Source organism: Carya illinoinensis, chromosome 14 (genome assembly GCF_018687715.1).
Source record: "Carya illinoinensis cultivar Pawnee chromosome 14, C.illinoinensisPawnee_v1, whole genome shotgun sequence".
Lineage (NCBI taxonomy): Eukaryota > Viridiplantae > Streptophyta > Magnoliopsida > Fagales > Juglandaceae > Carya > Carya illinoinensis.
Window position 1 is genome coordinate 1,993,603 of NC_056765.1, and position 72,089 is coordinate 2,065,691.

The window sequence follows — 72,089 nt, forward strand, 5'->3', positions numbered from 1 at the left end:
CCATTAATACTTGTGAATTAATGGCTACTAAACACCATCATCATTGCCTAATAATAGTCCCCCTTCCCCAACAGATCCGAAACACTGCAAAGGACCCAATATGCTGTTAATCACAGCCTAATTAACACTTGCATGCTACTCAGAAGAAACATTACTTTTAATAATGTCTAATATGATTTAATAGTTTGCTTTTAGATATATTTTCCATTAAGCAAGGACCCCACGATAAAAAAAAAAAAAAAGCCAAAAGATTCATTAGATTGGCAATAAAAAGATTATATATGCTAGATGCCAATGGACCCCACAATAAAATTGAGTTTTCTCGCAACAAAGAGGCCATGAATCCGCATCTAGTATGTTGATATGCATCCATGAATATAACTGCATGTGGATCCAGCATATTAATGCTTAAACTAACTACAAAAGTATACCATGCATCCAATTAAATAGTCCAAGTTATGACATAATAGGGGAAATGAAGGTTGCAGAAAAGGGAAAAAACAACTCAGGGTCTAATAGTTTAGCACAATAAATATTCAACTAAATTTAGTACTCTGAAAGTTGCAATTTATTTTCCAGAAATGTGACAATTCGGGACAAGAGAGAGTTTAACATTAGTATTAAGAGAGTAGAAAGTAATTCTACATAATTTGTAAAGTTATTACTGAGATGGCGAAACACTTCCCTAGCAATATAAATAACAATCACAAAGCATGAATTTAAGGGTGAAACATTGATATATGTATTACTTCTATAAACTGAATTTATTTGTGAGAGTCTAGCATAACTATAGCTAAACAACAATCAACAACCAAGTCTCATTTCAACCATCCATTACAACTAAGTTCAAAATAATAAAGACCCATATTGTCACAACTACAATGGGTCTGCACAGACCAACCTATTAAAATGGCATTCAAAATCAACAGATTTACAAGTATATATAGAATAGTAAGCTTGGTCCAACTACAGTTAATACAATATCCAATCAACCAAAACAATAGGTATTTTTTGCATCCGCACCATCCACTTGTTTAAGCCATATAATACATCCTCAATTATATTTTATAAGTATAATAAAATATCACTTATATTTTATATGGACTGAGTTAATGAAAGGTAAATGAAAGGTATATGAAAGGTATATGTATATGGACTGAGTTTATAAAATATCAATTACTTGGTCCAACTGCAGTTAATGAAAGGTAAATAAATATCCACCAGCCATATCATATGGACTGAGTAGTCCTCAAAGAAAAGAAATTCAATGTGTATCCAAGTGCAAAAATAAGGTTTAGATATCCAGCCCCCACTAGATAGATACTATAAGAGTTCAATCTCACCCTACATCTTCACACTTAAATGAGATACCAAGCAAAAAAGGAGCTAATATTGCTCGGCATCAAGTCATAACATACATCACAACAGATCTCAGTGCAGTTCCATCATAAAAACCAGTACAATGCCAATACAAGTTGAAGATTTATCAACTTGCCAAACCCAGAACAACTATATACAACTACAGAAACATGGGTTGCATCCAAATTCCAATATAAAATCTGCATGATAAAACTGAGCAATGGTAATCTTCGTAACAAGGTGAAAGCAACCCAAATATTTACAACAAAATTCAGAGCAACTGAAATCTCAACAACCATTTTGAGTTACAATTTTGAGCAAGAATAGCAACTGAGAGGATTCCCAGATTAATTCACAAGTTTCAGACACAAAATGCAGTGTTTTTGAGCTACGGTTTTCCTTGCTATAACCGCAAAGTTTCAGACCCAATCAACAACCATTTCGGTCCTTCAACAAATTTCAATGGAATATGTAATCTCATAGCAATGGTAATCGAAACAACAAATTCAGAGCAACCCATAATTGAAACAACAAATTCAGAGCAACCGAAATCGAAACAACAAATTCAGAGTAACCCAAATCGAAACTCAATCCCTTCATCAATGATTTTGAGCAAGAATATCTAGGGTTTTCAGACTGTAATACATAAAAAAAGCTAGATATTTTTTGCAAGAATCAATCTCCAAATACATGCAACCATGGAGGAAGCCGAGTGAGGGATATGAAATGAGAATGCAGAAGCTCGGTGGCCAACCATGGAGGATCCCGATTCTCACAAAGTCCAACCATTTTCAGATGCCGAAACTCAAAATATGCAAGAGAGAATATGAGAATCCTGCCATGGAGGAAACCGAAAGGAAATGGGATGACTTACAATCGTTGCGGACTGGTCCAATGGCAAGGGAGGAGGTGATTTTGCGAGGGCACCTAACTGTCCAGAGCAAGAACCGTGGGACAAGAGAGAGAAAAAAAAATTTGGGGATGTACAGTCGATGCACAAATATGGAGATTTACTGTAGAAACCGGAAACCCAAACTCCATTTTAGGGAATGGGATGGAGGAATCATGGAAAATCCTATAATTTTCCCCAAATTATAGGGAAAGTATCGGTATACAGATGCTGATGGGGATGCTCTAACTGCATGATCATCAAGAGATGTGCATTATAGATGAGATTAATACTGTTTACAATATATTTCACAATTATATTTTAAAATAAGAGATTTTATTGTAAAATATCATATAAAAATAATAAAGTTTTACAAAAATGCTCTCATTTTATATCATATGCTGTAAAAAATATTATGAAAAATGTTATGTGTGTATCATTACTCTTTATTTTTTGGCGTGTGGTTGCATGTTGGGTTTGACTGAAAAGGGGGGACAAGAGATGGTGGGGGAATTGTATTTATGGGTGTGCAGGCCTTTAGAGCACTTGCATTTGACTAAGAGGTGGTGGGGGAATTGGATTGGTTTAGCCAAATGCGAGTGCTTAGTCAAATATAATAAATTTGTGAGTAAATTCGTTGGCATTGGATTAGACATAATAACTTCATCTGAATTTTCTACAGTTATTCATTCAATTTAAAGTAAACTATAGCTCGATCATATCATTTTTGAATGAATGTTTGTAAACCCACTTCCTCTCTCTCCACTTCATTTCTTCCCCACGCATTTCACCTCTTTCTCTCCACTTTAGTTTCTTTCCCACGCAATTCTCCTATTTCTCTCCACTCTAGTTTCTTTCTCATTGTCCAGGAGCTTTTTGGTTTCATCTGGTCTTGAAGGCGCCACTACACCACCCTCTCTGCTCTCTCTTTCTCTGGTTTCGTCTGTTCTATTTCTCTCCAGTTGCACCAAGTATTTGATGTTAACAAATGGATCTTTACATTTATTCTTCCTCACACACTTCTTCTTTATAAAGAATGTGATTTTTCTCTCCAAATCGTCGTCATAAACAGCTCTGTGGCCAACTCGTCCCCTTTGCCCAATCATTTCATTGCCAGCTCCTCTTTGGTACTGCTCATACCGAAACCCCTTCTCACAAGTGAATTTTCTTGTTTGCTCTTTCTCTTAGCTATCATTTGGATGTTGAGCTGAATTGAGATGAATTGAATTCTTTATGAATAATAGTAAGTTTTGTGGGTTCACCTAAGATGAATTTAGATGTTGAGATGAGTTTAGATGAATTTATAAGAAGTTGAAAAATGTTATAAGTTCCGAGTGTAAAGAGGTGTTGAGTTGAAAAGGTTGTGGATTCCACGTGTAAATAGGTTTTGAGTTTAGATGAATTTAGTGATTTGAGAGTTAGATGTTTTGAAGTTAAACTCAATTTAAAATTAAACTGAATAGAATTGATCTCAGTTCAGTCCAAATTCCAAACGTGGGCCTTAATGTAAAAATGTTCTTGGGTGAAATTTCTTGTGTGAAATTTGGGTAAATTCATGAGTTAAATTTCATGAATTTACCACTGGACGTACATGTGCAGTTAAAAGAAGGTGAAAACAAATTTGTGCTATGAAATTCACATGGAATAAGAGAAGCTATAAAAAATGAAGAAATTTTGGAAAAACATGCGGAATAAAGTGATAAAAACAAGAGATTCCATCTGATTGTGTGATGAAAGATCAGTAAAATATAAAATGTTGAGCTTTTTTTTTTTTTTTTGGTAAATGTTAAAACTTTATTATTGATCATACATGGTTATTTGGGTATACAAGGTGTATGCATGAAAAACAGTAATCAAGAAAAGGAAAATTGAACGCTCTTGACCAATACATACTAATATTTTTAAAGAAACATAAAAAAGGCTCTTGACCAGCATCTTGGTGCCATGACACTGAGACCAAAGCCAATTTGTGGACTCTTCAAGACCTACATTTTTTCACTGTTCTGATAGTGACAACAAAGCCAATTTATGGAGCATCTTGGTGCTCTAATGGTAATGAACATCCCTCTGAAGAATTTGTACCGTTCTAGGATCAATAGTAGCAACAACTTCATCTACAATACGAACCAAAATAATAGAATAGTCTAATTACAACAAATACTATAAAAAGTGGACACGTTTTCAAGTCAAAAGAAAAAAAAAATTATTTACAAAGAAATAACAAAATGATTCAAATGAGGAAGGTAAACTCTTCCCCTGCCATTATTTATGGTGAAAGTTGTTTGTTATCTTTTTTCCCTTACCATTATCTTTGGTATGAGTTTTTCTCCATCTTTGTTCATTTATTTTCTACTGGCATTTAGTTGTAAGCTAGATATTCAGTTTTCGAAAAAGGTGACCACTTATAGATGGTCATGTGACATATGGCCTATATTTCTTAATTCTAGTATTGGCAATAAGGCAATAAAAGACAACTTTTTCTGAATTCTAGTAATGACCAAAATTCAAAGACAACTTGTGCAACTAAAATTTTGAGAAGTCATTGTCAAGCAACGCATACTTGAAAGATTGTTTATGCTTTTTAACCTTTCTAATGATATTAAATATGTGCCCTACCCTGTCCAAATCATAGTTCAAACAACCCTGATTGAGCTGAAATATTGCATATTTTAGTTATTTAAAACCAATATATTTTAAATTCATCATGACATTATTATTGGTTTTAAATGGAAAAATGGTTAAAGTGAATAAATCAAAGTTGTGATTTTAATTAATTAAAAGCATGAATTTATGCTTGAATTCTACCAACTATTGATTACTGCTCCTAAATCCAATGGTTATGGGAATTTTGGGAGCTCTGATCTTGAGCTTAATTGGATGTTGAGTTGCCGAGTTGGTGGTGATTGGAAGTTTGAGAATTTGTGGTCTAATTGAGAATTATGCCGTTACTTTCCTCAGTCAACTTACATAACAACTTCATTTTATACATAGCATATGTATTTTCTATAACTATTTTACTTGTCTGTATTTTATACTTTATGATGATTGTTATGCACGATCTGCAGTCAAGTGGGAACTGCACAAAGACATCGTCCATGCCTCACAAGAACTCCACAAGCAGATAGTTGAAACTATTAACAATTTTGAGAAGTTATCATCAGAATCAACTTTTGGATCCCCAAGAACACTTCACACAAGCAGCCACATGCAGGACACCAACTCACCAGACATGCAGCAGACCACACGGACACCATGCAGCAGCAATTCATTCGGACAGCACACAGCCACTAACACCATGCAGGACAGCAACCAAATCACACGATGCAATCACATATGCAGAACAGCTTCACTCGGACAGCACACAGCCACTCACACCATGCAGTGGACACATGCAGGAAAGCAACACATGCACACATGCTCACATGCAGCACACGGACACCATGCATGGGACCCACTCACACGAAGCAAACATGCAGCACTCAACAAACCTCACACATGCAGATCACTCGGAAGTTGCTGCAGCAAAGAAAAAGAAACTCACACATGCATGACAGCAGGAACATTCGGACAGCAACCTGGACGTGCAGCAGCAGCAAGCTTCTGAGTTATTTATTCCTTCTTTTCCGAGCAGCTCACATGCAATAAAATCACACCAGCTCACACAGCAGACAACACCTCATTCGGACACATGCAGGACAGCAACCAGCTCACACATGCAGCAGGTCACCACGGCATCACTTGAGCAGCTCACAAGAGACACGGCTATAAAAGGAAGGAAGGTTTTCGTCCAGAGAGAGAGTTGGGGGAGGAGTTCAGTGCGTGGGGTAGCTTAGCTGAAAGTTTTTTTTTATGCTTTTCGTTCAGACCTGAAGAGTTGTTTTCGGAAGGAAGTTTCAGTTTTTGTTTTGGTTTTATTTTCTGTTTAGAAGAAGCAGGAGTTGTTTTCGGAAGGAAGTTTTAGTTTTTAACTTGTTTTTATTTTCATTTAGAAGCTAGCAGCAGCAGAGTCTTTTAGTTGAAATTCCTTTTCGGTTCCAACAGTTTTTCTTTACTCTTTTCGTTTGAGGAGAGGCAGCTGTAATGAATTTATCCTTTCACTTTGTTTTGGTTCCAGACCGAGACCTAGGAGTAGAGTAGCTTTTAGTTTTTATTTCTATTCTTTTCTTTTTCGTTTTGGACCAGGGTGGCTGTTTTTGTCTTTCTGCACTTATTTTCGTTTGTTTTGGTCTTCATGGACGGATGCAGCAGCAGATTTCGTCAATCATTTATTTTTAGTTTAGTTCTATAGTTTTACTTATCATATTTAGTTTTTATTCTTTTCGGTTGTAGCGTTGAGCATTTCTTTTTTTTTTTTCTTTCTCTCGTTCGTGTTCATCGTTTGGAGTTCTCATTTTATTTTACTTCGGTTCATTTCTTTGTTTATTTGTCTCTTATTTGGTGCTCATTCCTTTTCACGTTGCAGACTGAACTTGATTGTTCTAGGGGAGAGTTGTGCTCGGCAGTTTTTATTTTTGCCTACAATGCTTTGTTGTTTTAAGAATTTTTTTTATTAAGAATTGTTTTAGAATTTTTAATTAAGTGTACTAGTTTAATTTATTGCAAGAAGGGTTTGGTAGAGAACTTTTGTTTTTTGTTTTAAGTTGGGTAATTTAATTGTTGTGTACTTATTTCATGTTATTTATTTTTATTGTTTCATTAAGCTTTCATTTTAATAGTAATTACAATTGTTATGATTTAATTTGAGAATTTGTGATTTAGATGATAAACCCTAGAATATTGGTTTTATGCATTTTCAATTTTCAATGCATATTTTGATTACTTTCCAATCTAGTTTAATTCTTAATTTAGTTTTATTAATTTCTGAATTTAATCTGTTAGTCATTTACATTTCAATCCGACAATCATAAATCTAAAAATATGAATCTAGTCCATGACTAGTAACCTCTTCCATCCATTGTACATATCATCCTTTTGTTTCTCTTTGTGAAGTTTTTCACATTTTTCAACAAGTTTAATTTTAAGTAACTTTCCCTGAGGAGACGATCTAGGAATTTATTCCTAATTATTACACGACATCCTCCTGCACTTGGGATAGCATTAGTGCTACTCATTTTTGAGTGAGTCAAGTTTTTGGCGCCGTTGCCGGGGAAAGTAGTTTAACTTAAATTTAAACTTGTTATTTTATTTTATTTTTCTCTACCATATTGTCTCTGGTTACTCATCTCATCTGCATCAACCACTCATTTCTACCATATTAAATTAATGTTTCGTGTCATGGGTAAGAGACACTTCAAATAGGTTGCTTAGAGTCACATCGAGTGTTGAGAGTAGTATACACAGCTTGGAGATAGATAGCTCGTCTATCTTATCTTCGAGTGAGCCAGGTGACAAAATTGAAATCGAATCAGAAAACATGGCTGCGCCTGCACCACGCACTCTTAAGGACTATTTGCAACCCACTCGTACCACTACACCTTCATGCATAATTTTACCTGAAAATGCACCTAATTTCTCTATCAAGCATGGCATGATGTCGGTGATACCTCAGTTCCATGGGATGGATTCTGAGAGTCCTTACCAGCACTTGACAGATTTTGAGCTGGCTTGTGCTACTTTTATCACTAGGGCTGTTACTGATGAATTCATTAGACTTCGTTTATTTCCTTTTTCTTTAAAGGATAAAGCGAAGATATGGTTTAACTCCTTGAGACCTAATTCCATTTCTAGTTGGTCTGACATGCAACGTGAATTCTTACAGAAATTTTTTCCTTTTCAGAGAACTCAATTTTTGCAGGAGCAGATCAGCCAGTTCAATCAGAGACCTGATGAGACCTTTCAGGCCAGTTGGGAGAAATTTAAGGATTTGGTGAACATTTGTCCACATCATGGTTTTGAATCCTGGAGGCTGGTGAGCTACTTTTACACTAGTCTCACTCCGGAATACAAGCAATTTGTTCAAACAATGTGCAATGGGGAGTTCTTCAGCAAAGAACCAGATGAAGTATTATCATTTTTCGACTACCTTGCTGAGAGCGCACAACAATGGAACACTCGTACTGATTGAGTTCCATTAACAGCACAGCCAATGAGGGCTATTTCAGGAGGAGGCAGATATGAGCTCAAAGGAGACACGGATGTTCAAGCCCGAATAACTGCATTGACTAGAAGAATGGAGGTCATGGAGATGGAAAAAGTAAAGGCTGCGAAAGTAGCAGAGGCATGTTCTATATGTGCTGATTCAAACCATAAGACCCAAGACTGCCCAATTATGCCAGTATTTCAAGAAGGTGGGTCTGAACCAATACAATCAACCAACTGGGTCAATCGAGCACAGAATCAACCTTTCTCCAACACATATTATCCGGGGTGGAGAAATCACCCAAATTTCTCATGGAGAAATGATCAGCCTGGTCGGTCCCCACCACCTCAGCAGCAGCCATTTAATCAAGGTGCTCCTCAGCACCAGTATCCGCCATATCAAAATCCTCAGAGCTATCCTTATATAGCTCCTCCTGGATTTCAGCCTCATGTAGTTGCACAAAGTTCTCAGCCTTCATCATCTGCAAAGAAGACTCTAGATGACAGTATGGCACAGATGGCCAATACACTTCAGCAATTCATGCAGATTCAGGTCACCACAAATAATCAGAACACTCAGGCCATAAATGAGTTGCGTGGCACTATTAATAAGATGAGCACAACCTTGAGCACCCTAGAGAAAGGAAAATTTCCAGCACAGCCTCAGCCTAATCCTCAAGTATACAGACAACAACAACATCAAGTGCATAATGTCTCAGGAGACGTTGTTGAGACAGCAAAAGCTGTTCTTACCTTGAGAAGTGGGAAGGAAGTTCCCCGACCTGAGATGACCATAGACACAGAGGTAATTGCTCCTACCCCTAAAGATGCAGCGGAGACGGATGAAGCTGAAAAAGAACCAGAGGTAGCGAGACCAGAACAGAAGAAGCCTGTGAGTGCAGATGTTGAAACTAGTAAGGGATACCAACCTGTGGTACCCTATCCTCAGAGATTGGCAGCTGGCAAAAAGAATAAGTATCACACGGAAATTCAAGAGATTTTCAAGCAAGTGAAAATCAATATTCCACTCTTGGATGCCATACAACAAGTGCCTTCATATGCAAAATTTTTGAAGGACTTGTGCACGGTGAAGAGGAAGCTGAATGTGAAGAAGAAAGCTTTCCTAACGGAGCAAGTTAGTGCATTGATATTGAACGAGACTCCTCAGAAGTTTGGAGATCCCGGCTCTCCCAACATCTCCATTATGATTGGTGAATCACGAATTGGGAGAGCTTTACTTGATTTGGGGAGTAGTGTGAACTTGCTACCGTTCTCAGTATATGAGCAGTTGGGATTGGGTGAGCTAAAAAAGACCTCCATCATGCTATAGTTGGCTGACAGATCAATTAAGGTACCGAGGGGTATTGTAGAGGACGTGTTGGTCCAGGTGGATAAATTCTACTACCTAGTAGATTTTGTGGTTCTTGACATGCAGCAGCCGGTCTCCACTATTTATCAAGCTCCTGTCATCCTAGGAAGGCCATTTCTAGCTACATCAAATGCTTTGATCAATTGCAGAAGTGGAGTTTTGAAGCTTACCTTTGGGAACATGGCACTTGAGTTAAACGTTTTCAACGCTTGCAAGATGCCAGCACATTTGGATGACACAAGTGATTTGAATGCTGTGGAGAGTTTGACACCAACAGATTTTATTTGCTCAACTTCTCCTTTTTCTGATGATGATTATATTTTTCAGACACCTGAATTTTTACTTGATGAGAAAATTGATCTTATTGATGAAGATGACTTTGATTTTTTTGATTGTTTTGCAGATTCATCTTTACCACTTGAAGTACAATTTGCGGGAGCAAGATGGAAACCCCAGTTCGAAGCTTTACCATCACCAGACATACTTAGATCTTCAGAGGAAGAAGTTCCTCAGATGGAACTGAAACCGCTTCCTCAAGATTTAAAGTATGCGTTTCTTGGACCTGAAGAAGGAACTTTTCCGGTGGTGATTTCCTCAAAGCTAAATCAGAAGGATGAAGCCCAGTTGATTGAAGTATTAAGAAAGCACCGAGGCGCAATTGGTTGGACAATAGCCGACATCAAAGGCATTGATGCCGCTGTATGTACCCACAGAATCCATCTTGAAGACGATGCTAAACCAGTTCGTGATGCTCAACGAAGGCTCAATCCTACAATGAAGGAAGTCGTGAAAGAGGAAGTGCTTAAGCTACTCGCAATGGGTATCATTTATCCCATCTCAGACAGTAAGTGGGTAAGTCCAACTCAAGTGGTACCAAAGAAATCTAGTTTGATTGTCATAAAAAATGAAAAAAATGAGTTGATTCCAACTAGAATGGTTACTGGCTGGAGAATGTGCATTGACTATAGAAAACTTAACTCAGCCAGTAGGAAGGATCATTTTCCTTTACCATTCTTGGATCAAATTTTGGAAAGAGTAGCTGGTAATGCATATTATTGTTTCTTGGATGGCTATTCTGGTTATTATCAAATTGCTGTAGCACCTGAGGATCAGGAGAAAACCACTTTCACCTGTCCTTTTGGCACTTTTGCTTTTACTAGAATGCCTTTTGGTCTGTGTAATGCTCCAGCTACTTTTCAGAGATGCATGATGAGTATTTTTTCCGATATGATTGATGACATTTGTGAAATATTCATGGATGATTTCTCTGTTTTTGTAAAATCCTTTGAGAGTTGTTTGCATAATTTGGCACGTATTCTCCAGAGATGTGAGGAAAAGAATCTTTTACTTAATTGGGAGAAATGCCAATTTATGGTTACTCAGGGCATTGTATTGGGGCATATTGTTTCTTCTGAGGGTATAAAGGTTGACAAGGCAAAGATTGAATTAATATCTAAACTTCCTATACCTAGGACGGTTAAGGATATTCGTTCTTTTCTTGGTCATGCTGGCTTTTATAGGCGGTTTATTCAAGGGTTTAGTTCTATTGCAAAACCTTTGTGCACTCTTCTACAAAATGATATTGAATTTGTTTGGACTGATGAGTGCCAAAAAGCCTTTGATACCTTGAAAAAGTCGCTTACCACTGCCCCTATTGTGCAACCCCTGCAGTGGGACCTTCCCTTTGAGATTATGACAGATGCTAGTGACTATGCCTTAGGAGCTGTTTTGGGGCAGCGAGTGGATAACAGACCTTTTGTGATTTATTATGCCAGTAGAACTTTGAATGATGCCCAGAAAAATTATACCACTACTGAAAAAGAATTGCTTGCAGTTGTTTTTGCACTTGATAAATTCCGGGCTTATATTCTTGGTTCTCATGTTACTATTTTCACTGACCACTCTGCTCTTAAGTATTTGTTGGCCAAGAAAGATGCAAAACCACGCTTAATTCGATGGATTCTATTACTTCAAGAGTTCAACATCAACATAAAGGATAAAAAAGGAGTTGAAAATGTGGTAGCTGACCACCTCTCTAGATTGTCATCATCTCCTTCTTCAAATGTCAGCCTTCCTCTTGATGATAGTTTCCCGGATGAGCAGCTGTTTGTGGTTGATGGAGCTCCCTGGTATGCTGATATAGTCAATTATCTAGTTACTGAGCGAATGCCTTCTGAATGGTCAACCCAAGATAAGCGTCGGTTTCTATCTGAGGTAAAACATTTCTACTTTGATGACCCTTATCTTTTCAAGTATTGTTCGGATCAATTGATTCGGAGATGCATTCCTAATGATGAGTTTTCTTCAGTATTGAGATTTTGTCATACGGGTGCATGTGGTGGTCATTTTTCAGCAAATAAAACAGTGACAAAAATTTTGCAAAGCGGTTTTTATTGGCCTTCCATGTTTAAGGATGCTTACAATTTTTGTAAAGCATGTGAGTCTTGTCAAAAGTTGGGAGCCATTAGCAAAAGAAACATGATGCCCCTTTCCCCCATTCTTACTTTAGAAATCTTTGATTGTTGGGGAATAGACTTCATGGGACCTTTTCCGGTTTCCTTTGGAAACACATATATTTTGTTGGCTGTGGATTATGTTTCAAAGTGGGTTGAGGCCATCGCTTGCAAAACCAATGACCATCATGTTATACTAAAATTTTTACAATCTTTGTTTGCTCGATTTGGCATGCCCAAGGTTATCATCAGTGACGGGAGTTCTCATTTTTGCAATAAACCATTTTCTACACTTGTGAAGAAATATGGTATCACACACAGAGTTTCTACCCCTTATCACCCACAAACTAATAGACAAGCTGAATTGGCAAACAGATAAATAAAAATCATTCTGGAGAAAACAGTAAATCCTAATAGGAAAGATTGGTTGATTAAGCTTCTTGATGCTCTGTGGGCTTATAGGATAGCTTTTAAAACAAATCTAGGGATGTCTCCCTATCGATTAGTTTATGGTAAAGCTTGTCATTTACCTGTTGACATTCAGCATCGAGCTCTTTGGGCCATAAAGCATGTTAACATGTCACTTGATAAAGCTTCAGGGCTGAGAAAATTACAGATCAATGAATTGGATGAAGCTCGTCGGAATGCTTATGACAACGCGCAAATGGCAAAGGAGCGCATGAAAATTCTGCATGATCAGAAAATTCATCCAAAGCATTTCACACTTGGCCAGGAAGTTCTTCTTTACAACTCTCGCTTGCATATTTTTCCTGGAAAGTTGAAATCCCGATGGAGTGGGCCGTACATTGTAAAGACCGTTCATCCTCATGGCGCGGTAGACATTGTCAATCCGAAGAATGGTAATAGCTTCATTGTCAACGGACAACGTCTAAAGTCATTTCTGAAGGTCTTTGATCCACATGATGAGATCTTGCTTGTGCAAGACCCCAGGGAAGTGCTTTAAGTTGTTTTTCCTTCTTTACAGTTTTCTTTACTTGCTTTTTTTTTATTTGTTCGTTTGCTTTGATTTTATATTTCATGTTGAATGTTTGTTTTGCTTGCTTAGTTCTGTGCACTTCGTTCGATTCATTGAGAACTATGTCTCTCACTAGTTGAGGGGTGTGGACTGAAGAAAACGGTGCGTTAGTAGACACTGTAGATAGTTGAAAAAATAATTGGATCCATCCGTGATCTGACAAGTGTGACTGTAGATAGTTGAAAAAAATAATTGGATCCGTTCGTGATCTGACAAGTGGCTGGAGATTTGAAAGTTAAAAAAATAGTTGGATCGTCCGTGACCTGACAAGAGTGGCTGGAGATTTGAAAAAATCACCTGATGTTGTTGAAAAACGTGATTGAAGGCTCCGAGTTTCTAAGAAATGTCATTTCACCGAAATCACATTGCTTTTTGACTTGGATGATAGCTCGTCTGGTTCTTTTTGCTATCTCTATAAAATCAGTCCTGAACTTCATCAAATCCGCATCAAGTTTTCTTCTCATCTCTATAAACTCATCTGCATTCTTTCAACATTCTCATTTTTAAGCCTTCTATTCTTCTGTCAATGGCTCATTCCTCTGCATCTCAACCTCCTGTCCTTTCTGCAGCTACCATTAGTGCCATGTTGCAACTAGAAAATAATAGTATGGCTAATAGGTCAGACTCCGATGCCATCTACGACCTGGTGAGTCTTGGGACTCGCTACTCATCCTCCATTGTTGGTTTTTCCCAAAGGGTACAAGCCAAAAACCATGAGGTTGAAAGGCTGAAAGAACAAATTGTTGTACTTCAACGAATTTCTCAAGAGTCTCACATAAGGGAAGGAATCGAACGGCAGAAGAATAGACAGTTGAAGTCTCTTTTAGATTCTTCATTCTACTTGCCAGCTCCCATGGCTAAGGATGACCTGATGTTGTATGAAGAGTATGAGCGTCTCAAACTTGAGGCTAAAAACCTCAAGTTTATGTAAAAATAATAATAATAATAATAAAATATAAAAAAAAAATTTCTTTTACTTTCTTGCTTGTTTTGCATTGTTTGTTTTGTTTTTCTTTCTTTTGCTTTTTGTATTTTTAACTTTGACAGAAATCTACTCCTTGTGTACGCTCGAATATCTCAGGTGAATTTTTCCTCTCTGTTTAATCATTTTCGTCTCAATATATGTTCTACAGTGTTTATCTTGCTCAAATTCATGTCTGTATAACATACATCATCGAATATTCATTGTTGAACATTGAGGACAATGTCACATTTAGTTGGGGGGAGGGTTTTCTGTTAAAAATGTGTTAAAATCTTTTTTTTTTTTAAATAAAAAATAATAATAAAAATAAATAAATAAATAAAATAAAATAAAATAAAATAAAATTTGTGAGGTGCATTGAAACATAAACGATTAACACACACTTCTGGCATGTTTGTTAGATTTGTGTATCTTGGTGGAATAGTTGAGCGGAATTATTTTGTGAAGATTTATTTTCAACCTTAAGCATAGAACATGACTTATGATGCCTCATATTTTGTTGAGGAGTGACTTGAAACACCGGGATGCGATATTTACAAAAATGAGAATTAGTATGATTTATATAGAATGAAGGGCAAGTTTTGAAAGAACAATTTGCACATGCTTACACTTGTAGTGTTCCTCATTAACGTTCATTGATTTAAAACAGGATAAGTAAACTGCAGGACTACCGAGCCTTATATATATATATATATATAAAAGAAAACGAAAAGAAAAGAAAACGAAAAAAAAAAATCGTGTAAGTTTTCCTAAATAAAGGGCTAGAAACAGTTATCCAAAACTTTGGGGGTTGAATGATCAACCTTTAAACAGAGTTGGCGTGAAAACTGCTAGTCCCTTAGGCTTTGAGGTAGTTAGAATCAATAATGATTAATCTTAAGGTTGAAAAATCCTATGATAAATCATGTTTATTAGTGAGGAACATACAGAGGTTTAGCCACACACACATATTCGAGTTCTGATACATTTGCCCCAATTCTATGTGAACAATTACTGAGACTTTCCTTGTGGATACAACTCATGGTGTTGAGTAGTCACGAATCAATTATTTTGTGAGAATTCAGAATTATGTTTGATTGTTTTTGTTTGAATTTCGAGCTTTATGCAATGTTCATCTCAATTAATTTTCACTATTTTGCTCAAGGATTAGCAAAATGCTAGTTGGGGGGTGTGATTGAGCTGAAATATTGCATATTTTAGCTATTTAAAACCAATATATTTTAAATTCATCATGACATTATTATTGGTTTTAAATGGAAAAATGGTTAAAGTGAATAAATCAAAGTTGTGATTTTAATTGATTAAAAGCATGAATTTCTGCTTGAATTCTACCAACTATTGATTACTGCTCCTAAATCCAATGGTCATGGGAATTTTGGGAGCTCTGATCTTGAGCTTAATTGGATGTTGAGTTGCCGAGTTGGTGGTGATTGGAAGTTTGAGAATTTGTGGTCTAATTGAGAATTATGCCATTACTTTCCTCGGTCAACTTACATAACAACTTCATTTTATACATAGCATATGTATTTTCTATAACTATTTTACTTGTCTGTATTTTATACTTTATGATGATTGTTATGCACGATCTGCAGTCAAGTGGGAACTGCACAAAGACATCGTCCATGCCTCACAAGAACTCCACAAGCAGATAGTTGAAACTATTAACAATTTTGAGAAGTTATCATCAGAATCAACTTTTGGATCCCCAAGAACACTTCACACAAGCAGCCACATGCAGGACACCAACTCACCAGACATGCAGCAGACCACACGGACACCATGCAGCAGCAATTCATTCGGACAACACACAGCCACTCACACCATGCAGGACAGCAACCAAATCACACGATGCAATCACATATGCAGAACAACTTCATTCGGACAGCACACAGCCACTCACACCATGCAGTGGACACATGCAGGAAAGCAACACATGCACATAGGGCTGTTCATCCGGGTTCCAACCCGGGAACCCGGGTACACCCGGACCGGAACCCGGGTCTCAAATCCGGGCCGAAACCCGGGCCGGATTAAACCGGGTGAGACCCGGTCCAAAACCCAGATGCATCCGGATTTTTAAAAACCCGGAATCCGGGTTCCGGGTTGAACCCGGTTTTTTTTTTTTTTTTTTAATTCCAGTTATAAACTGGGAGCTATGAGAATGTCTTAAAAATGAAAAATTGGGAAGTCAAATCCTACTTCCCATCACCTGTAAGAACATACAAAACTAAATATTAAGCTTTACACTTCTTGTACATGCAGACAGATTAAAGGGGTAAATTTTAAACCCCCTTCCCAGAAAAAAAATAATAAAAAAAACAAAAAAAGAAAAAAGAAAAAAAGAAAAAGGAAAAAAGACATCTAAAACTATCAACTATTAGTTCAAATCAAGCCAAAAACCTGTGCTTACTCCTTACAAGCATAAACTACCAAAAAAAGCAAAAAAAAAAAAGAGAGAGAGAGAGAAAAGGGACAGCCTATTAGCTCAAATCAATGCCACCACTGGCCCACAAAACCGCTGCTGTTGGAGCCAAAACCTTTGGAGGTTCGTAGCTCATTGTAGAGAGAACTTCTGAGATCTTCCATTGCTCGACCTAAATTATGAAAAAGATATTATGATATCATTCTGGAAATGATCTCAACAAAAGAAGGCAGGCACTTAATTCCATATACATGCAAAAGCCATGGACTATGTACATACAGTACTACAGCCAAGAACAAAGAGAAATGCTTGAGAAAATCATCTTAACATGTGACTTTTAAATTAATTCCTATATAGTTTACAACATAAACATGGACACAAGAGCTTAAAACTAGTTGGGTTCCTGGATATGATTTAAGTTAGGTCGTTACAACATAAACATGAGTACAAGAGCTTAAAACTAGTCTAGAAACATGGAGGAATTTATGCATAAACATAAACTTATGCACGTGCTGGAGTAGTTGGGTTCCTGGATATGATTTTGAGTAGCATACTAGCATGTCCAACTGTTCCATCATTGACGATCAAGTTCAATTAATAATATGTATAATTTGCTTACTATGTCAAATAACTAAGAACTAGTACAAACCTTGTTAATGTCAGCAAGGCCTCCCTCAGCAATTCCATATAAAAGATACTCAGCCGCCACACCTGCCAGTGCTATACATGAGAACCTGTTCAGTGTCTGAAAAACAAAAGGATTTGTTTCCAGGGAGATAAAACTCACTATTTTCAATCAAAAAAACTAAATATTTTTAAGTAACATTAAATGAAATATGTTACAGGCATGTCTATATATATATAAGCTGTAAGAATGCTATGACATACTGTAGCAGATACCTTTCCTGCATTAACCTGCATGACATGAAAGGGGAGGTAACATTCAGTAACAAGAAGGCAAAACACTGGCAGATATAAGTGAAAATCTGTACTTATTACGAGTTCAATTAAGTGTTTGTTTTTGACTTAGCCCATCAGGTTGAACTTTAACCAAAACAAATATATGCAATGCATCCCAGTTTGAACTTTAACCAAAACAAAACCCAAACAGGGGGAAAAAAATCATATGTATATATATAGTAGTTCATATATATATGTGATCAGATAAGAGTTTGCTCGATTTTTCTTAAATAAATAAATATATAATTAAATAATGAACCCAGATTAATTGTGATCGATTTCCAACAAAACAGAGAAGAAAAAAAAAAACAGAGAAGAAAGAAAATAAACCCTAATGCTATCGACAGTCTAAGCTAAACAAACCCATTTAACTTTTCAGAATGGGCAACCATAGACGAGAAACTATAGGCACGAAATGATCAAAACAAGATAAAATATAATCAACCAACAAAAGCATCTAGGAATCGGATGAAGACGGTAGCATTACAGAAGCATCTACTTACATATATCGGCACGAGGATGACGACGAGGCACGATGATGAAGACGACGGCTAGAGTTTCCGAGAGAATCAGAGAGGGACGATGGCTATGGTTTCGGGGAGACTCAGAGAGGGTTCGGCGCGAGAGACGGAGAGAGGTAGGAGATGGCTTCCAGACTCAAGCCGCTAGGGTTTTATTTTTCACCTTATATACACCCGGGTATAACCGGGTCCGTATTATAACCCGGATATCATACCCGGGTCCGGACCGGGTAGAGTGGTTATATAAATGCGGGTTTCGGCCCAGGTCAAATCCGGGCCGAAACCCATATCCGGGAACCCGGTTATCCGGGTTCCGGTCCGGACCGGATAAAATCCGGCCCGTATGAACAGTCCTACATGCACACATGCTCACATGCAGCACACGGACACCATGCATGGGACCCACTCACACGAAGCAAACATGCAGCACTCAACAAACCACACACATGCAGATCACTCGGAAGCTGCTGCAGCAAAGAAAAAGAAACTCACACATGCATGACAGCAGGAACATTCGGACAGCAACCTGGACGTGCAGCAGCAGCAAGCTTCTGAGTTATTTATTCCTTCTTTTCCGAGCAGCTCACATGCAATAAAACCACACCAGCTCACACAGCAGACAACACCTCATTCGGACACATGCAGGACAGCAACCAGCTCACACATGCAGCAGGTCACCACGGCATCACTTGAGCAGCTCACAAGACACACGGCTATAAAAGGAAGGAAGGTTTTCGTCCAGAGAGAGAGTTGGGGGAGGAGTTCAGTGCGTGGGGTAGCTTAGCTGAAAGTTTTTTTTTATGCTTTTCGTCCAGAGAGAGAGTTGGGGGAGGAGTTCAGTGCGTGGGGTAGCTTAGCTGAAAGTTTTTTTTTATGCTTTTCGTTCAGACCTGAAGAGTTGTTTTCGGAAGGAAGTTTCAGTTTTTGTTTTGGTTTTATTTTCTGTTTAGAAGAAGCAGGAGTTGTTTTCGGAAGGAAGTTTTAGTTTTTAACTTGTTTTTATTTTCATTTAGAAGCTAGCAGCAGCAGAGTCTTTTAGTTGAAATTCCTTTTCGGTTCCAACAGTTTTTCTTTACTCTTTTCGTTTGAGGAGAGGCAGCTGTAATGAATTTATCCTTTCACTTTGTTTTGGTTCCAGACCGAGACCTAGGAGTAGAGTAGCTTTTAGTTTTTATTTCTATTCTTTTCTTTTTCGTTTTGGACCAGGGTGGCTGTTTTTGTCTTTCTGCACTTATTTTCGTTTGTTTTGGTCTTCATGGACGGATGCAGCAGCAGATTTCGTCAATCATTTATTTTTAGTTTAGTTCTATAGTTTTACTTATCATATTTAGTTTTTATTCTTTTCGGTTGTAGCGTTGAGCATTTCTTTTTTTTTTCTTTCTCTCGTTCGTGTTCATCGTTTGGAGTTCTCATTTTATTTTACTTTGGTTCATTTCTTTGTTTATTTGTCTCTTATTTGGTGCTCATTCCTTTTCACGTTGCAGACTGAACTTGATTGTTCTAGGGGAGAGTTGTGCTCGGCAGTTTTTATTTTTGCCTACAATGCTCTGTTGTTTTAAGAATTTTTTTTATTAAGAATTGTTTTAGAATTTTTAATTAAGTGTACTAGTTTAATTTATTGCAAGAAGGGTTTGGTAGAGAACTTTTGTTTTTTGTTTTAAGTTGGGTAATTTAATTGTTGTGTACTTATTTCATGTTATTTATTTTTATTGTTTCATTAAGCTTTCATTTTAATAGTAATTACAATTGTTATGATTTAATTTGAGAATTTGTGATTTAGATGATAAACCCTAGAATATTGGTTTTATGCATTTTCAATTTTCAATGCATATTTTGATTACTTTCCAATCTAGTTTAATTCTTAATTTAGTTTTATTAATCTCTGAATTTAATCTGTTAGTCATTTACATTTCAATCCGACAATCACAAATCTAAAAATATGAATCTAGTCCATGACTAGTAACCTCTTCCATCCATTGTACATATCATCCTTTTGTTTCTCTTTGTGAAATTTTTCACATTTTTCAACAAGTTTAATTTTAAGTAACTTTCCCTGAGGAGACGATCTAGGAATTTATTCCTAATTATTACACGACATCCTCCTGCACTTGGGATAGCATCAGTGCTACTCATTTTTGAGTGAGTCAAACCCCCTGCCCTTCACCCATAAATTTAAGAAGTTATCTTCCTTTTTATTTATTTCAGCATGAACCAACAACAGTTTATAGACTTGCATTGTTTTGTTTTATTAGCTTATGAACACTTCTTACTCTTACCTACAAAAACTGTCACATTGCACCATCTATTTACCTTAACTATCACATTGCATGGATGTAACATCCAAGTTATAGAACAACTTAAATATTGTATAAGACTTTGTTTATGCCAAATGTTGGCATTATGAGCCTAAATTTGATTTTGTACAATTATACTTTAATCAATGATGGACACTTCTTACTCTTTTGTTATTTTGGGCTTTAAATATGAGTGTTTATGACTGTGGGCAGCAACTACATGCTGCTGTAGGTGTGTGTATGTAGCAAAAACTAGACTAGGAAATACTAGAGTAAAAATTAGAGTTGGGATGTTGTTGTAGGGACTCCACTTGTTCTGTTGGGACTCCCAAAGGTTTGTTAAAACTATATGTTGCTATTGGGACTGCATATGTTGGAGTTTGTTGATCATTTTGAGCTGTTATATGTTGGTGAAATTCTTTTTTTTTTTTAATACCATCTAGGTTCATCTATATGCTGATGTTATAGGGTGTGATCACGTGGTTTATGCATATGTGATTGTGAATGTGCATTAAAATTATATAGAAATACTGGCAGACAGTGAACATTAGCATTGTGAATGTCTAAAAACTGACAAGTATTTTTTGGATGCATAAAAAATGAATGTGCATCTAAAACTGTTTCTCTAGTTGACTGCATTTGGAATTGTGAATGTGCATAATAATTTTTTTGTTAGCATCTGCAAAAATTGTCTACTAGAGATGCTAGTTTTATAGATTGTTGGATTCAATTGATGAAAATGAATATGATTGTTAAAAGTTATTAGAGATTATGAAAATAAAAATAAAAAGTATTTAAAAATAAAAAAATAATTAAAGAAATAGAAATAATAAATAATAATATTTTATTATTATAGATAATATGATGTCTAATCTAATGTAGACTTTAATTTTTAAATGATTAGTTAAAAGCAAAAACATTATATATTAATTAAATTTTGAAGATTATGATAGACAATACAATACAAATAGTCAACGAGCCCAATCAAATCAATTTGGATATATGAGATTGCCTCATCATCTAAGCATAACCTAGAGAGAGTTGGGGCAACAATAGAGGGAGTGTTAGAATGTAGGAATTGATAAGTTCATTTCTCATTGATGGAAGGTTTACACAGTGCTCTCATTTATAGAGAAGAGCACGTATGCAGCAGGTTGTTATTCTAACAAACAGCTGGCGTGCAGATTGCCTGCAGCCAGCTGTCCGATAGTGCTAGCAACGGAAAGCATGCATTACAAAACAGAGAATTAGAACCAGAAATATTCTAACAGAATCATAAAACAGAATTATAAAGGAGTATTTCCAGAAGTTTCTTGCTGCTGAGATGTCTTGATGTCCTCGTGTATTTCTGAGCTGGAGGATTGTTGCTTGATGTGCTGAGGCGTGGCTGAGGTGGCTTTAGCTGAAATGTTATCACCCTCCCGCGAGTCCATCATGGGAACCAAGGTGAGACTCGATCTTAATGTGAGAAACCGAGATGAGAGGAGTGGTTTTGTGAACACATCAGCAATCTGATCACGGGAAGAAATGAAGGCGACATGTAAGGTCTTGGATGCAACTCGGTCACGCACGAAGTGGAAGTCAATTTCCATATGTTTTGTTCTTGAGTGAAGAACCGGATTGGATGAGAGATATGTAGCCCCCAAATTGTCACACCAAAGGGTCGGGGGTTTGGAGAGAAATAATCCAAGATCTTTGAGTAGTGACTGTAGCCACAGTAATTCAGCAGTGGTATTTGCAAGAGACTTGTATTCAGCTTCAGTACTTGATCGAGCAACTGTTTGTTGCTTCTTGGATCCCCAAGAGATGAGGTTTGATCCGAAAAAGACACAATAACCACCTGTGGAGCGGCGGTCATCTGGGCAACCCGCCCAATCCGCATCCGAAAATGCATGGAGATGGTAAGAAGAAGAGTGCCGAATGTGCAAGCCATAATGGGCTGTGTGTTTGAGATATCTCAGTATTCTCTTCACAGCCTGCCAGTGAGGAAGCTTTGGGGCATGCATGAACTGACAGACTTTGCTAACAGCAAAGGCTACGTCAGGTCATGTGAGGGACAGGTATTGGAGGCTGCCAACAGTGCTTCTATAGAGAGTGGGGTCGGGAAAGACTGGACCATCAGTAAGTGAGAGATGAGTAGAGGCTGCCATTGGGGATTTTACGGGTTTGGCAAGGTCCATATTTGTTTTCTGAAGAAGATCACAGATGTATTTGGTTTGAGACAAGTGGAGGCCAGTGGGTAAGGAATTTATTTCGAGACCAAGGAAGAATTTCAGTGGGCCTAAGTCTTTAACTGGGAAGGACATATTGAGTGAAGTGAGGACAGACGAGATGGCATCCAAACTGGAGCCAATGAGGATGATGTCGTCTACGTATACCAGAAGAAAAAGTTTGACTGAACCGTGTTTGTAAATAAACAAGGAGGGATCAGCAAGGGATGATGTAAATCCAAGTTCAAGCAGTCTGTTACTCAACTTTGAGAACCAAGCACGTGGTGCTTGTTTCAAGCCATAAATGGCTTTGTTCAAGCGACACACATGATTTGGGTAATCTGGGTTGATAAACCCAATAGGCTGACACATATGGACTTGTTCTTGGAGGTCACCATGAAGAAACGCATTATTAATATCTAATTGACGATGGGACCAATTTTCAGACACAGCAATAGAGAGTATGGTGCGGATGGTAGTGGGCTTAACAACTGGACTAAATGTTTCAGAAAAATCAATACCTTCCTGCTGATGAAATCCTTTTGCAACCAGGCGGGCCTTGTACTGTTCGACAGAGCCATCCGAGCGTCGTTTGGTGCGGAAGACCCATTTCCAGCCAACTAGATTTGTTGTGCCGGATGTTGGAACGAGAGACCAGGTATTTGTCTACAAAAGAGCTTGAAATTCGTCAAACATGGCTTGTCGTCATGGGTGATATTTTGCTGCCTCTGTAAATGAAGTGGGGGATTCGGGAATGGAGCTAGTAGTGGTAAGAAAGCTGCGGGGAGGAGGCCATGGCACTGTTTCGTCTGTAAATTGACGAGGATGAAGAGAGTTCGTCCGTGATCTAGTAATGATGGGTGCTGAAATTTGTGCTGGGTCTGGAGGTAGAGGCTGCGATGATGAGGACGAAACAGGGGATGATTCTAGAGAGAATGAAGGGGAAGATGGACTTGCTGGGGTTGTCGGTCGCGTTGCTGAAGATGAGGGAATAGAGGCCGTGTTATGTGAAGTGGTTGGGCTTGCTGAGTTGGGCTGGCTTGGAATGCTGGACACGGGTACGGGGCTGGAGGGATTTGAAGTAGATATGGGTAGTGGGCCTAGAATAGAAGGGAGTTGGGCTGGTAAAGGTGTGGGATTATGGTTGGACGGAACAGAGTTGATGTTCTTGGCAAGTGGAAACTGATGCTCATCAAAAATGACGTCCCGAGAAATGTATACTCGGCCAGAAGGGAGATGAAGGCAGCGATAGCCTTTGTGAGAGTCACTGTACCCAATAAATAAACACTGTGTGGAGCAGAGGTCGAGTTTGTGACGATTGTATGGCCTAAGATGAGGCCAGCAAGCACTTCCAAAAACTTTTAGCATGTTATAGTCAGGTGATTTGGAAAATAATTTTTGAAAAGGTGATTGATGGTGAAGAATGGGAGTAGGGAGACGATTTATGAGGTGAACGGCAGTGTGAAAAGCATCAGCCCAAAAAGGTTGAGGTAAAGATGCATGAGCCATAAGTGCGAGTCCAGTTTCAATGATATGGCGATGTTTCCTTTCCACGGCACCATTTTGTTGGTGCGTATGTGGACATGACAGTCGATGTGAGATTCCCTTTGATTTAAAAAGAGTGTGAAGGGATCGATATTCACCTCCCCAATCACTTTGTAATGACAAAATTTTTGAATTAAAAAATAATTCAACTTGACTTTGGAAATGAGTAAATACTTGAAGAACATCAGATTTTTGAATTAAGGGAAACCACCAAGTGAAACGAGTAAAATCATCTAAGAAAGCAACATAATAGCGAAAACCATCTCTGGAAAGAACAGGGGCAGGGCCCCATACATCACTGTAAATAAGTTGCAAAGGTTTGGTAGAGTGTTGATGAGAATCTCGAAAAGGCTGTTGAGAACTCTTGGCCTGACAGCAAGCTGAGCAAAGTGATGGAGGGTCACGGGTAGAGACAGGAAGGGAATTGTGAGAAATGATTCTGTGAACAAGTTGTAGAGAGGGATGACCAAGTCTTGAGTGCCATTGAGATAAGGTGGTGCGCTCGCCAACAAGTGCTTGAGGAGAGGAAGTGTGAGCTGGAAAGGCATAAAGACCATCAAGCGTGGGACCATGGAGAAGAGGTGTCTTTGTCTTGGAATCCTTCACAATGAAATGAGAACTGTGAAACTCAAAAAACACAGAATTATCATGGCAAAACTGTTGTACCGAGATTAAGTTTTTGGTAATATTAGGCACATGTAACAGATTTTTAAGAAGAAAAGAATGTGAAGAATAGGAGAAAACAGAGTCACCAATATTGGAGATCGGTAGAGCAGAACCATCGCCAACCCGTATCTGTTCATTACCACCATAAGGGGAGGAGTGGATGTTGAGATTGGCTAAATCAGACGTGAGGTGATTTGTGGCAGCGGTATCCGGATACCAGGAATGATCAGAGGAGGATGCAGAGGTTGTGTAGTGGGCGGAGAGATTTTTCGGTGGATCTTTTTGGTAAGCGTGGTCAAACCTGTGATAGCAGCTGATTACAAGGTGGCCAACTTTCCCACAGAGTTGACAAGTGGGTTTGGAGTGAGGGAGAGAAGAGAATTGAGGGGAGGCATTATGAGAGGAAGAGTGAGATGAGAAGGTGGTGGTGCGACCTCTTCCTCGACCACGATTATTTCCACGGTAGCTGCCATCATAGAAACCACGGCCACGGGAAGGAGAACTTGAGGTGAAGTTGGCCGAAAAATTTGTAGAAGTGGGAAGATGAGTGGAATGAGATAACCTGCTTTCATGTGTGAGTAGGAGGCTGTAGAGTTCTTCAGGGGTGAGAGGTTAAATACGAGTGGTAACGGAAGGGACGAAGGCATCATAATCACTGTTGAGACCTGCGAGTAAGTAAGATACAAATTGGGCAGAGTCTAAGGGATTGCCGACGACACTCATTGTGTCAGAGAGGTGTTTAACTTTTCGGAAATATTCAGTGATGGAGGAGGAACTTTTTGAAACGGTGGCAAGCTGGTAACGAAGTTGGGTGACTCTAGCATGAGATTGAGAAGCAAAGAGTTTGTCAAGAGCTGACCAGACAGCTCGAGCAGTGGGGTAGCCAACAACCTGAGCAATGAGGTTATCGGAAAGGGATGAAATTATGGCACTTAAAATAAGTTGATCGGTTTGCGTCCAGGTGAGATAGTCAGGGTTGAGGGTGGTGGTTCCTGGAAGAAACTGAGAAGGGGGAGAGACTGACCCATCTACGAAGTGAAAAAGGCGTTGGCCTTTGAGATAGGGAACCATCTGAGTTCGCCATAATAGAAAGTTTTCGTTTGTGAGTTTAACCGAGACAAGATGAGAGAGGTGAGGAAGAAGGGAAGGTGAGGGTGGGTTCGGATCTGGGTTTTTAGGTGGGGGGGTATTTTCCTCCATGGGAGACGTTTGTCTAGAGTAGCTCTGATGCCATGTTAGAATGTAGGAATTGATAAGTTCATTTCTCATTGATGGAAGGTTTACACAGTGCTCTCATTTATAGAGAAGAGCACGTATGCAGCAGGTTGTTATTCTAACAAACAGCTGGTGTGCAGATTGCCTGCAGCCAGCTGTCCGATAGTGCTAGCAACGGAAAGCATGCATTACAAAACAGAGAATCAGAACCAGAAATATTCTAACAGAATTATAAAGGAGTATTTCCAGAAGGTTCTTGCTGCTAAGATGTCTTGATGTCCTCGTGTATTTCTGAGCTGGAGGATTGTTGCCTGATGTGCTGAGGCGTGGCTGAGGTGGCTTTAGCTGAAATGTTATTAGGGAGTGATGTGAAAACAACTTTCATTTGTGGTGGTGGGGGTTGGGTTTTACATTTTCGTGTTCCAAGAGGCAATTTGAGTTTAAAAATGTCCATCAAATCACATGGCTGGCTACAGTGAAAGGAGGGAAGGGAGGAAGCTGCAAATGCCCCCCATGAGGTGTGAATAAAAGTAGCCAGAAATGACTGCTTGGCGAGCCGTCTAATACAATTTTGATTTTTTATTTTTTTTATTATTTTTATTTTCTATATTTAAATATTAAAAAAAAAAACACATCAATATATTAAAAAATTATTTTTTTAATTATTAAATAAAAAAATTAATTTAATGAGCGATCATTTACAGCAGACAAATGCATGCCCGTAAATGCAGCGGGCATGGTAGTTTTAACCCAAAACTCAAAGCCAGACATCAATCCGGTTTGCTTTATAATTTGGTTCTAGTTTTGTTAGTTTAAAGTTCAAACCAACTCTAGACTAGGGGCTGTTGGCGTTATTACAATTGTGGCAGATGGCAGACAAATGTTTTTTTATAAAATATAATAAATAATTTAATTATTTTAAATTTTAAAATAAATTTAATATTATAATCATATTTTATTTAACTTTAAATAAAATATTTTATTTTATCTTATCTAAATTATATAATCAAACGAGATCTTATTGTCTCTCCCTGTCATAGAATGAAAGTAAAATATTTTAACTATAAAAAAATAATATAAAAATAAGTTTATAAATTAACTTTATTTGATACAATATATTATTATAAAATTATTTTTATTATAAAATAAAATTAATAATAACAAAAGTTCATATCAATTATTTATTTTTATAAATTTCTTTGTACACTTTTCAAAAAAAAAATATAATGAGAGTAGGAGGTTTTCTCAAAAGGCCAAGCCCGGTCAAGCAGATACCATTCCAACATACGGGCCTGTTGCAGATTCTCCAATTTATGTGTCCAGCCCAAATAACCCAAATCCTTATTTTTTCTTCAACTTTTTAATCAAATTTTTTTATTATACAATCTTTTATTATTAATTTAATTGATCACTTTCTTAATCACTAAATAAAATTAAAAATTAAAAAAAAAAATCAAATACAAAAAAAAGTAGTAAATTGATAGTAGGAAAATTGTAATTCTATCATCTTTCATGTGCTTATAATTTCAGTACTTATGCGAGATCTGTCAGATCATCTCAATAAACAGATCATCATCAACACCAAAAGCTTAGCTCTTACCGTAAAACGTCTCTGCATTTCAGACCTACGTACGTACGAGCTAGCTCGGATGGATGCAAGATTCTTTCAGGCGGTTTTTCACGACGACGTTGTTGCATTTCACACATTACTAGCAGAAGATCCGCTCTTACTTCATCGTGTTGCCCTCAACTCGATCGATAACCCTCTACACATATCATCGTTGGCTGGAAATACAGCAATCACAAAACATATTGTTCTGCGAAAGCCAGAGTTTGCTGGGGAGCTAAATCAACAAGGATTTAGCCCCATGCATATCGCCTCCGCAAATGGGCATGTTGAGGTAGTGAGAGAGCTTTTGAATATTAATGCTGGAGTTGATCATGTCTGTCTTTTGAAGGGAAAAGATGGCAAGCTTCCACTTCATTGTGCTGTGATCAAAGGTAGAGTTGATGTTGCAAGGTCCCCAATTTATGTGTCCAGCCCAAATAACCCAAATCCTTATTTTTTATTATACAATCTTTTAATATTACTTAAATTGATCTATCAATTAATAAACTGGTAATTACGTTGATGTGATATGTCAAATGACATGCCACATGTTAAAAAAACTCAAATATGTTTAATAACTTCAACATATGTTATCAAATTAAAGAAAAATTATATTTATAACAGTGATTGTATAAGTATCGTGCAATCATTTCGAAAATAACTAATAAATATAAGATATGCATGAAAAGAAATTAATTTTTTAATAATCGATCATATTTTTTTTCAAAGCAACTATACAAAACTTACAGATTCCATGATTGTATATAGTATTATCAAAAATTAAAACAAAGGTAACCTATAAATAAAAAACTTCATTAATCTCACAAAAAAAAAAAAAAACCATATAACATTTAAAATAAAGACAAAAATTGCATGCTGTAATGTCCATTAATTTCTTACTAAGTGGGTTACAACGTAAATTCTCTAATGTTAGAAGATAAATGATATTTACAGTCGTGATTGTACAAGAATCGTATAGTTTTTTTTAAAAAATAAATTAATATAGAGTCTATATAAAAAAAATTGACTTTTTAATCATAGACCTCATTTTTTATCAAAATAATTATATAATATTTATATACTCTATAACTGTACGTAACATTAAATTGAAATAATAATACCAAACACCATCCATTATCATCATCTTAGTTTCCCATATAAAAATTTGAATTTCTACTTCCAACCGGGCTGAGAAACCCCACGCAACCGGGCACTCCTTTTGATAAAATCCTGTAAGCAACTCTTACTTTCAAACCAAATACAACAAAGAAATTGAATTTTCCTAAAAAGTGCAGATAAAGAATATTCAGAAATTCAACAAATACTCCTTTAGATCTCTTTCTCTCCAACTAAATATAACAAAGAAATTGAATTTTCCTAGAAAAAGAGGATTCAGAAAAGCGGCAGGAGTAAAAAGATGAGAAGAAAAAGAAAAGTCTTTAATTTCTACTCAATTTTCATGATAGAGAAATTCTACTTATAACCGGACTGGGAAACCACCCGCAACAGAGGTATATATCCCTTGTCTTAAAGAGTACTCCTGCTGCCCTGCCCTGCAATAGGCCAGCTGCTGTGGATAAGGAGCACGGCGAAATTTCAACATCTGCTCTCATCCTCTAATTCTGACAGCTTTTTTTTCTTTCTTTTTTAACCGCGCGTTTCATTTCATTAGCCCAGGACCCATTTTCAAAATTAGAGGATGAGAGCAGATGTTGAAATTTTGCCGTGCTCCTTATCCACAACAGCTGGCTTGTTGCAGGAGTACTCTTTAAGACAAGGGATATATACCTCTGTTGCGGGTGGTTTCCCAGTCCGGTTACATTCTCAAGCAAGATGAGATTTTAACATCTACCGGCTGTACGTTAAACTATCTATGCTTATAATTTCAGTAATAATGCGAGTTCTATCAGATCATCTCAATAAACAGACCATCATCAACACCAAAAGCTTAGCTCTTACCGTAAAACGTCTCTGCATTTCAGACGTACGTACGTACTAGCTAGCTCGAATGGATGCAAGATTGTTTCAGGCGGTTTTTCACGACGACGTTGCTGCATTTCACACATTACTAGCAGAAGATCCGCTCTTACTTCATCGTGTTGCCCTCAACTCGATCGATAACCCTCTACACATATCATCGTTGGCTGGAAATACAGCAATCACAAAACATATTGTTCTACGAAAGCCAGAGTTTGCTGGGGAGCTAAATCAACAAGGGTTTAGCCCCGTGCACATCGCCTCCGCAAATGGGCATGTTGAGATAGTGAGAGCTTTTGAATATTAATGCTGGAGTTGATCATGTCTGTCTTTTGAAGGGAAAAGATGGCAAGCTTCCACTTCATTGTGCTGTGATCAAAGGTAGAGCTGATGTTGTGAGGTTGCTGGTTTTCGCTTGTAAAGAGTCTTTAGCACAGGTGACGGTTCATGGTGAAACGGCGCTTCATCTTGCAGTGAAGAATAACCAGTTGGAAGTTGTCAGGGTCTTGCTTGAAGAGATGAAGAGGCTGGACGTGATGATGGAGGTCATTAACTGTACGGACAAGAAGGGGAACACAGTATTGCACTTGGCAACGTTGGGAAAACAACATGAGGTAATTTATAAGTTTAATTAGCAAGTCTTTGCGTACTAATGATCTACTAATCTCTCAATGATCTACTCTTCCATATAAACAAATTAACAAATGGAAAATGCTAGTTGTCCCTTAATTCATTTTACCTTGTGAGTTGGACAGTTCATATATTTTAATTTTTTTTTTCTATAACAGTAGAGGAAGTAATGACTACCAGTGTATTAATATATGTATATATTTTTAAATGTTTATATATAGATGTTTAAAAAATATTTTTAAAAAATGCAATTTGTACTAGGCGGCACACGGCCGAGCAGAACGATCCTTAGAACATTTTCAATGGTTTCTTTATTATATTTTTTAAAATATATCATTAAAATTTACTTTTTTTATTTTACAAGCTAACTTTTACAATATACTATGTATCGGTTTATCTATTTTTTTTCATATCATTTAAATATTATACTTTTTAATATTTTTTTATTCATTTCAAATATTTTCTCTAACTACCAATAATATCTTTATATATTTTAATATTCACAATATCTTCCTATATATAATATCATATAATTATGTTTTATTTTAAATTAATCCAAATTTATAAGTTAAACCAACAGACATTTTAGTTTGCTATTGCACCCCAGAAAATAATCTCTTTCCTAAATACTTATTATCCAAACCTTCTGCACCACCCTGATCCAAATACATACTACATAATATTCATTCACGAATACATTTATTCACAAAATAAATACATAAAATTACTTTTTAGTTTTTGGAGGGAAATAAAATTACTTGGGGCTGAAATGAAAATAAAATACATTCACATTCACATTCGTTCACGAAAGGAATTTGGGGCTGAAACAGAAATAAAATTACTTTTCTGGAGGGAAATCAAAAGTAGAAGGTAAGAAAAATAAATGAAAAAAATATTTATACATTTGTGAATAGTGTCCACCAAATATAGTGTGGTATTGTAGCAAACTGGATATTAGTGATGAAATACATATTCTATTAAATGGATATTTTGAGCTCTTTACTTTAAATTTTACAAAAAGTTAGATTTTGCATAATCCATTGGGAGTGCTCTTAGTAAAGAGTTTTCATATGAGGAGACGTAAAAGCCTCTGCTCACAATTTACTAAGGTCCTGTCTAGTTTCACTGATGGTCTTTACTTATCTCATCTCAACATTTAAACACCACTCAAATACAAACACATTTTAATTTCAATTTTTCAACTATTTCATCAAAGTATTATGTTCTATTTATTACAACTTTCCTAAACTTACAAGTAAAACACAAACAATAATTCAACCAAATCTCAAAACAAAAATAATGTTATAATAATATTTTTATTCAACTTTTTCTCTCTCATTTTTTAAAATCTCATTAAAAATCTTAACTCAAACAATTTCACTACTATTCACAAACTATTTCACTACTATTTACATATTTTTCATCTCATTTCATCTCATCTGTGTAATGAGACAAGGTTTGAGACTAGCTAGCTCTAGTTGCTTCAATTAAGTACTACCACCAGACAGGTGTCAAAGAAGTTTAACAACAACATTTTAAGAGATCAGATAGAAAGAGATACCACGTTTTGTTTTCGTATATCAATGTTTTTTGTAAATCATCATATATATATATATATATAAGTATTAATACTCCTAATTACAATGATACTGCTCCTTCACACCCGAGTCATCTCTCTGGCGATTCCTGTGAAAACCTAGAGGTGGTGCGATAGTAGTATTTCTTGGAAATCTAGAGGTGGTGCGATAACAGGATTTCTTGGAATTACTTGGGACTGCTTTTGTGTAGGGACAATGGCATAAGGCCTTGAGGAAAGGTGGAAACAGTTACGTTTGACTGAGGAGGAGGAAAACGTTCTTGATATCAGTAACCCGAGTGTGGATGAGATTCAAAGGAAGGGGAATCTGAGTTTACTTGGAAAGGTATGTTCGGATCGCGTAATAAGTAAGGAAATTTTAGCCAACTATATGGCTAGAATTTGGAGTATTAGTAAGCGGGCTATTTTTTCAAGAGGTAGCAAAAAATACGTTTGTAATTACTTTTGCTACACATGCAGATAGACAAAGAATTATAGATGGTAAACCTTGGCTATTTGATAATTTGTTATTCTTGCTAGTGCCATATGATGGGGTGATGCAACCAGGGAAAATTATCTTCGATCATGAGAATTTTTGGCTACAAATTCATAATCTACCACTGAATTATATGACAAAGGACTGCGGATTGAAGATAGGCGGGTCAGTAGGTTGTGTATGCAAGGTGGACGTGGAAGATGATGGCATCGGCTGGGGTAAGTTTCTACGAGTTAAGGTGGAGCTACCACCTATACAGCTATTGCAAGGGGCCGTTTCATCAATGTGTTTGGGGAGAGGGAATGGATGCCTTTTAAATATGAAAAACTTCCAAAAATCTGCGTTGTTTGTGGCTCGCTAGTGCATGGGAATGAGGGTTGCTTATCAAACAAAGAAGGGATGGGGGATGAAATATCAAAAGATGCACAATTTGGACCATGGCTGCGTGCTGAGAATTTCACTAAAAGACGGTTCCCTAACTCTACTTCAGATACAGGACAGGGTGGTAAAAGGGAAGGGAAGAAGGAACCAGGGGTTGGAGAGATAGAGGGTTCGGTAGGTAGCTCCGCTCAGGGGAGGTTGGAGAGAATTTCTGAATAGGGGCACTGTCGACTTAATGTTTTGAATTCAAAAGACCCCGAGTCCATCAATAGCGAGGAGGATGAAACAGTTACAAAAGATAAGGATGAAGTCTTAGGGGAATGGAAAGGGGAGACAGAGAAGGGAGGATCTCTAACTGGGATCTTGGAGCCAGTTTTGAAAGAGCAAATAAATGATAATTCAAATGAGGCAGTAAGAAGAGAGGGGGCTGGAGGAGTTGCATAGAAATAGTCTCTAAATGGGAGGAAGTGGAAAAGGTGTGTTCGTGGACCAGTCAATGTTTCTATTTGTATTAGGACCCCTCGTGATCATAAGAGATCTGTTGAAAATTCTGAAGATGGAAATAATTCTTCAAGACGGAGGAAGAAGAGCAGAATTGAGGAAGTACAAACACAGGGTGATCTATCAATGACATTGGTGGATGCTGCGAGACAGCCCCACCAAGCATTATAAAAATCCTAAGTTGGAATTGTCGGGGGCTTAGAAACCCCTGAACAGTTCAAACCCTTTGCTTACTAGTGAAGGAACAAAAGCCCCGAAGTGGTTTTTTTAATGGAGACCAAATTAACATATGGTAAAGCTAAGTCGGTTGCAAGACATCTCAGATTTGAGGGTTGTATAGTGGTGGAAGCTATGGGAAGGAGTGGAGGCCTGATGTTACTATGGAAACATGAAAGCTGCTTAGATCTTATTAACTATTCACAACGACATATTAATATGTCAGTCAATGATGAACAAAGTAATTTTAAATGGTTATTGACTTGCTTCTATGGTCATCCAGTTACTAGTATGAGAAGTGCAGCTTGGGAAATGTTATTATCTTTCAAACCAGCTGTGGGTGGGTGGGGTGTTATAGGAGATTTCAATGAGATTTTAACTCAAGATGAGAAAAGGGGAGGATTACCGAGAAGTGAAAGGCTTATGGGTATGTTTAAAAATGTGGTAGTGGAGGGAGGATTATTTGACCTAGGATGGCAAGGTGAAAAGTATACCTGGTGTAACCGACAAGAGGATGATTCCTATACTAAAGAAAGACTAAACAGGGCTTTGGCAAACTCGGGTTGGAGAGCAAAGTATATAGAACACTCTGTGAGCTCTCTTCCAGCAATATGTTCTGACCAGTCTTCGATTTTGTTACATTGTTTACTTGTACATGATTGGATTAGAAGATTTCACTCTTCTTTTAAATATGAGGCAAATTGGTTCAAAGAGGAGGGATATCAAGAAGTAGTGGTCTCTAACTGGCAGGGTGGTCAGATACGAAGGAGTAGGACTGAAAATGTCTAGTTTAAGTTGGAAAGGTGCAGCAAAGGGCTTAAAAGGTGGAGTAGAAATTTTGAGAAGATAAGAATAGCTGCTATCAGACAGAAAATACAGATGATGGATAATTTACAGAAACGTCATTGTTCAAAAGGAATGGCAAAATAGAAATTGGTTCAACATGAACTTGATTTCTTGCTAGACCAAGAACACATCATGTGGAAATAGTGGACAAAGAGGCATTGGTTAGAAGGGGGAGACAGAAACACGAAATATTTTTATGCATGTGTAAATCAAAGACGAAAAAAGAATACAATAAAGAAGGTACATGACACAGAAGGCATATTGTTAACTAAACCAACTGCTATTGCTGCTGGTTTTAGGACTCATTTTCCAAATGTTCTTAAATCTTCTACACCATCAACTGGAGCCATTGAGCAGTGCTTGCACGGGATTGATACAAGAATTACAGATGATTTGAGGACAAACTTGAACAGGCAGTTTCAGAAGAGGAAGTGAATTTTGCTTTGAAGCAAATGTCCCCATATAAATCTCCTGGGCTTGATGGATTTAGTGCAGGGTTTTATCTGAATCATTGGGAGACAGTGGGAAGTGAAGTTTCACAGGCAGTGCTAGAGTTTTTAAATTCTGGACAGATGCAGAAGGACCTCAACCATACTCACATAGCTTTAATTCCCAAGGTAAACTCTCCTCAAACTGTGCATGAATACCGACCTATCAGCTTATGCAATGTTTTTTACAAGTTGATTTCCAAGGTTATGGTTAATAGAATGAAGGGTGTTTTGTCTAAAGTCATATCTTGGAATCAGAGTGCTTTCATCCTAGGGAGATTGATCACAGATAATATAATGATTGCATATGAATTATTACACTCTATGCAATTGAGGAAAAAAGGGAAAGAGGGAAGCATTGCTATTAAGTTAGACATGTCAAAAGCTTATGACATGGTTGAATGAGAATTCTTAGAGGCTATGATGATGCGATTGGGTTTTGGGATTAAATGGACAAGGCTGGTCATGGCTTGTGTAAGATCTGTTACCTATTTGGTCATTGTAAATGAAGTGCCAGGAGCTACTTTGGTCCCTTCAAGAGGTTTGTGACAAGGTGATCCCTTGTCCCCTACTTATTTTTTATTTGTGCAGAATGCATCACTTCTCTATTACAACAAGCAGCAATTAGTGGTGTTATTCAAGGAGCTTCAGCTTCAATGGGAGGTATAAGGATAAATCATCTTCTTTTGGCTGATGATTGTGTTATTTTTTATCGGGCCAAAATGGAAGAATGGTATCTAGTAAACAACATCCTTGCTCAGTATGAGTTGGCTTCTGGTCAAACTTTAAACAAGCAGAAGACTAGTATCCTTTTTAGCCCAGATACCAAGCCTGCAACAAGGGAGTTTATATTACAACAAGCTGAAGGTATTATGTGCAACAACTACAATAAATACTTGGGTCTCCAACTGTTGTTGGGAGGTCAAAGTACAATACTTTTAGGGGTTTAAAGGAAAAAATTTGGAAAAGGATGAATAGATGGAAAATTGTGTTTTTGTCTATTGCAAGGAAAGAGATTCTCATTAAAAGTGTACTCCAAGCAATACCTGCATACACGATGAGCGTATTCAAACTACCTGGTTTGCTACTAAAAGAAATTGAAACAATGCTCGCTACTTTTTGGTGGAGTCATAAGAGAGGAGAGAAGGGAATTCATTGGCAGAATTGGAAGAAATTGGGGATGGTTAAAAGCAAGGAAGGGCAGGGCTTTAGAGATCTAGATTGTTTTAATACAGCTTTAATTGCAAAACAAGTTTTCAAAGGCAAGTATTTTCAGAATGGTGACGTGCTGTAGGCAAAGGTGGGATCCTCACCATCTATCATTTGGAGGAGCCATTGTCTAGACTAAAGCTGATAAAAGATAGTATGGTCTGGAGGGTTGGTAATGGTAGAAACATTAAAGTTTGGAAAGATAAGTGGTTACCATGCCCGATAACACGTACAGTCTCCAATAAACCTACTGGACCCTAAAGCTACAATGGATGCATTAATTGATGAGGAGAGAAGGTGTTGGAAGTATGATATGGTGGATTCCGTGTTTAATGAGATAGAAGCAAAGATTATCTCTGAAATTCCTATTAGCCATAGGGGGTCTACAGATAGATTAATATGGATGGAAACTAAAAGAGGCCAATTTTCTGTCAAGAGTGCCTATTTCAAAGCTTCAATGCAATATCAAAACAAACAAAGCGAATCATCTAGTGATAGACAGAATAATGAAGTATGGAAAGATTTATGGAAGTTGAACATTCCAGGGAAAGTAAAACAGATGATATGGAAGGCAATTAGTAATATACTACCTACAAAAGAAAATCTTTTTAAAAAGAAATGCTTAAAGAGCAACATATGCCCCATTTGTGAATCAGAGGAAGAATCTGTCATCCATGCTTTGTGGACATGTCCTGCAGCAGCTGATGTTTGGGGGGATAGTAGAAGTCAAGTTAGAAAATGGAAAAGGAATTATGAAAGCTTTGACATACTATGGGCTGAGATGATATCAAGATTACCAAAGGAAAGTGTGGAGCATAATTCTGCTATTCTGCACCAGCTGTGGTATAGAAGGAATGATTTCATCTTTAAAAACAAATTCAGAAGTCCTACTCATGATGTTCTTGAGGTGGCTATTTCTGAATTATCACAATTCCAATAGGTGCACCAAAGAGATACCAGGGCATTAGAGAGGGTCCATTCTGGGAGAGCTCAGCAAACTTGGTTTCCTCCAGTGGGGTCTCGGTTTAAAGTCAATTTTGATGTAGTGTTTGATAAGGAAAATGAAACAATGGGCATCATAATCATTATTAGAGATAGTGATGGAGCAGTGCATGCAACTCTTATTGCAACAAAGGATCATGTCTTTTCAACTAGTCAAGCAGAAGGAAATTCTATGGTGAGAGCAATGAAGTTATGTTTGGAGCTGGACTTGGCTCAAGTTGATTTTGAAGGGGATGCTAAAGTGGTAATAGATGCTGTTAGTACCAGATCAGCCGATAACTCATGGCATGGTCAACTTATTGAAGATATTAAGAAAGAGTTACAGATTCATCAAGAGTGGAGTCTTACTTTTATTCCCATAATCTGTAATAATGTTGCTCATATAGTAGCTAAACTGGGATTAAGGGCTGAGAATGAGATAATATGGTTAGAAGATGGGCCTGTAGCGGTGATGCGTGCAAGTTCTCTTGACAATAGATTTAATCCTCAAGTTATATGAATGAAGGTTTTCTTTTTTTAAAAAAAAAAAAAATACTCCTAATTACATTTTGAGGATTAATAGGGAGTACTCTCGATCTCTTCCAATATTTTCCAATCTTGAACGCCATTAGATCATTTCCCCTTATCTTTCATGAATCAACCTATGATGATCACTTATATGACCTTTCGGATTGTGCAAACGATTTTGAGTACTTTTGCAACCAGTTTTAGCTAGCTATGCCAATAAGTAAATTAATGATAGTAATCCAATGCAATAAAGAGTTTTATGGGGATCGGTAGTAGATTGCTTGTAAAGAAAGGATAACCAAAGTACTACTCATGTTAATTAAAATATATCTGAAGTTAACTTGGTACGTGGGTTTCATATATATGTCTGCAAATGATTCATTAGGTAGGGTATCATTTCACCTGAATGCTTGCTAGCTTATCAAGGAAATGCAAATTAAGAGAATAAGTAGTACTTCATACTCCAATGTAGTTTTGAACTCATTATATATAGTATTTGAAAGTCAATCTTTCAAAAAAATTGCTTCATGGCACAAACCCCTACTGGGGTTTAATTTTATAAGTCAAAGAGAAATAATATTTGCAATCTTAATATGAGTAAGTTCACACACTTTCTTTGAAAAAAGTGAATGGATTAATTTAGAATCCATACGAAAAAAATTATTTTTTAATATTAAACTCTATTTTTTTTTTCCTAAAAAGAGTCCTCGACACTTTGCACATTTGAAAATTATGTCTAGTATTACTCTTAATGATCAAATGAGACATGATGCATATTATGGACAGACCATAGGGATGCTGATTGGACAAGATGCCATTGCTACTAGGGTCGATGTAAATTCTGTGAACTCGAGTGGATTCACACCCAAAGATGTCCTAGAATTAATGCTTCAAAGCGGAGACGAATCCTCTTTATATGATGTGGTTGAAATGTTTCACCATGCTGGAGCACTGAAATCTGGGGAAATGATCACAACAAATCATGAAACCCTTAAAGCTTGTCATGATCGAAATGATCAAGCAAAAGTTCAGCACCCTGATGCAAATCCATCATCAGAGACAGTACCTTCTTCTTCTTCTTCTTCTCGTCTATCAAATATCTGGAAGGAACTGACAAAAGAAATAGAAGAATCATCAATGGAAAGCCAAAATGCGCTAATGGTTGTGGCTGTACTCATAGCAACATTAACATACCAAACAATGCTTAGCCCTCCGAGTGGTATTTTGTCACCAGAGAGGCTAGAGAGGCTGGAGAGGCTGTCATATTTTACAAGGATATATGTAGCGCCTGGAGAGGCTGTCATGGCTAATGATCTTGAAGTTTTTGCGCTTTTCACTGTTTTTAACAGCATAGGATTCATTGCATCCATTGGCATGATATCACTCCTCACCAAAGGATTTCCTCTTAGGGCAGGCTTGCGGCTTGCCATTCTTTCAATGACTGCTACTTTTGTTATCGGAGTTTTCTATATTGCCCCTACGAATGACAACACTGTGTATGTCGTGGCTGGGGTAATGGGAGTGGGTGTCCTTGTAGAGTTTGCTCGGTTCATGCTCTGGTTGCTGAGGAAATGGGGTGTTCTTCCTATCAAAAAATTAAGATCATGTTCCTCTACAAGCAATCGATCAAGGGTTTGATTGTAATATTGTCACTTTTCCTTCGTTTGTTTTGTGTTAAATGGGAACTGTGCAGTAAGTGTGCTTCTACACGACATTAGATCTCATGCATGTCTTACAAGAATGCAGATCACCTAATGTTTCTTGGGAATTAAGATGTTGAATATGTATAAGGTGCTTGTCACTAACTGTGTTGGAATTTTTGTAATGCCAAGTTAAGTTTTACTTGGGTGCTTTTATGAAAAAGAAGTGTTACTGTCACAAATAGATCTCATTAAAATAAATTCACAAATTGATAATACGTTAGATCAATTTTACAATAAAAATAATTTTACAATATAACATATGTACGTACTACATCAAGCAACGGTAATTTGTGGCTGACTAAAACATTTCTCTTTCTAAAAAAAAAAGAAGAAAATTATCGTAAAAATCGAAGTACTACCAAGGAAACTCTCTAGGCCAGGGATAGCGAAAGCTGTCTCTAAGTGATCAAAAGCTAGCAAGAGGATGATACATCTTGATCACCATTAATAATGGACAACAATATTTTTAAAGTTTGGGATGACCCATATACAGCTTTATCAAAATATATTGAAACAGCTTGCATTTCCTTCCTTCATTTTCATGAAAATGACAAGAGAAACTTGCTATATATAGCTGCTATTTTAGCACTTGGGGTGGGACCATTGTGAGAAAACGCCACAAAAAATAATACAGTTATAAAGAGATTTCATCAAAATAAATTTATAAATTGACTTGATTTTTGTGATATGTTAAATATATTTTATAATAAAAATAATTTTATAATTTAATGTATTATATTAAACTAAAGCATAAGCTTTTTCCTATGAGCAATTAATGGTTTCTTTAACTAGCTTAGCATAAGCTTTCACCCATCTCGTGCCCTATTAAAATTTGGCACTTTTTTTAAGAAGATCTTGAGTTTAGGGAAAAGAAGTCTAAGCACTTGCTTGGATATTGTTATTGAAGTCTACGTGTAGACTGTTGCTAAATCTCCATAAAACCAAAACATGACCAAGTTTTTTTTTTTTTTTTGACACAATGACCAAGTTGATAGAATGATTGGGTTCAACATACAAGGTCATAATCGGCATTGAACAAAGCAAGCCCCGAATTTGTGGCAAAAACAGTTGCCCATGATTGCACCTGTTCCTTGTCTCCCCTTTAAACAGTGACGCCGAACAGAATAGCGATTATCCTGCAGGCTAGTTCCAATAGATGATTCATAAGAGAAAAATTGCCCAAAACCAGAGAGAAACGTCTCTAGGGTTTAACTGAATATTATCAAATCAAACAATCATCGAAATCAGTCCACAAGCCGGACTGTTATAGCAAAAAATCGTGTTTATCCGAATTTTTCCAAAAATAGAAAAATCTCAGAAATCACTCCAAATTGAAATTCGAAATAAAATAAGCAATCTGCAAAAAATCCGGCCCAAATCGGGTTTAAAATGACTTCCTAACTGACAAGCGAAATATTACCATAAATAGAAAAGAATAACTAAAACTAGTGATTTGGATGGGAAAATAGCAGAATTTGAGGTCGAAAAATGTGGACAGCGTGCGCGCCGAAAAGAGCTTTCCGAATTGGGGTCTTATGTGCGATTCCGACACCCGTAGCCAAAGTTATGGCCAAAAGACTGAAACGCACTCAAAACGGCCCCAATGAGGAACATATCACAATCGATTCCCGCCTTTGCGCTGATCTGCCAACTCATGGTATCTCAGCGCCATCAAGGTGCAATCTGACAGCTCAGCATCATCTTTCTCGGATCCCCTTGCATCAAACAGTCAGTACAAGTTGTACAACTGTCGGATAGAACCAATTGTCATTGCTGTAAAAATAAAAATTCACAGCAAAATGCTATTACCCACCCTTACATGACTCACCCCTTCACTAAAGATTAAGGTTAGATTTAGAATAGATTTGGTATGAAAGTTAGAAATTATATGAAATATTATTTTTTAATATTATTATTATTTTAAAATTTTAAAAAGTTGAATTGTTTATTATATTTTATGTGAAAATTTATTAAAATCATAATAATTAAATTAGATTAGATGAAATGAGATGATTTTAATATCCAAACTGAGCCTAACATAGCCAATTAAGCCTACCCACATTGCCTTACCCTTACCCAATTTGATTTTATACTCGCCGCCTATTTTGTTCGAAATGTTACGGTTATAAAAGATTTTAAAAATAAATAAATTTATAAAATAATGTGTCTTTATATAATATGTTAAATTTATTTTATAATTTAATATAACATGTAAATCATATTAGTTTCTAAATTTTGTTAGACGAATTTCTAGGTAGGTAAAAGCATTTCTCTTCTTTACAGATTGTGTCCAAGTTCTAGCCACGATTGCAACCTCTACACTTAGAGCACTAGCATTGGTTTCATTATATGCATCTTCAAAATCACAATTTTTGAAAATTGATTTTGCATATAAAGAAAAATCTCCACATTGGATTATGCATTTTTGAACCAAATAACAATAAAATATTATTATTTTTTATTTTTTAAATTATTATTTTTATATATTTTATAATTAACACAATGTGCTCAAAAATACAAATTTCATATATCTAAATATTACCAATTTTATATATCAAAATGACTACTTTTATCAATAAATATTAATATATATTAAAAAAACACTTTGTATCATCAACTTAATATAAACTTAATATATCAAAATCATATTAATACAAATTTCACAAAATTGATTTTAATGGGTAGGAGAGAGAAAAAATAGTAAAATAATGTTTGAAGAGTGAATTGTGGTTCTTCAAACTTGAATAAATACTATTCATAATTCTTCAAAATTTTGAAGATACATAATTCAATATAGACTAATTTAAAGGGATATTATTTAAATATAAAGATGAATATAAAGATGCATAGGCTATTGCCAATGCTCTTATATTGGCAAAACTTAAAACGTCATACAATATGAACGTGGATAGAGAAAACGCATCAATCCACAACAAAAACAACTTTTATATATTAATGGAGAGAGAGAGAGAGAGAGAGAGAGAGAGAGAGAGAGCCAGACCGTGAAGACGAAAGTCCCATCTGTACATACGCAACTAACTTCCAAAATCCGATAGCCAGACAGAGATCTAAAGAAAAAGTAGAGATGTTCTTTCTAAGAGCATTCCCATCCGTATCCACATCCTCATCCCTATAATTTAACTTAAAATCACATTTTCTCAAATTTTTTCCTAAATTTTATTCATCTTTTAAAAACCTCTCATATCTCATTTCCTATCTCTATCTCTATTCTATTAAATAATATTTTTCTATTCTTTTTTTATTACTTTTTTCTCTCTCTTCCATTTACAATTTTAACTACTAACTTTTTTGTCTTATAATCTTTTTTTAAAATATCAATTTCTATTAAATTTTTTTACGGTTTTGAATATCAAATACAGTATTTTTTTAACCGAAATTTGTATTATAAAAATAGTAATTTTTTTTTATTTAATTAGTGCATTTTCTAACGTGATGGTAGGACTGTTCATAAAATCCGGCCCGGTTCGGAATCCGGATTGTAAAACCCGAACCTAAGAGGTCTGGATACGGATTTAAAATCCGGGTACCGGATTAAAAACTCGGTACCCGGTTTCGTTTATTTTTTCCCCCCGGGCCCCAGCTAAATATCTCCTCTCTCTCTCTCTCTCTCTCTCTCTCTCTCTCTCTCTCTCTCTCTCTCTCTCTCTCTCTCTCTCTCTCTCTCTCTCTCTCTCTCTCTCTCTCGTTCATCTCAGAGTCAAAAACCCTAGTCACCGCTCATCTTTGCCTCATTCTCTCTTGCTGTCATCAGTCGTGGGGCCTCATTCATGTCAGAGTCAGATACCTTGGAATAACGATGATGAAATGGTACGACTTGTGTAGGTTTTGTTCAGGTAAGATCTGTGCTACGACATTCTGTGTTAGTATCCTTCTTCTGCTACGGCTACTACATTTTGTGCTAGATCTAGCTTTTTTTGTTATTTTGTTAAACGTGGGTATAAAATATATGTTGTTAGTTTGATAGATCTGGGTTTTTTTTAGTTATTTTGCTAGTAAAATGGCCTAGATAATGCGCCCTTTCAACAGAAGATTACAGTTTCTCATTTGGCCTTAGGTCTATTTAAATAAGATGCCATCACCTCGGAAAAAAATAATTGAAAATTTCTAGCCAACTCTGCATATGATAAGATCATGTTTCCGATCTTTCCTGACCTTATGAAAGTCTTGTAGAAGGATCAATATTTTAAGAACAATATAGTATTGTGAGCATATTTGTTTTCAATGACTTTCTGCATTACCCTGTTTGAGCATATAATATAGTGTTTTGTTTACTGCATGGCAATCTCTTTATACCCTCAGATTTGTAGCAGCAGTTGTGTTCCTCATGATTGTGCACATTTATAGAATTTGCATTAGGATTGTGACGAACATATATATATATATATATATATATATATATAGGATTTGTAGCAGCAGTTAATTTCTAATTGTCAATGTTCTTAATACTAATTCAATCGCATTACACATACTAGTTGCTTCGAGGGCTCAAATATTATACATCAAATATTAGGAATTTACCAATGGTATCTGTTGCCCAGATGACTAACACAAGAGAGGGGTGAATTGAGTTGTATTAAAAAAAATAACAATTATAAATCAAATATACAATATAAAATAGAAACAAAATACGAAATAGCATTAAATATAAAGAGTAAGGGTAAGAGAGAAGCAAACTCAGTATGTTAACGAGGTTCGGCCCCACTGCCTACGTCCTCGCCTCAAGCTACCCCTTGAGGATTCCCAAATTCACTATTCAACCTCCTTCAGGTGGAGATAGAAACCTATTACACTTTTGAACAATACCGCTATAAAGGATCCGTGTAGAACATCCTCTACACTTGCAATCACCTTACACGTGGTGATTCAACTATTCCCTGTGTAGAACACTTTCTATACGCACAAGGGTTATACACAGTACCCTTTTACTGATACAAGAGCTGATAGTGGGTAGGTTATCAGAAAACACTCCTCAATGAGTGAAATAAGAACAATACAGCGCAAACTATATCTCTTAAAATGAATAAAGATTAAGGCTCAATGCTTAGAGAAGAGAGAATGAAAGCTTTGAATGAATGTTGTATGCTCTGGATGTTGTAAATGTGAAGCTCTCAAATGATCTATTTATAGGCATATGAGACTTCATATTCAAATTTAAAAAGATTCACATGTCAAAGACAACATCATTTACTTTTTCAAAAAATTCAAATAAAAGGTTCTTATTTTTCAATTGTCAAAGACAACATCATTCATTTTTCAAAAACTTCAAACCTAATCTTTTACTTTTGGCATATGACAAAATGAGCACACTTTACTTTTCAAAAAATTTAAACCTAATCTTTTACTTTTTGCATATGACAAAAGGAGCACACTTTACTTTTCAAAAAATTCAAACCTAATCTTTTACTTTTTGCATATGTCAAAAAAAGCATCAATCACTTTTGAAAATATTCAAATAAAACATGCACATGTGAAAGATGACAATCAATCATCTTTAATATTTTCAAAGTTCAACCATTTAATCAAGGTATGCACATGTGAAAGATGACAATCAATCATCTTTCAAAATTTTCAAATTTAATTTTCAAAATATTCATGCACATGTGGAAAATGTATTTTAATGCTTTATAATAAAATATTAATTTTGAGCCTTAATCCTAATTTCAAATTTTTAAGAGATTTACAACATTACTCTATGACTTTAATGTGAACTTGTTCCTTTCTTGCTCATGCTTGTTTTCTTGATGTGCTTGACTCCATTGTATAGATAACTTGAGCTTGAGACTCCTTTATTTTTTGAATTCATTTGTTATCATCAAAATCCATGTGTAGATATATAATTAAACAAAGCTTGAAACCTTGGGTTTAACAATCTCCCCCTTTTTGATGATAACAAATACTTGATAGAACCTGAAGCCTGTATTAATACTTAAGCTCCCCCTAAGAATGTGCGTTAGTTTTTCAAGCAAAAGTATGAATATAATTCCAATCATATATAACAAATTTAGCAATTCAAACAATGTTAATGTTCTAGTCTAACACTTCTCCCCCTTTTGGCATCATTAAAAAGGACCCGCAACAAATAAATGGACAGAAGAAAAAGGTGCGTTAGTAGACACTATAGATAGTTGAAAAAAAATTGGATCCGTCCGTAACCCGACAAGTGTGGCTGAAGATTTGAAAAAATCGCCTGATGTTGTTGACAAACGAGATTGAAGGCTCCGAGTTTCTAAAAAATGTCATTTTCACCGATTGGGAAAAAAATCACATTGCTCTTTGACTTGGGTGATAGCTCGTCTGGTTCTTTATGCTATCTCTATAAAATCAGTCTTAAAGTTCATCCAATCCGCATCAAGTTTATTTCTCATCTCTATAACTCATCTGCATTCCTTCAACATTCTCGTTTTAAGCCTTCTATTCTTTTCTCAATGGCTCATTCTTCTAACATTTCTCTAGATCTATCCATGAGGCATTTTGCACCTCAATCTCCTGTCCTTTCTGCAGCTGCCATTGGTGCCATGTTGCAGCAAGAAAATAATAATTTGGCTAATAAGTCAAATTCTGATGCTATCTATGACTTGGTGAGTCTTGGGACTCACTACTCTTCCTCTATTGTTGCTTTTTCCCAGCGGCTACAAGTCAGAGATCATGAAGTTGAAAAGCTCAAAGAACAAATTGTTGTACTTCAATGAATTGTTCAAGAGTCTCACACAAGGGAAGAAATCATTCGGCATAAGAATAAACAGTTGAAATCTTTATTAGATTCTTCATTCCGCTTGCCAGTTCCCATGGATAAGAATGACATGATATTATATAAAGAGAATGAGCGTCTCAAACATGGGGCTAAGAATCTCAAGTTTATGTAAAAGTATTTAAAAAATCTATCTCTATTTTTATTGACTCTAGTCTATCTTTTAAGAGATATTCATAGCATGTATCATACCTATTTCTCTTCTGATCATACATAATCTATCTTCTGGTAAAGGTTTTGTGAAAATATCTGCTAACTGATCGTGTGTGTTTGTGAACTCTAGTACTATATCGTCTTTCTGCACATGATCTCGAAGAAAATGATATCTTATTTCAATATGTTTAGTTCTAGAATGTTGTATTGGGTTCTTTGAAAGATTTATAGCACTTGTATTATCACATTTGATTGGAATGTAATTATACATGAGTTTAAAATCTTCAAGTTGTTGCTTCATGTAGAGAACTTGAGTACAACAACTACCCGCAGCAACATATTCTGCCTCAGCAGTAGATAGTGCAATAGAATTTTGTTTTTTACTAAACCAGGAAACTAGTGCATGATCTAAGAAATGGCATGCTCCACTAGTGCTTTTTCGATCTATTTTACCGCCAGCATAATCTGCATCTGTGTAGTTGATTAGATCGAAAGATGTGTGCTTAGGGTACCATAACCCTAGGTTAATTGTACCACTAAGAAATCTAAGAATGCGCTTAACTGCAATTAAATGTGATTCTTTTGGAGATGATTGAAAGCGTGCACATAAGCACACACTAAACATAATATCTGGTCTACTGGCTGTTAAATATAATAAACTACCAATCATACCTCGATATATCTTCGAGTCAACTGGCTTACCGGATTCATCTTTATCAAGTTTAGTTGATGGGCTCATTGGTGTTCCAATTTCCTTAGCACCTTCCATCCCAAACTTCTTCAGTAATTCCTTAATATATTTTGATTGATTGATGAATGTCCCACTTTTTGTTTGCTTAATTTGCAATCCGAGAAAGAATGTAAGTTCTCCCATCATGCTCATCTCAAATTCTTCCTGCATAGTCTTAACAAAAACTTGACACATATTTTCATTAGTAGTACCAAATATTATATCATCAACATAAATCTGAATAAAAAGAATATCATCATTTTCATATTTAATGAAAAGAGTTGTGTCGATTTTTCCTCTTGAAAAACCTTTTTCAATCAAGAAACCACTGAATCTCTCGTACCAAGCTCTAGGAGCTTGTTTAAGTCCATATAGTACTTTTGTGAGTTTGAAAACATGATTTGGGGAAATATGATTTTCAAAACCTGGAGGTTGCTCAACATATACCTCTTCATTTATAAAACCATTTAAGAAAGCACTTTTAACATCCTTTTGAAAAAGTTTGAAATCTTTATAACAAGCATATGCAAATAGCATTCGAATAGCTTCTAATCTTGCGACTGGTGCATATGTCTCATCATAATCGATTCCTTCTTCTTGATTAAAACCTTGGACTACAAGTCGAACCTTATTTCTAGTAATGACTCCGGACTCATCTTTTTTGTTTCTAAAAACCTATTTTGTTCCAATAATAGTATGATTTTTGAGTCTAGGAACAAGTGTCCAAACATCATTTCTTTCAAATTGATTCAACTCTTCTTGCATAGCTAGAATTCAAGATTCATCAAGAAATGCGTCATCAATATTTTTGGGTTCAATCTGAGATAGAAAAGCAGTATGATTGCAAATATTTCTAAGAGATGATCGAGTACTTACATCTTGTGAAGGTTCTCCTAAAATTTGTTTCACTGGAAGATCTTTCACAAATTTTCACTGTTTGGTTGCATCTTGTATTAAATTTTGATGATCTTTCCTGATGGTTCTATGTTGAACTTCTTCTATTGTGTTCTCTTTGTTGAGATTGAGACTTTCCGTATTATTTATACCTCCTGTTTCTTCATCAATAGATTTCTTGGAGAGTGAAAAATTAGATTTATCAAATACTAAATGCATAGATTCTTGTACAGTCAAAGTCTTTTTATTGAATACTCTATAAGCTTTACTATTAGTAGAATACCCAAGAAAAATACCTTCATAAGATTTTGCATCAAACTTGCCTAAATTATCCCTGTCATTCAAAATAAAACATTTGCATCCAAATACATGAAAGTAACCCATGTTGGGCTTTTTCTCATTCCAAAGCTCATAGGGGGTTTTATCTAATTTAGACCTTAGCATAACTCTATTTATAACATAACATGCAGTACTTACCGCTTCGGCCTAAAAGTAACTAGGCAAGTTGTTCTCATTGAGCATTGTTCTTGCCATCTCTTGAAGAGATCTATTTTTCCTCTTTACTACCCCATTTTGTTGAGGAGTTCGAGGAGCAGAAAAATTATATACAAAACCATTTTCATCACAAAATGTTTCTATATTTTTATTAACAAACTCTTTTCCCCTATCACTTCGGATACTTGAAATAGTATAGCCCTTTTCATTTTGAATTCTCTTGCATAACTTGGTAAAGGCATTATGTGCATCATCTTTATGAGTAAGAAAGATGACCCAAGTATATCTAGAGAAATCATCAACAATAACAAATGCATAATATTTTCCTCCTAGACTTGCAACTCTATTTGGTCCAAAACGATCCATGTGTATCAGTTGCAATGGTCTAGTAGTGGAAATACGTTTCTTGGTTTTAAAAGAAGTTTTTGTTTGTTTACCAAATTGGCATGCATCACAAATTTTGTCTTTAAGAAAATTTATTTTTGGTAAACCTCTTACAAGATCATTTTTTGAAAGTTTGGAAATAAGTTCCATGTTGGCATGACCTAATCTTTTATGCCATAGCCAACTAGTTTCATTTTGAGCTAAAAAGCAAATAGTATCTTATGAGGTAATTTCTTCAAAATCGATTGTATAAACATTATTGCTTCTAAAAGCAATAAAACAAATATTATAATCATGATCATTCAAAATAATGCACTTATCCATTTTGAAAGTAACTGTAAATCCTTTATCACATAATTGACTTATGCTCAAAAGATTATGTTTTAGACCTTCAACAAGTAGAACATTTTCAATTATAAGAGAAGATTCATTACCAATTTTACCTATTCCCATGATCTTCCCTTTCAAGTTGTCTCCAAATGTTACGTATCCTTCTTCTTTAGATCTAAGATCAAAAAATTTAGTCTTGTCTCCTGTCATGTGTCTTGAACATTCACTATCTAAAACCATTTGTTTTTGCTTGTGGATGACTTCATGCATACCTATAAAAGCAATTAAAATGATTTTTCTTAGTACCCAAGTTCTTTGGGTCCTTTATTTATTAGTATTAGAAGAAACAAGATTTTTATGTATCCAAATGACCTTAATAGTCATTGTATGATTTCTTCTAATAGGACAAGTATGATAATTATGACCATTTCTATTATAGAAATTGCAAATAACATGTGACATATATGAAAAACTTGAATGATTATAATAATATATCTTTTTGATAAAATTATTTTTATGAAAATAATTTTGAATATTGGTCTTTGATGTAGAAGGATTATTAAAGAAATTTTTATAAGGTTTGTATTTTTGTTTTGGCATATATCCAAAGTCTGCCTTATCAAAAACACATCTTTGACTACCAAAAAGTTTTTCAAAATTTCTTTTTCCATTCGTAAAATTTTCAACAATATTTTCTAAATCAGTTTTCTTCTTATTCAACTCAAGATTTTCATCTTTCAAAATGATACTTTCTTTTCTTAAAATATCAATTTCGTTTGTCAAAGAAAAATTTTTCTTTTTCAAAGCAGTATACTTAATACCCAATTTTTCAAATTCTTCATATACCTCTTCTAAAACATTTTACAATTCTTCATATGAAGGATTTTCAATATTATCAAGATTTGTTACCTCAATGTCATCTTTTGCCATAAGTCAAAGATTTGCTAATTCTCTATTGCTTGCTTTTCTATCTGAGCTACTTGAATCATCATCTCATGTATCTTTCATTGCTTTCTTGCCCTTGTTTCGATCTTTCTTTAGCAGATGACAATCTGGCTTGATACGATCTGGCTTATTGCATTTATGACAAATTAAAATGTCATTTTTACCTGAATCTTTATTAGAAAACTTTTTGAAGGATTTCCTCGGAGGAGTTTTATTTTTCTTTAAGAACTTCTGAATTCTTCCTGTTATCATCGCAACTTCTTCATCTTTGTCTTCATTTTCCTCATCTTCATCACTTTCACTTTCATGAAGAACAGCTTTAAGTGTCAAGCTCTTTTTTGGCTTTCCTTCTTCTTCTCCTCTTTTCAATTTGTACTCATGGGTAATAAATGACCCGATGAGTTCATTCACTTTGAGCTTCTTGAGGTCTCTAGCTTCAAGAATCGCTGTCACTTTTGATTCCCAGCGTTTTAGTAGAGAGTTGAGAACTTTTCTTACTATCTCCACCTTAGAATAAATTTTGCCAAGAGCTGTCAAGCTGTTTATGATGTTAGTAAAACGAGTGTACATACTAGAAATAGATTCATCATCATTCATCTTAAACATTTCATATTCATGAGTAAGAATATAAATTTTTGATTCATTAACTTGCGAAGTTCTTTCATAAGTAACTTCCAAGTTATCCCAAATTTCTATTGCCGTAGCACAAGTCATTATTCTATTAAATTCATTTCTATTGAAAGCATTAAATAATAAATTCATAGCAGTTAAATTCAAAGTATAAAGTCTATCGTCTTCATAATCAAACTCTTCTTCTTCCTTTTTGACCTTTACTCCATCAACCACTTTTATTGGAATATAAGGTACATTTACAATGCATTTTCAGATTTCTCGACCTTGAGCCTGAAGGAATATTCTCATTCTAACCTTCCAGAATGAGTAATTGTCTCTACAAAAGAGTGGAGGTCGACTGCTAGATTGACCTTCACCAAATGAAACTGCAACGTTAGCCATAAGATCTTAACTCAAAAGATAGTTAATCTTATAACAGAGCTCTTAGCTCTGATACCAATTGTTGCCCAGATGACTAACACAAGAGCGGGGGTGAATTGAGTTGTATTAAAAAAAATAACAATTATAAATCAAATATACAATATAAAATATAAACAAAATACGAAATAGAAACCTACGTCCTCGCCTGCCTACGTCCTCGCCTCAAGCTACCCCTTGAGAATTCTCAAATTCACTATTCAACCTCCTTCAGGTGGAGATAGAAACATATTACACCTTTGAACAACACCGCTACAAATGATCCGTGTAGAACACCCTCTACACTTGCAATCACCTTACAGTGGTGATTCAACTATTCCTTGTGTAGAACACTTTCTACACGCACAAAGGTTATACACACCCTTTTACTGATACAAGAGCTGATAGTGAGTAGGTTATCAGAAAACACTCCTCAATGAGTGAAATAAAAACAATACAGCGCAAACTATATCTCTCAAAATGAATAAAGATTAAGGCTCAATGCTTAGAGAAGAGAGAATGAAATCTTTGAATGAATGTTGTATGCTCTGGATGTTGTAAATGTGAAGCTCTCAAATGATCTATTTATAGGCATATGAGATTTCATATTCAAATTTAGAAATATTCACATGTCAAAGACAACATCATTTACTTTTTCAAAAAATTCAAATAAAAGGTTCTTTTTTTTCAATTGTCAAAGACAACATCATTCATTTTTCAAAAACTTCAAACCTAATCTTTTACTTTTGGCATATGACAAAATGAGCACACTTTACTTTTCAAAAAATTCAAACCTAATCTTTTACTTTTTGCATATGACAAAAGGAGCACACTTTACTTTTCAAAAAATTCAAAACTAATCTTTTACTTTTTGCATATGTCAAAAAAAGTATTAATCACTTTTGAAAATATTCAAATAAAACATGCACATGTGAAATATGACAATCAATCATCTTTAATATTTTCAAAGTTCAACCCTTTAATCAAGGTATGCACATGTGAAAGATAACAATCAATCATCTTTCAAAATTTTCAAATTTAATTTTCAAAATATTCATGCACATGTGAAAAATATATTTTAATGCTTTATGATAAAATATTAATTTTGAGCCTTAATCCTAATTTCAAATTTTTAAGAGATTTACAACATTACTCTATGACTTTAATGTGAACTTGTTCCCTTCTTGCTCATGCTTGTTTCCTTGATGTGCTTGACTCTATTGTGTAGATAACTTGGGCTTGAGACTCCTTTATTCTTTGAATTCATTTGTTATCATCAAAATCCATGTGTAGATATATAATTAAACAAAGCTTGAAACCTTAGGTTCAACAGTATCTTAGCTATCTATAAATCAAATTTGTTTTGTTGATTAAATTGGGGAATACTTGGCCTCTCTTTCTTCTTGTTTGACTATATATTTATACAACACTACCATGTACGGATTGCTTAGAGGCACCTTTGATTCCTACTCTGTAATAATATTGGGCAGTATATATTATTACTCTATTTTCAATGCAACTTTGATTCCTACTATGTTTTCTAAATCACTCTCTCAACCTCACCGTTGTAGAGAGAGACCCTTTCATGTATATGAAATTATCTCATATTTTTTCAATCATAAAAGTTCAATTATGTTAAGGAATTGATGGGTTCTGTGTTTTACTGCAGCTAATATGGAAAAAAGCTTTCCTGTAGGTGGGTGTTTCCCTGTTTTGGGATCCATGGGGAAGGTTTGCCATGGCCTAAGGTGACCCAAGGCTTGTTTGTTGGGATTTTCTTGTATAGGAGCATTCCATCTAGCCTAGAATTCTAGGGAACTATGTTCTTGGTGAGCCAATAAGGGATTCATTGCAAACCCTACAAGTAGGGGTGTGCAAATTTCTAAAAATTTCGACTCCGGCCGAATTCCGTTCCGACGCCGACTCCATCGGAGTCGGAATTTTCGGAACACGGAGTCGGAATCGGAGGCACTCCGAAAATGGGGTCGGAGGTCGGAGTCGGAGTCGGAGCCCATGTTTACTCCGAACTCCGAACTCCAACTTTAAAAAAATTAAAAAACAAAGATTCAAAACGACGTCGTTTTGAATCTTTGTTCCCCCCCCTTAACTTAAACGACGACGTTCCTTGAAATAGGAACGACATCGTTTGGTTCCTAATTTTAAACCTATGCTGCGGCCATCCCTTTCTTCTTCATTTCGTCTATCCCGAATCCCCAATCCCCAATCCCTTGCTCAGCGACTCAGCCGCCGGCTGCCCCTTTCTTCTTCCCCATTCTTCTTCATTTCGTCTTCCAATTCCTAATTTCCCTTCATTTGTTCTTCGTGCTGCCTTCGAAAGAATCGAATCTGTGCCGCTGCCACTGCCCACGGCGCCGTCTTCAGCGAGCTTAACTGTGCCGCTGCCCACGCCCCACGGCGCCACGCCTCACTCGAGTCACTCCTTAGTACTAAATACCAGTAAGCATATTTGATAGTGAAGATAGATTGGCTTGAATAGAATATATATAATCTTCTTTTTTAATCTTCTTTTTTTTTTTTAAATAGATTGGCTAGAATATGAATATATACATGTCTGTATAAAAGAATGGATGAAAGAAAATGAATAGGGAAAAATGGTAAGCTCTTTATGCTGTTCTGGGATGTTGTTTGAGGCTCTGTAGAGTCCATGTACTGCAGAGTCTTCAATGACAAGAGGACTTGATTGATCTGATAGAGAAGATGACAAAAGGCACAGATAAGTTGAAACCATCTAAAGCACAAAACATAGAATTCTAGTGGACAGGAAACTGAAATTATAGCTGCCTTACAAAATTTAGGATTCAAATTCATCAAGAATGGAAACTTTGCCACAGAAAAAAAAAAAAACAGAAAAAAGAAAAAAAAAAAGCTTATGACACAAAATAGTTCATTGATAATGTGTTAAAGTACCTATTTGCCAGTTCCATTTACCTTGTCTTGGTTGAACTAGTTGATTATGGATACAGATAATCAACATGAATTTGTAACACCCACTTTGGAGGGAACAAACAACCTTTTGAAAATCTAAATGGTTCACATGAAATCCATCATGATCTGAGTCTCTCGCATCTATCAGAGGATTAGGAAGTCACAATATATCATATGGTCAAGTTTATCTCTTCAGGACCTCCTTGATTATGCTATGGATTAAGAATCTAGCTTAGAGGTTCATTGCATTGCTTCTAATAGTCTAGACAGTGCTTTGTCCTCTTTTCTACAGAGAACCAAGCAATGATCAAAATCAACTCCTGCATCCATTACTAGATGAACCGTACTAATTTAACCTAAAAATCCAAAATTTAGTCATCGGCCTCTCACAAGTATTTATCATAACGCGAAAACAGATAAATGTAATCATAAACAATGGAGTCTGAATGTAGTTTGAGTTTTTCCTCACTTGAGTCAGCCATGATACGATTGGGCGTTTGAGAAGCCACTGCTTCCACAGTTCCTAGCATGTCTTCCACCTGAATTATGTCACGGTAAAAATACATGGCATTCAAATTAAAAAAAATCACAATTGAAAAAAAAAAAAAACAAAAAAGATTTACCTTTTCCTCCAAGTTATTGGATCCATTTGAGTGCGGATAAATATTAGCATCATGCTCACTGAATTGCTCATCGATAACTTCATTATCCATATTAGTGCCTCCAACGTTATCCAAATTGCCAACACAATTTCCACTTGAACTGATATCAACTCCAACAGAAAGTCTCCTTGACTTACCTTGCACAACTGTTTGAGATGTACAAGTAAAATCTCCACTAGCCACCTCAGGTGAACCTGTTTTAGCAGTTGCAATGTCAACTTCCCCAAAATCAGGAACTGAAAATGGATCACTTGAGGGCTTCGACTGCAAAAGTCGTCTCTGTAATAATGATAATGGAGCAAATGGACTTCTTGGGGGTGTCGGTGAAGCTAGGTGATGAACAGAGCTTTCTGCCTCATGTATCATCTTCACGGGTGTTTCACTGCTAATTCGTTTTAACAGATTACCTATATCCATTAGAGCATTCCGAGGCTTTGGCATGTTTTTCCTTGAAGATTTCGCATTGATCTTTTGAAAACCTCTCAAGTCTGGGAGAGTTAACTTCTCTAGATCAATGGGTTTGATCTGCAAGCGCTTCTGTAAAAGACTGACTGCTGCATCCCCTTCCAGATCTTCAAAATTACCAGATAGCAATTCATCCAAGATTTGACTAACTTTGTTCTCTGGCTCATCCATTGTTTCCAATATGTAAGCTCTTAATGGGGTGGGAACTTGTCTTCACCTATCTGTTTCCAGCATTCTTGTACTGGTCATGTGATCTCAGTGCAGTTAGTGGATCTCTTTTAGTATTCTTATTTTTGATCTGGCAGTGTGCGATGGTACATGCTTGATATATTAAATCTAAGGCCAAAAGATATAATTGATTCATAGATTTGATCTTGGTTTTATTATGTTCCTGATCATTAAAAATTTTCTACTTTTTTCTCCTTACTGTAGGGTTAGCAATCAGAGGAAAGATATCGTTGGTCTTCTTTTTTCTTTTCTTATTTATTTTTTTTTTCCTCTCAAGGTTGGGTTCCCTCTATAGTGATGTGTTGAACTTTATTTCAGTTTGATGCACTATTGATTGAAGTGCACCATTGAGTGATCTAAGCGCCACAACTTTGCATTGTTGCTGCTGTATGATGACTTTTGTATTGTTTTCTTTTCTTATCCTTTTGTAATGATAGTTGTCAATTTCAAGTTGCTTTACAGTAGCATACCACGTGCTGTATACATTTTAACAGAAGAATGTATTGCTTTAAAAGATCAATATCAGTAAAAGTTAGTAAGGCATGCAAATACATTAAATGAACTCTCAGAGCTTGTTCTGAAATTGGAAAAAGTTTGGCTCTTACTATCAAAAGTGAACCTTATACATTCTGAACCCCCATGCAATAACAGAAGTTGTAACCATCTAAGAGCCCAGATTAAGTTCCCATAGGAATTTAATTAACATAGGAATTTAAACAAACTATTGATAAGTACAGATATGATATAATCTTTTAGTTTAACTCTGAAAAGTACTTGAACTTCTAAGTTATAGTTGATTGAGATTTGAGACCTCTTGCAACCTCCACAAAATCGACTGAGTGCTTTAGATCTATTGTATGCTTGTGCCTTCAAGTTTGTTATTTTTCTATTTATATTAACTATTTATTTTATTTTATTTATGATAGATATGGAGGCTTCACCTAGTGGAAGGTCAGAAGGGAATCCAAGCACCACAATCCCGTCACTGACACCGAGATCTAGACCTACTTCTAGAGCAGCTACTTCTTGTGCAAGTAGCCGATTCCCAATGCCAGTAGACATAGAAGATGAGGATGAGTTTAATGAGGATGAGGAGATGGGTATTGGGGATCTACCACCTCCATCTACAACTCCATCTCAACCACGAAATACTAGAAAAAGGTCTTGGACATGGGAGCATTTTACCAGGATTCCTGGTAATCCTGAGAACCCACAGGCGAGCTGCCACCACTGTGGGCAACTCTGCAAATGCCATTCAAAGAAGCAAGGCACCGCTGTCTTAATAGCCCATCTCCAAGGTTGCCAGCGATATAAAATGTCGAAGGGCCAGAGAGTGTCATTTACGACTGACACGTGGACTTCCATACAGAACATTTCCTACATGTGTATCACAGCGCACTACATTGATAGTGAATGGAATTTGAGAAAATAGATTATTGGGTTCAAAGAAATTATTGATCATAAGGGAGCATCAATTGGGGCACTGATGGATGATTGTTTAAAGGATTGGGGAATTCAAAAGGTTTTATGTATTTCAGTTGACAATGCCGGTGCCAATGACACCGCAATTGAATGGTTCAAGCGGAATACGAGTATGAAAGCTGATGTCATCCGCAACCACGAATTTATTCATGTTCGATGTTGTGCTCATATCCTCAACCTGATTGTCAGTGAGGGGTTAAAAGAGGTTGATGATTCCATTACCAGAGTCCGCAACATTGTGCGGTATGTGAGGGCTTCCCCTCAAAGGCTGCCAAAGTTCAAAGCAATAGCAAGCCAGCTTGGAATTTCATGTTCTAAGACATTGTGTTTGGATGTTCCAACTCGATGGAACTCAACATACCTTATGTTGGATGTGGCACAAAAGTTCCAAGCTGCATTTGAGCGGATGGAGGTCAAGGATGGGGCACTTAAGTATGCTTTGCTGGAGCCTGCAGGAAAGGGGCTTGGTGCGCCAGACACACATGATTGGACTAGTGTGGGGCACTTTGTGAGATTTTTACAAGTTTTTTATGATATGACTATGAGGATATCTGGATCCGCATATACAACTGCAAACTTATTCTTCAGCGAGCTCTCAGAGCTTCACTACCACTTGCAAGAAGGTTGTACGGGTTCATGTGGATTATTATCTGGTATGGCTATGAGGATGCAGGCCAAATATGATAAATATTGGGGGGATGTTGAGAAAATAAATAGATTACTTTTTGTGGCTGTGATCCTTGACCCCCGATATAAGTTGGCCTTGATAGAATTTTGGGCAAATTCCACAATGGGGGCAGTGAAGGCTGCACGGTTTATTACAGCGCTTAAAAGGGATCTTGATGACTTATATTCTCACTACAACAATATTGGTCAGCCTTCATCCGCAGCGGGCACCTCACACTCGAGGCCGACACCTCTATTCGATGACCGTAGCTCAGATGACTCATTAAATCCACCTCGTCGAGGTTATAATATTGTGAATCAGTATCATCAGCTCATTGCAACGAGGAATATTATGCAGTGTACTTCTGAGATTGAACGATATTTTATGGAAGAGGTCGAGGCACCTAGCGAGTCATTTCAGCTTCTAACTTGGTGGAAGGTTAATTCCACCAAGTATCAGATCCTTTCTCGTATTGCCCGAGATGTGATGGCCATTCCAATCACTACGGTTGCCTCTGAGTCAGCATTTAGCACTGGAGGTCGAGTATTGGATTCTTACCGGAGTTCATTGTCACCGTCAACTGTGGAGGCCCTCGTTTGCACACAGAATTGGTTGAGTGATACGCCCATTGGACTAGATACCATTGGCTTTGATGCTGATAGCTATAAGCTTGAATCGGGTAACTTTGTTCGAGTATTTCAATTCTTTTATTTAATTCTTTTTATAATTTCATAAATCTATTAACCTTATACTTTTTATGATTTCATAGATATAATTATGAACCCTAGCATACTTGCCGATGACTGATACTTGGAGTGGCTAAGTTGATAAACTCACAATTAAAAAATGGAAGGTGAGAAATGATAATCATTTTTTTCTGAATCATTTTTTTTCTGAATTATTTTTTTTCCTTTTATTGATTGTGACTTTTATTTTAATTTCAGGTATCACCAACGACAAACCACGATGTATTGAAAGATGTTTTGGAGCACCTCTGTATTGGAAGATGTTTTTATTTTGGTATTGGAAGATGTTCAGAATAGCATTTAAACTATTATCAATGTTTTGGACAATTGTATAAGAGTTTCTTAAACATGTAATATGTATTATATGTATATATATCATTTTAAAAAAAAAAAAAAACTCGGAATCGGAATCGGGCGGACGTCGGAGCCCGATTCCGATCAGAAGCCATCGGAACTCCGATCGGAGTCCCGTACTCCGAACTCCGATCGGAAGTTATCGAAACTCCGAACTCCGATCGGAGTCGGACTCCGACTCCTTCTCGGAGCCGGAGTCGGAGTGAACTTCCGGTTCCGACTCCAGTCGGAGTCGGAGGTCGGAATTGGCGATTCCGACTCCGTCGGAGTCGGAGCCCAGCCCTACCTACAAGAACAAGTTGATTTTACATGAACGTAACAAAGTAGTCTTGTTTGGATCATAAAATGCCAGCACTTTCAAGCACACCCAAGTATCATTGTCTACCTTATCAATCTTTCACGTTATCTTGCTATTGAGAAACGACATCACTCACACAGAATAAATGATATGCCTTCGGATTTACACAATACCATTTGCATTTATTAATCATTAGCATGCAAATCAACCCGCTAATTCAAATAAGCATGAACCCTTTGATCGACACGTTTTCAATTTCAAACCTAAGATATATTAAAATCAATTACAGTTAGAATAATTAATTCCACTTGCTACCTCAAAGGATCATAAAAATCTACTTCTAAAACAGACTTAAAAAAAAAAAGAAAAAAAAAAAACCCGGTTACCCGGTACCCGGATTTCCTGGTTAATAAAATCCGGATTAAGCCGGGTTTCGGCCCGGAGTCATAACTGGGTATACCCGGGCCGGAACCCGGTCAGGATTTTAAACCCGGGTTCCGGGCCAGGTTAATCGATTACCCGGTCCGGTACCCTGTTGAACACCCCTATGTGATGGCCATATTTTATTATTTAGTATTCTTTATCCGTTTTTTAATGATAATACCTAGTCACGTATTGAATATAAAATTTCCACTCATTTTTTTAACGGTAACATTTTTTATCTTTTCTCTAACAGTAACTTTTTTTGTCTTCTCTCAAACGGTAACATTTTTTGTCCTATATGTGACGGTAACTTTTTCCTCCATAAATACGCATATTGCTAACATTCACACTCTCACAAACTCTTCTTTTATTTGATCTATAAAACCGAAATTCAATAGTCTTCCCTGATCTCCCACTTCTTTCATCAAATGGCTCATACTTTCTTTCGCAAATTGTTGACATACGTATCCTCTGAAGATGATAGCGATGTTGTTCTTAATAAGGAGGCCGATGGACAGTCATCGAGGCATCGTAACAATCGCCAACGTCGTAAGTTTATTCGGCGTGATCATATTCAGGGGCACGAGTGTGATGCCCCCAAATTCCGTTTGGGATCGGACGAACATTTGAAGCATCAGACATACAACACAAGGTTACCTACCCCTGTTCATGACATATAAGATGCAATATTCCTAACATGCATCTAACAATATGCAATATTCGCAGTGGATAAATTTTTTCTTTAGCAATACTATACACCAAATTGAAAATATCCCAAATGCTTAAAACATACTTCATACATAAAAACCCATTGAACAACTAAGATCACAACACTAGTCCAAAATGGTTATGATCCAAAAAGTAATAGAGATGCAACTCCATCGTACAAATAGTAATTTACGTTAACTACTATATTTACATTGATGTCACACCGTCGCTTAGTCAACTGTGTCTAGTTGGTCAGCTCCTGATTCTCTTTCAGGTCCTGTAACAAGATCTACCATTCGGGAGGAATGGTAGTTGGGACTACCACAGTGAGATTTAATTACAAATCTCAGTAAGTTAACCAAAAACTTCCACACCAGCTAATGATGCATGGATGACAGTAAAAGCATGAATGTATAATCAAATTCATAAGTAATTAATACATAACTTGACGTACAACATAGCATAATTGACATAACTTAAATTGAAACATGAACTAAACTTGACTTGATATGAACTTGATCTGAAACTTAACTTAACATGAACTTGTTCTGAAACTTGACTTAACATGAAAAATACATACTCCACAGTTGTTGTGGCCCCATGTACATAGCATAATTGACATAACTTAAATTGAAACGCGAACTGAACTTGATTTGACATGAACTTGATCTGAAACTTGACTTATCATGAACTTGTTCTGAAACTTGACTTAACATGAAAAATACATACTCCACGGTTGTTGTGGCCCCATGTATTCTACGTGTAAATACATACTCCACAGTTGTTGTGGCCCCATGTATTATGCACATCACAATGCAGTTAAATACATACTCCACAGTTGTTGTGGCCCCATGTATTATACACGTCACAATGCAGTTAAATACATACTCCATAGTTGTTGTGGCCCCATGTATTCTACGCGTCACAATGCAGTTAAATACATACTCCACACTTGTTGTAGCCCCATGTATTCTACGTGTCATAATTGTTGTGTCTCACGTAGTGTATGCGTCACAATTGCTGTGACCCCATACTTCGTGTGCCACAGTTGTTGTGGACCCCACGAAACTGAATGTAACTCAAGATGAAACGTGACTGGAATACGAAAGGACTGAAGCCCTGACGTAACATAACGTGACTTGAACATAACTTGAAATACATGACCAACTTGAGATAGAAACATTTCGTAACATGGCATAACATATAATATACAACATATTTAACATGACATACTTGCAACAGTGAATATTATATAACTTGACATACATGTAATAGATGGCATACTTAGCATGATGTACTTGTAATGTACAGCAATACATGACAGAATATATTATGTAACAGATAAAAACTGATGATAGAATAAATTCTATATAACAGACAATTACGTGATGACTTGGCATGGCATGACATATATGATAACACACATATATACACTGTAGTTCCTTTACTTAGCACACATACAAAGTAGACTGCTAGTAAGTTAAAAGCTAACTTACCTCGATCTCTGCGTTTCTTATAAAACCTCAAGCGCGATCACGAGGAACTGTAATTAGTGATTCTAAAAGTTAGCACTAAATCACTAATAATTTGAAATATGGAAGATACTAGCTTAAAGAGTAAAATGGAAATTTTACTCTCTACATGTAAGAAAATGACGGTTTTACCCATAACTTAAGGATTTTGCATACTAATTCCAAAAGTCACCAAAATTTACATGCCTCATATAAATTTTATTCTCAACTCAAATATTAATTTAGAAAAATTTAAAACTAATCACAACTATTAAAACTCCATAGGGCCGAAATTCCTATATGCTATTTCCATTGATTTTTGTTTCTAACTTGTTTTGATTAACCTTTTGATTTATGACTTATAAAGATGTGATCTTCAAACCAAACCATCACATGGTTTAAAAAGATGTCCTAAAACGTACATAAGCTTCTAATTCAAGATCACATGGTTAAAAATTAACCAAAACATAAGTTTAGCCAAGAATATCCACACTTTGGCTTATCTGAATATCTCTTTACATAAAATTTCATATCTTTGAAACTAACATCAAATATCTTTAAAATAATAATATAACATGTATATAAGATGCTTAGGATCCTCCAATAAAATTATCAAAGTCATTGGAATAGGTTTAGACCACCAAAGAGTTAAACTTTCTCAAAACAGAAACTGTTTTTCCTCTTCCAGTTTCTAAGTTTCTAAATCTAAGAAAATATTTCATCAAAACCTTTAATCATGAAAAACTCCTCAACCAATAATCATATACACATTTTAACAATACTCCATAAAATTTTGGACCAATATCTATCAATTAGCTTGGTCAAAAACTCCAAACTATAACATATTCTCCAGTTTATCTTCCAGAATGACCTTTCTATAGTTTACATAATATTTGACTAACTAAATGATATTAAAATGGGACAAATAAGATATCCACATAAACTAGACTAAAAAAGAAACAACTTATATAAAGGAGACTTTATGATAAAATACTTATAAAAGCTTCGAAATAGGCGTTCAAAAGAACACCTAAAAGCTATCCGAGAGAGAGTGTTTGGTATTCTTTCAATGGAAAGTGTATATGAAGATAATTTCATGGGGGAGGTGGTTGGAGATACTTATGGATGAGATATGGAAGAGATGAGGCTGGAGTGAGAGTTGAGTGTAGGTCTCTCTTACCTAGAGTGAGAGTTAAGTGTAGGACTCTCTTACTCGATAATATCTACAAAAATCATCTCAAGATATTTTTTACCCAATAATATCCATGAAATTAGCTTAAGATATTTTTATCCAATAGTATCCACAAAATTAACTTAAGATATTTTTATCCAATAATATCCACAATTTTGAACCGACGTTTCGTCCGAAAATATGAAAAAGTGTTATTGCGCCATAAGACCTTAAATGACCCTCCGAGTCTAATGGTACAAACCATATTACATTTTGACACTTCTAACTATCTCCAATAATCAAAAATACACTTCTGATACCATAGTAAATAATAACACTAACTATGTAGTTAGACTAAAACCTATACGATTAATGGATTCGTGAAAACTTATGGAGTCTTCACGAGGTTCCTAAAGCTAATAGAAATTTCAAAATTGAATTTCTAGCAGGCTGTTACAACGAGCACCTATTTCGCGATTATTTTGCAGAAAATCTAGTATATCCCTCGAATCTATTTTGAAGGAGATTTCAGATGAGCCGTCCCCTATTTCTCCGTATTCTAAATGAGGTAGAGTCTTACGAGCCGTACTTCGTCCAGAGAAGAGATAATGCTAGAAGACTCGGTTTATCTTCTATGCAAAAGATAACTGTAGCACTTAGAATGATGGTGTATGGAGTTACTGGAGATTTTATGGATGAATACATACGTATTGGTGAAAGCACCGCAATGGAGAGCCTAAAAAAATTCTCTTAGACAATAGTAAGTTTCTTTTCATATGAATATCTGCGATTTCTAAATGCCAACGATATTACCCGATTGCTTGCTGTAGCTAAACAACGAGGATTCCCAGGAATGCTAGGAAGCATTGACTGCATGCATTGGAAGAAGAAAAATTGTCCTGCAACCTAGAAATGTATGTACTCTGGCCACATCCGAGATCCCACTATTATTTTAGAAGCAGTTGCTTCATATGATCTCTGGATATGGCATGCATTTTTTGGTATGTCCGGTTTACATAACGACATTAATGTTCTAGAGAGAGATCTTTTATTTTCACGGAGCTTGCCCAAGGGCGTGCTCCTCCAGTCAATTACACAATCAATGGCAATGACTACACTATGGGGTATTACCTTACTGACGGTATTTATCCCAAGTGGTGAATTTTTGTGAAGACGATTTCGTCACCAAGAGGAAATAAGAAGAAAAATTTTGTGAAAGCACAAGAATCCGCAAGAAAAGATGTCGAGCGTGCATTCGGGGTACTTCAACAACGATTTGCTATCATTCATGGACCTTCCCGAATGTTCAAAGTGAAGGAACTAACAAATATAATGAAAGCATGTGTTATTCTACATAATATGATCATTGAAGACGAATGTGATGATAGTGAGAGTCTGAACATTGAGTATGATCAACTTGATGATGATCTTTCGGAATTGTCGCGTAATCATACAACTGAGCTTACGGACTTCATCCAGCGTCATCATCATATTAGAGACAACTCGACATATCATCAGTTTCAAGAAGATCTAATTGAACATCAATGACTATTATATTCCCAACATTAGTCGCGGTCGCGTTATATTCTATTATTTCCACCAATGTTATTTTAAACTATGTTTGAGTTAATCTGTGTTGCATTTGTAATTCCTTAATGTTAGTAGTGACTATATTAATTATAATCAAGTTTGGCCTCGTATTTCTTTGAGTATAATAATGGACTATATTTGAGGTAATTTATCAACATGTCTGAATTTGTTACATTACTTGCACAAAAATATCAATTTATATTATCATCAAAAGTATAAAAAAATATAACTATTACTTTTTACACATATATCATTGTCCGAAACATAAAATATCAAATACAACCATACAAAATCAATCTGGTCCTCGGGCATGACTGTGTCTCATGATGATATCCCTCTGGAGTTGCTCGAAATATAGCCGCTGCATTTCTGGCATGACACTCACGTCCATCACCATAATGCGCTGATCTGATTCCTTCTTTGCAAGCTCCACTTTCTCAACCTCCAACCTCAGTCTTTCATCCTCTTGACGGATTTTACTTGCTCTTTTGCAGCTTCAATTTTAATCTTCTTTGCCTCCAACCTCAGTCTTTCATCTTCAAGACGTATTTTTTTTTCCTATTTCTCCTTATCATACTCCATCTTCTCGGCCTTCAGGCGATAAAACTCTTTCTCCTGAGCGCGTGACTCCTCTAACAGAGTATACTTCATCTTTTTGAGTTAGAAATTTTCCTCTGCTTGCCTGCCTTGGGCCTTTCGTTTTCCTTTTTCTGCTTTCCTTCCCATTGGCCGGTCCAATTCGATAACCTTATTCTTTATCACATTCTTCGTCTCGAGATCAAAAATTTAATCCTCCGTAACGGCGGAACATCGAGTCGGGGTCGAGGTCGGGGACGGGGACATCGTCTTCCTTCGCTTTGGATCCTCCTTTGTGGCGCGCCAAATCCACTTAGGTTGGTCCTTCAACAGGTGCCAACAATGCTTGAACTGAAAGGTGCATTTTTTTAGCGATTAGTACATAACATTCGCCTTGTCAAACTTGCATGTAAACAAATAAAATCCATGTTAAACCAACTTGCACAAAAAATAATACGAATGTAAAATACTAAGAGTAGCAAAATTCTACCTTGTCTTGGTCAGTCATGCCACTTTGATTTAACCCTTCAATGTGAGCTAGTTTCGTACAAAATTTATTTGTGGCCTTTTGAATAACTTACTACCAATGTATTAAAGACTTTATTGTCCGCTCATTTGTGGTTTCCTTATATTGCTAAAAGTACTCAAAGATTTTTTTCCAAAGTTGTGAGTGTTTTTGATCTGTTCCGTGGACGGCATTAAGGCTACAATTTAGTCATGCAGAGACAAGTAACTTGTCTTCTTCAGGGGTGAAGTTCGTACCCATGACTAATTTCCTAACGCCGATAGGCTCATTAGGGGGTAGGGGTGGAGAGTCACCAAGAGTCATAAAGGAGGATCCACTTTGCCCACCATAAGTGGGGTCGAGTTGAGGATCTTGACTAAGGAGATTGGTGAAGTACATATGTCCAGGGTCTTGTGAATCCGTCTCTAAAAAAATATTTAAATGTTAGAAACCGAAATTTGGCCACCCGTCAGGGTCATCGGCTCAGAAACCAAATGGTGACATCATGGAAATTTGGCCACCCACCCATGGCTGCAACGTCCGGTTGTCATTACTTGTTGGCCGTCCAGGTTACCTAGCCATTGAGGGAATGAAACAAATTTCTTGTATGCGTGCCAAGTCCAAAACATCATCACAGCCGAGTTCGATTAGTTTCCACATTATAATTGTATTACAACATAACATAAAACAACAACCAAACAACATGCAAATCATAAGAATGCAGAATAAGAGCATCCCCATCCGGTCTAAATAATATGAAATATATTAATAAATGTGGCTCAGAATGCTGTAAATATTGACAGCATGCGTAACAAAGTTGCCAAACATCAAATGGCTGCAAAACCCCACCCAAACCTCGATTGCCTTTTGTGGAAAGTACCACAAACTGCAATATGACCATTCGGGTGAGGATTACCCCGCCATATTGATGGGACTCCATTAATACTTGTGAATTAATGGCTACTAAACACCATCATCATTGCCTAATAATAGTCCCCCTTCCCCAACAGATCCGAAACACTGCAAAGGACCCAATATGATGTTAATCACAGCCTAATTAATACTTGCATGCTACTCAGAAGAAACATTACTTTTAATAATGTCTAATATGATGTAATAGTTTGCTTTTAGGTATATTTTCCCTTAAGCAAGGACCCCACGATAAAAAAAAAAAGATAAAAAAATAAAAATAAAAAAAAAGGCCAAAAGATTCATTAGATTGGCAATAAAAAGATTATATATGCTAAATGCCAATGGACCCCACAATAAAATTGAGTTTTCTTAACAACAAAAAGGTCATGAATCCGCATCTAGTATGTTGATATGCATCCATGAATATAACTACATGCGCATCCAGCATATTAATGCTTAAACTAACTACAAGAGTATACCTTTCATCCAATTAAATAGTCCAAGTTATGACATAATAGGGGAAATGAAGGTTGCAGAAAAGGGGAAAAACAACTCAGGGTGTGATACCCCGTTTTTACGTGTATTTTCACTGAAGGAATATTTTAATTTAATTAAAATAATAGTTCTTTTATTTTAAATTATTGGATTTTAAATTGATTTTATTTGTTATTTAAGTTTAAATTGCTGTTTAATTTATTTTAGCTTGTCTTTGGTTTTAAAATTTAGTAGTTAGTTTTTATTAGTTATTTATTATATTTTAGCTTTACATTGTGTTTAAAATATTTTCTTGGTTTTATTGCTTTTAAAGTTATTTTCGTTAGATCAGTTTTTGGACTCCAGGGGTGAGGATTGGACCTCATTTCTTTTCCCCATCTTTTCTTTTTCTCTTTCTCTTTTCCTTTTTCTTTCTTTCTTTTCTTCTTTCTTTCTTTTTCTTTCTTTCTTTCCTCCCGTTCTTCTCCTCCCGCGCGACTCACTCTCTCTCTACCCATTTCCGTTTGTTTTTCTTTCTCCTCCCAGAACCACCGCCGCCGGCCACCGTGCGGCACACAACCCACCCAGTTTTCTTCCCCTCCGGTCGGTGATCATCTCCACCAAGTTTCACCAGCATCCGAGCCGCCGTTTAGCCGGAATAGTCACTCCAAGCCAAACGGCTTTTGCTCCGATTTGCCGCCGTCGCTCCACCTCCGGCCACCACCTCTTCACCACTTCATCACTGACTCCTTGTCATCCTAAACCACCCATTTTCGGCCCCAATCCGTCGCCAGAACAGTCCCCATGAGCTAACTCTCCGATTTGGGTATTTTGGCCTCCTACCGCCGTTTTCGCCGCCACCCACAGCTGACCCTCACTTCCACTCCCTAGACCATTCCCTATCAATTTTGTGTCTTGGTTTGTCCCCGTTCAAAAGTGAATAATTTATTACCCACAGCAATAGTGTAAATTACACTGTTACGTTGCTTTTCCTCCGCCTTTTGCAACGCCGCGAGCTTTCGAAAAATACCATATAGCGCTGTAAGTATTTTTCCAAACTCTACTTTTAGATTTAAATGTATTTTGCTCTTATAATAAATATTTATCTGTTAGTTGGTTGATTCCGGACTGAGTCCGAGGAGTTTGGGGGTCAGGTGGATTGAGGACGGAGTACTTGGTTTTGGTTGTTTGTGATTGCTTGGTTATTTGTGCCATGAGGCGTGCGTTACATATTGCATACATGTGCATTTTATTTTAATTGAGAAAATTGTGTTTTATTGGCATAAATGGATTTCGGGTGCGTGTGTCTCACGAGCCCAATGTCGAGATGGGTTATTATCTCGGTGGAGCTCCTCTGGTCACTCGGGAGCGTAATATACTGAGTGACGTCCCCTGAGTTGTCGCTGGGCGACGACGGGAGCGGGGGCTAGAGGATGCTTGGCTACGAACGCGCAGGGCGCGGAACTGGGCATCGCTCGTTTAGGTGTCACACGCATGGTTGTTACCTGCGGTGTGGCACAGGAGCCAGGGTGTGTGGATGACCCCTAGGGGAGGTCATGGTGCATACGGATTAATCGGTTAATGGATTGAGTTGGATATGGGCCAAATGTGACTTTTGGCGTTATATTTTGAAAGGATATGTTTTTCGGCCAAATGGGATTTTTGGCGTGTGTGGAAAAATATGATTTTATGGGTTTTGTGCATTGGCATCCTTTCATGCATATTGTTTGAGTTTTTATGTTTTTATCTGGTGGTGTTTGGATTTTACTTACCTGCGGCACCATTTTTGGTACCATAGATTTTGGTGCAGAGTTCAAGGAAGAGGAGGAGGCTGAGCCCGAGGATGCGGCTCCGCTGGGGTGCTGAAGTTAAAGTTTAAGCTTTGTTGTTTGGTTTAAAAACAATATTTGTGCTTTGTAATATTTTATTATGTATGTTTTAAACAGCTTTGTATTAAATTAAGAAAAATTCTGGTACTTAGTTATTGACTTTGCTTTCCGCTACGTGTTTCTCGTGCACATTCGTTGCTTATGCACACACTTGGCACTCGTCGATAGGGTGGTGACCCGTGATGTCACCATCTGGACGTCTCGATTTCCCCGTGTCTGTGTGTGGGGATTTGGGTGCATCACACAGGGTCTAATAGTTTAGCACAATAAATATTCAACTAAATTTAGTACTCTGAAAGTTGCAATTTATTTTCCAGAAATGTGACAATTCGGGACAAGAGAGAGTTTAACATTAGTATTAAGAGAGTAGAAAGTAATTCTACATAATTTGAAAAGTTATTACTAAGATGTTGAAACACTTCCCTAGCAATATAAATAACAATCACAGAGCATGAATTTAAGGGTGAAACATTGATATATGTATTATTTCTAAAAACTGAATTTATTTGTGAGAGTCTAGCATAACTATAGCTAAACAACAATCAACAACCAAGTCTCATTTCAACGATCCATTACAACTAAGTTCCAAATGATAAAGACCCATATTGTCACAACTATAATGGGTCTGCACAGACCAACCTATTAAAATGGCATTCAAAACCAATAGATTTACAAGTATATATAGAATAGTAAGCTTGGTCCAATTACAGTTAATACAATATCCAATCAACCAAAACAATAGGTATTTTTTGCATCCGCACCATCCACTTGTTTAAGCCATATAATACATCCTCAATTATATTTTATAAGTATAATAAAATATCACTTATATTTTATATGGACTGAGTTAATGAAAGGTAAATGAAAGGTATATGTATATGGACTGAGTTTATAAAATATCACTTATAAAATATCAATTACTTGGTCCAACTGCAGTTAATGAAAGGTAAATGAATATCCACCAGCCATATCATATGGACTGAGTAGTCCTCAAAGAAAAGAAATTCAATGTGTATCCAAGTGCAAAAATAAGGTTTAGATATCCAGCCCCCAATAGATAGATACTATAAGAGTTCAATCTCACCCTACATCTTCACACTTAAATGAGATACCAAGCAAAAAAGGAGCTAATATTGCTCGGCATCAAGTCATAACATACATCACAACAGATCTCAGTGCAGTTCCACCATAAAAATTAGTACAGTGCCAATACAAGTTGAAGATTTATCAACTTGCCAAACCCAGAACAACTATATACAACTACAGAAACATGGGTTGCATCCAAATTCTAATATAAAATCTGCATGATAAAACTTAACAATGGTAATCTTCCCAACAAGGTGAAAGCAACCCAAATATTTATAACAAAATTCAGAGCAACTGAAATCTCAACAACCATTTTGAGTTAAAATTTTGAGAAAGAATAGCAACTGAGAGGATTCTCAGATTAATTCACAAGTTTCAGACACAAATGCAGTGTTTTTGAGCTACGGTTTTCCTTGCTATAACCACAAAGTTTCAGACCCAATCAACAACCATTTCGGTCCTTCAACAGATTTCAATGGAATATGTAATCTCATAGCAATGGTAATCGAAACAACAAATTCAGAGCAACCCATAATTGAAACAACAAATTCAGAGCAACCGAAATCGAAACAACAAATTCAGAGTAACCCAAATCGAAACTCAATCCCTTCATCAACGATTTTGAGCAAGAATAGCTAGGGTTTTCATACTGTAATACATAAAAAAAGCTAGATATTTTTTGCAAGAATCAATCTCCAAATACATGCAACCATGGAGGAAACCGAGTGAGGGATATTAAATGAGAATGCAGAAGCTCGGTGGCCAACCATGGAGGATCCCAATTCTCACAAAGTCCAACCATTTTCAGATGCCGAAACTCAAAATATGCAAGAGAGAATATGAGAATCCTGCCATGGAGGAAACCGAAAGGAAATGGGATGACTTACAATCGTTGCGGACTGCTCTGATGGCGAGGGAGGAGGTGATTTCGCGAGGGCACCTAACTGTCCAGAGCAAGAACCGTGGGACAAGAGAGAGAGAAAAAAAATTTGGGGATGTACAGTCGATGCACAAATAAGGAGATTTACTGTATAAACCGGAAACCTAAACCCCATTTTAGGGAATGGGATGGAGGAATCATGGAAAATCCTATAATTTTTCCCAAATTATAGGGAAAGTATCGGTATGCAGATGCTGATGGGGATGCTCTAACTACATGATCATCAAGAGATGTGCATTATAGATGAGATTAATACTTTTTACAATATATTTCACAATTATATTTAAAATAAGAGATTTTATTGTAAAATATCATATAAAAATAATAAATGTTTACAAAAATGCTCTCATTTTATATCATATGCTGTAAAAAATATTAAGAAAAATGTTATGTGTGTATCATTACTCTTAATTTTTTGGCGTGTGGTTGCATGTTGGGTTTGACTGAAAAGGGGGGACAAGAGATGGTGGGGGAATTGTATTTATGAGTGTGCAGGCCTTTAGAGCACTTGCATTTGACTAAGAGGGGGGGGGGGGGGGGGAATTGGATTGGTTTAGCCAAATGCGAGTGCTTAGTCAAATATAATAAATTTGTGAGTAAATTCGTTGGCATTGGATTAGACATAATAACTTCATCTGAATTTTCTACAGTTATTCATTCAATTTAAAGTAAACTATAGCTCGATCATATCATTTTTGAATGAATGTTTGTAAACCCACTTCCTCTCTCTCCACTTCATTTCTTCCCCACGCATTTCACCTCTTTCTCTCCACTTTAGTTTCTTTCCCACGCAATTCTCCTATTTCTCTCCACTCTAGTTTCTTTCTCATTGTCCAGGAGCTTTTTGGTTTCATCTGGTCTTGAAGGCACCACTACACCACCCTCTCCGCTCTCTCTTTCTCTGGTTTCGTCTGTTCTATTTCTCTCCAGTTGCACCAAGTATTTGATGTTAACAAATGAATCTTTACATTTATTCTTCCTCACACACTTCTTCTTTATAAAGAATGTGATTTTTCTCTCCAGATTGTTGTCATAAATAGCTCTATGGCCAACTCGTCCGCTTTGCCCAATCATTTCTTTGCCAGCTCCTCTTTGGTACTGCTCATACCGAAACCCCTTCTCACAAGTGAGTTTTCTTGTTTGCTCTTTCTCTTAGCTATCATTTGGATGTTGAGCTGAATTGAGATGAATTGAATTCTTTATAAATAATAGTAAGTTTTGTGGGCCCACCTAAGATGAATTTAGATGTTGAGATGAGTTTAGATGAATTTATAAGAAGTTGAAAAATGTTATAAGTTCCGAGTGTAAAGAGGTGTTGAGTTAAAGAGGTTGTGGATTCCATGTGTAAATAGGTTTTGAGTTGAGATGAATTTAGTGATTTGAGAGTTAGATGTTTTGAAGTTAAACTCAATTTAAAATTAAACTGAATAGAATTTATCTCAGTTCAGTCCAAATTCCAAACAGGGGCCTTAATGTAAAAATGTTCTTGGGTGAAATTTCTTGTGTGAAATTTGGGTAAATTCATGAGTTAAATTTCATGAATTTACCACTGGACGTACATGTTCAGTTAAAAGAAGGTGAAAACAA

The 72,089-nt window shown here is 36.3% G+C and overlaps 2 protein-coding genes and 1 long non-coding RNA gene across 3 annotated transcripts; 1 reads left to right on the forward strand and 2 right to left on the reverse strand.

Moving 5' to 3' along the window:
• Positions 1–16,339: 16,339 nt before the first annotated feature.
• LOC122293347 lies at positions 16,340–18,412 on the reverse strand. Its single transcript, XR_006237248.1, has 4 exons — positions 18,052–18,412; positions 17,489–17,503; positions 17,238–17,299; positions 16,340–16,760 (listed from the first exon to the last, which is right to left on the reverse strand). It is a non-coding gene; the product is annotated as an uncharacterized LOC122293347 (long non-coding RNA).
• Positions 18,413–27,645: 9,233 nt separating this feature from the next.
• On the forward strand, positions 27,646–39,300 carry LOC122295208 (ankyrin repeat-containing protein BDA1-like). The gene is made up of 3 exons (XM_043104326.1): positions 27,646–28,000; positions 29,967–30,199; positions 38,224–39,300. The coding sequence occupies exons 1-3, from the start codon at positions 27,649–27,651 to the stop codon at positions 39,073–39,075; spliced, it is 1,437 nt and encodes a 478-aa protein (XP_042960260.1). The 5' UTR covers positions 27,646–27,648; the 3' UTR covers positions 39,076–39,300.
• Positions 39,301–54,201: 14,901 nt separating this feature from the next.
• LOC122294646 (centromere protein C-like) lies at positions 54,202–55,146 on the reverse strand. The gene is made up of 2 exons (XM_043103547.1): positions 54,439–55,146; positions 54,202–54,354 (listed from the first exon to the last, which is right to left on the reverse strand). The coding sequence occupies exons 1-2, from the start codon at positions 55,111–55,113 to the stop codon at positions 54,202–54,204; spliced, it is 828 nt and encodes a 275-aa protein (XP_042959481.1). The 5' UTR covers positions 55,114–55,146.
• Between the last annotated feature and the right edge of the window lie 16,943 nt (positions 55,147–72,089).

Coding starts and splice junctions, on each gene's coding strand:
- LOC122294646 (XM_043103547.1), bottom strand. CDS start 55,113: ATGGATGAGCCAGAGAACAAAGTTAGTCAAATCTTGGATGAATTGCTA. Junction 54,355..54,438: donor CCAATAACTTGGAGGAAAAG/GTAAATCTTTTT, acceptor GACATAATTCAG/GTGGAAGACATGCTAGGAAC.
- LOC122295208 (XM_043104326.1), top strand. CDS start 27,649: ATGGATGCAAGATTCTTTCAGGCGGTTTTTCACGACGACGTTGTTGCA. Junction 28,001..29,966: donor TCATTGTGCTGTGATCAAAG/GTAGAGTTGATG, acceptor CTGTGATCAAAG/GTAGAGCTGATGTTGTGAGG. Junction 30,200..38,223: donor CGTTGGGAAAACAACATGAG/GTAATTTATAAG, acceptor TATTATGGACAG/ACCATAGGGATGCTGATTGG.